Here is a 70694-nt window from a genome sequence, read left to right on the forward strand (position 1 = left end):
ATAATATTTGCATTCATCAAAACCTTCTCCCTAGGTTAGCTCTTGTCCTATAAAATCTTAAGACATCAACTTCTCTGCATCGATAATAAGGAACTGAGGAGGCGTTTAGTTCACAAGGGGTAAAGGAAAAGGAATCAAGAAAGGGAAACCAAAGGAAAGAAAATGAATAACCATTAATTCTTCTATGTGTTTGGATATGTTTAGGAAAGGGAATGAGGTAAAGGGAATCCAATTCTCTAGAGTGCATGAGGTAATGACTTAACCTAAAGTGGGGTAATGGCTTAATCTAAAATGGGTAAAGAGAATGAATTTTTTTTGTAAACAAACAAGAACAATGGGAATGAAACCCTCACATTCTCATTCCTAAAGACCCCAAACCAAACGTCCCCTGAGTTCTCTCGTTTCCCATCAACATTCGGAATGAAATCAACGAAATAGAAAGTTTAGTTGGAAAAGGGAGAAATCTAAAAGGGAGAAATGACGACTTCAATAGATGCATCAAAACAACAAATTGAATTGAGATGGTGGTGAAAGAAAATATTGAAAAAGAAAAAAAGAATATGATTGCTGAAAATGAGGAAGAAAAAGGTGGATTGTAGTGTTATAAAAGTTTGATTTTTTTACCTTTATACAGACTTCCATCGTTTTTTTTTTCACCACGGACATGCCAACTCAGTTTTTAAGGATGATATATCAATGATTTTATATGCTATAAGTTCGAATAAGCCAATTATATATGTATAATATATTATTTTAAAAGTTTAGAGTGTGAATAAGTAGGGGTGGGCAAAAAAACCGGTCAAACCGCTAACTGAACCAAAAACCGGTAATCCGAACCGGAAAAAGCGGTTAATCGAACCGGTGGTTTTCTTAATGGTTAAAAAAATAGATAGGTATCAGTTTCGGTTTCGGTTTAGGGTTAGAGTGTTCAAAAACCGCGGTTAACGATTAACCGAACCATTTAATAAATATAATTTTTTTTTTTAAAATATATAGGCCATTTGACAACAAAGGCAAGATAAATATAAATATAAATACATAGATTATACTGCTTAATATAAATACATAGATTATAATATAGATTAATATAAATATATAACATAGATTATACTGCTTCATGTTGTAATAAGTACTTTAACGAAATATTATTTACAGTTCTTTATGTTTTAAATGTAAACTTGATGGATTGTTTTTTAGTTCGGTACTTATGTTTGAATTCTAAACTTTTATATGAATTCGTTTCGTTTGAATTTTTGAAATTATGTGTATTTTAATATTGTTTAAAAATTTAGGTTTGGGTAAAAATTTAACCTTTGATTTTTGGTTAACTAGTGAGAATTGGTTAAAAACCGTTAACCGAAAAACCTAACCGAAATTAATGGTTAACCGGTTGATGGTTAACCGATTCATATGGACCGATTTCGGTTTGGATGGTTAAAAAACCGTTGATAACGGTTCGATTAATTTTTTTGCCTAATGGATCGGTTAACCGAACCGTGCCCACCCCTATGAATAAGTAAAACTTATTAATTTTAAAGGTATAAATATGCATTAAATAAAAAACTATGATAATTTTATAGATATATTTGTTGATAAAATACTAGATTTTCTTTTTTAAATTCAACTATACTCATATAGGTTTTTCAATAATAACAAACTAAATTTAATAAAATTAATAAAATATAATCAAAATATATTTTTATGACTTAATAAATCTTTAACTCTTTATATTTGTCTAAAAAAAAGTCAATTGTCCCGGTATTTTGAAAAGTTTTATTACCCAAATTTGTTTAAATTGATCAATTGACTTTCTGAAACGTACTTATTAGTCTTCTAAACTTCTTAAAATGATCTATTAGCCCTTTAAACTTGATTAAAGTGCTTCTTACTCCGTCACATCGATTGTAGGGAATTAACTATTCACTCTGAATAAGTATAGAAATCAATGGTGCCTTCTATGCTTACTTTGTTTTTTACAAAGTAAGATTTACTTTGTTTTTCCTACCATTGGATGAGCTTACTTTGTCAAAGTTCATCATCATCCAATGGTGTAATATTTTGAGACAAATTTAGAAGGCCCAAAATGTATTAAATCTACTTTTATTATATTCATTTTTAACTATACTAAAATAATGAATATTGAAAAATGAAACCACTAATTAATTTTAAAATCTTTGACCCTAATTACAGTTTGCAATTTCTTAAAATACTTCACCACAAAACAAATGAATTGAAACCTCGCACGGTGTATATACATCCTTGTGGAAAACTTTGGTGGGGACATGGTGGTGTTGGAGATTTTCGTGGCATTTCATGAGAAAAAGTTAATGAGAATGTTTTTCTTCCCCGTTGAACTTGGCAACAATTCCAGTGGCAAATATAAAATTGGAATGTTATGGGTTAATTTTAAGCCTATTATGGGTAAATTTTCTTTTTTACTAAATCCAACTTGCTAAAAAAATCCGTATATATATTTTATCATCTAAATTGTTCAGAAGAAACTTCTTTTACTATTATAAAACTTTTAAAAATTAAGTAGATTTAGGCTATAAAAATAAAATTAGATCATTTTAAACAAATTTAGAAAAAATTATCATCCATCATATAGTAATCAAGTTAAATTTTCTAATTAACTACAAAATTAATGAGTTAATTAATCACCATCAACTTTAATTTGTAAAAAAACAGAATGTCGAAAAAACCATCCATAATAGGGATTCTAACGGTTGGATGAGAGCCTTCGAAACCTCGGTCTCTGCTGTCAATGATCCACTAATCTCCACCCCGCTGGAGCTCTGTTTCGGATGAGCGCCTTTGAAACCTCGGTCTCTCCTTGAAGTTTTACTTTTTGGTTTCAAGACGTTTAGATGCTGTTTGATAAAACTGGAAACTAAGTGATGAAAAAATAAATACTGAATTTTAATTGTCGAATATTATAAGTACTAAAAGTATTAAATGATATAACTGTTTGATAAATAATGAAAATACTGTAAGTGTTGAATATAAAAATATTAGTCGATAATGTTCAACTTAAAATGTTAAGTTAAATATTTTGACTTATTAAAATAAGTGATTTTTAACTTAATTGAACAATTTAAGCGGTAGAAAAATAACTATTACCAAACACACTTGCGGCTCTACATGTTGGCGAGCTAACTCTTGCACAATGGTTGTTGCAAGAATTATGTATAGCGACTCCAGACAAATTGGCTCGAATCTGTTGTGATTTTTTTTTTTTTTTTTTGAATAAAGGCTAGGTGATACCCAATATTATTAAAAGCAAAAGCAAAAAAAAAACAAAATATAACAACAGAGCATCCAGAAAACAACAACTAAACAAAACGGAAAGAATCCCTACCTAAAGTATTATCGCGAAGGAGAAAAGAACAAAAATCTGGAATTCCATCCCACCAACAAAAATCCGAACTAACTCTACCAAAATTAGCCAGTTTATCCACAACTTGATTACCTTCCCTGAACACATGAGAAAAAACTACTTCCATTTGTAACATATGATCCAAACAGTTCTGTCAATCCACCCTCATAGTCCACGGAACCATCAATCGAGAACGAAACAGATGCACAACATAAGAAGAATCACTCTCAACCCAAAGTTTGCGCCACCCACGCGAAAAAGCATAAGAAATTGCAAATAAAACCGCCTGAAGTTCAGCCATGTGCACTAACGCACAATCCAGCGGAAAAGCATAAGACCCCAAAGAACCACCCGTGTGATCCCTAAAAACCCCACCACAACCCGCCAAGCCAGCCACAACAGAAGCATCTGTGTTTGCCTTAACCCACAACGGCGGTGGTGGTTACCAACGAACCACAATAATCCGAGGAGCACGACTGTACCTAGGCTGCAGACTCAAATTCAACAAAATATTCCTCTCCACCACTGAATTCCAAATGGTGCCAAAACCAAGAGAATCTGCACCTCTAATAGCCGCCCAAAGTGAGCGCAAACACAAATGAATATTAGGAAACTGCTCACCGAAAATACAATCATTCCTGGTTTTCCAAATCACCCAAACTGAATTTACAATTGCACAATACCACAAACATCTTATTTGAGAGCTAAAGCGAATCTGTTGTGATTTAAAGACAATATGGGAACATCGAAACAGAGTCTTATAGCAAATGGAGTGGTGGCCGGCAGACACAAGCTGGCGGATCGTGTTTGATGAATTCCGAGATTGGAAAGCTTACCAGCGTAATTTGGCCTGCAGGGTTGTACCGTCGGCTCCAGCTTTCCAGAAGTGGCGTCCGCCATCTGTCGGGTTTGTCAGTTTGACCGTTGATTATCTCAAAATAGATATTGCAGTACCATGTAACCACGTTTTTTATATTTCAAAATCATCGTTTTTTAAGTTTTCTCTCTAAACATTAACTTTCTATCTCTTAATCAAACAACATCTAAATGATCTCAAAACTAAAAAATTAAAGTTGCTTGAAATATCAACAATTCTTGAAATTTTGTATTTTGAGATTCATCAACGATCAATTTGGTAATATCAACCTAAAAATCATTGATTTCCAAACAAGCAAGAACTTCAATCCTATTTTTATTTTATTTTTTAAAAACCACATACATCTATTTACAAATAAATGAAACCACGTAATTACTCTTGAATAATAATAATAATAATAATAATAATAATAATAATAATAATAATAATAATAATAATAATCCCAAATAAAAATAATGAATTATTAAGCCACCGAAAGATTCAACATATTTTATCAAAAATAAAAATAAAAAATACAACCTCCTTACAAACACAAAATCCTAATTATCATTCTAACAATGGTTAGAAATGATAATAAAAGCTATTATCCAACCTTAACTTTTAAATCATATGATTGAGAATTCTAATCCTAAAACCTTATTAATTAGTAGAATTAAATCAACGGTAAGGAAGTGTATCAATTGGTTCCATTGACCATAACAAGAACAGTTTAACTAGTTTATGAATTATTCAGTCAGTCTTTTATTTTAACTCCGATCGTCAAATGGGATGCTTGCTGAAAATTGGAGAAATGAGGGGGTTGATTGTGGAATTTAATAGGTAAGGGACCTAATTGATTTTGAGGAAGTAATTCAGGGAGCCGAAGTCAATATATTTGACCAAAAATATAAATCGGTGATTTTGTACTTCAGTCAATTCTGAACACCTCCCTCCATATAAACTTGAGTTCGAAGTTAGAAATGATTTCTTGACAGACAGACAGACGAAACTATCAATGGATGCTCCCAACTTCAAGTTTGTCCTACTCTTTTGTTTTCTTCATCACTTTGGCTTCGCAATTTCTTCTTTCAACGAAACAGACACTATTGCCATCAACCAAATCTTTCAAGACGGCAATCTTCTCATCTCCAAAGATAAAAACTTCGCACTTGGTTTTTTTAGCCCCGGAACCTCTACATACAGATATCTTGGCATTTGGTACCATAAACTCCCTCTCAAAACTGTCCTCTGGGTAGCTAATAGGAATCATCCAATCAATGGATCCTCAGGAATTCTTTCCATTGACCAATTTGGAAACAATCTTGTCCTTTACACCAATCCCAGCCTGAAAGTTACGGTTTGGTCTACAAATGTGTCGGTTCAAGCCCTAAATCATACTCGTTGTACTGCTCAGATTCTGGATTCAGGTAACTTAATTTTGGTACAAGATGAAACAATTCTGTGGCAAAGCTTTGATTATCCTACCGATACTCTCATTCAAGGAATGAAGCTTGGATTCGATCTGAAAACTGGGATTCACCGCTTCCTAACAGCATGGAAATCGCCTGATGACCCAGCAACCGGAGACTACTCAGCTCGGGTCAACCCGACAGGCTCGCCACAGGTTTTATTCTACAAGGGGACTAATTATTACTGGCGAAGCATTCCATGGCCGTTGAGAAGTTATGTAGATGCTATCAATTACAGTTTTGTTTACACTGAAGATGAGATTCACCTTTCATATTTTGTTGCTGATACTTCTGCTATTGTAAGAGCCTATTTGGATTATTCAGGAATTAATAGACTCCAAGCATGGCATGAACAACAAGGCAAATGGAATGAATTCTGGTCTGCACCAAAGTATCAATGTGACTCATATGGACACTGTGGTAACAATGGCAAGTGTGATCCTGACCAAGTTAATCGTAGATTTGAATGTGATTGCTTACCCGGGTTTGAACCCAAGAATCCAAGGGCCTGGCACAGTCTCAGAGATGGTTCGGGTGGATGTATCAGGAAGCGAATCGAGTCTTCTTCCTTATGTGGGAATGGAGAAGGATTTCTGAAAGTACCACATGTTAAGCTTCCAGATACTTCAGTAGCAGTTTGGGTGGATATGGATATGAGTCCTATTGCCTGTGAAGAAGAATGCCGCAGGAATTGTTCATGCTCTGCCTATGCCTCTATAGATATTGTTGCGAATGGGACTAGAACTGGCTGCTTAGCTTGGTATGGAGAACTCATGGACACAGTAAATCTTGTGGAGGAAGGATATGATCTTTATGTTCGTGTCGATGCAATTGAATTAGGTAATCTATCAATGCCCCTTTGCTGATTATGATTCTTGTCTCTTGTTGGACTAATGTTTTTGTTGTTCCCACTTTTTTCAGATGCTAAAACACTGAAACCAAAGGGTTTACTTGGACTGAAAAAGGTTTTAGTAGTCTCTGTTGGTTCAACCTGGTTAGTTGTTGTCTGTTTTGCCTATCTGTGGCTCAGAAAGAAGCGAAAAAGAGGTAAAGAAACATATGCTGTTGATTACATTTAGGAAATAAATTCATCTGTTCATAATAACACCAACATTTCTCTTAACAAACAGTGAACAGAAAGTTGCTTAATGCTATCAGTGGATCTAGTAGAAATGAGGTCGGGGATCATAGAAATCGTGTGGATGTAGTACTCTTCAGTCTCGGAGCATTAGTTGCCGCCACCAATAATTTCTCTCCTGCTAACAGACTTGGACAAGGCGGTTTTGGAATAGTTTATAAGGTAGAATCTCTTACTATGAATGTCTATAAGTGTCATTTGATTTTCTCTTATTATTACAATGGAGTGTGTTGATTTTCTGTGTTTATAATGTCAGGGTCAGCTATCAAATGGGCTTGAAGTTGCTGTAAAAAAACTATCTCATGGTTCAGGGCATGGAGTAGAAGAATTCAAAAATGAAGTTACATTGATTGCAAAACTTCAACACAAGAATCTGGTTAAACTTCTAGGATGTTGTATAGAGGGAGAAGAACCAATTTTAATTTATGAATACATGCCAAATAGAAGCTTGGACTCCTTTCTTTTTGGTAAATTTTCTTGAAATTCCTACATCTTAAATATCATGTTTTTATAATGAATTCAATTGAAATACATATGTGAATGTTAATGCAGATGAAACAAGGAAATTATGCCTGGATTGGAGAAAACGTTTGGATATTATCATTGGGATTGCTCGTGGGATCTTATATCTTCACCATGACTCAAGATTGAAAATCATCCATAGAGATTTAAAACCTAGCAATATTCTATTGGATGCAGCATTGAATCCAAAAATTTCAGACTTTGGCATGGCTAGAATGTTCGAAGGTGACCAAATTCAAGAAAGGACAAAAAGAATAGCTGGAACATAGTAAGTGTGCTTCATTTTCATAAATACAAGAACTAGGACTAATATTTCAGAATATGTAATATACTTCTTTGGAATCCAGTGGGTACATGTCACCGGAATATGTGGCTTTTGGGAAATTTTCGGTGAAATCGGACGTGTTTAGCTATGGTGTGATATTGTTGGAGATCATTAGCGGCGAGAAGAATAACGGGTTTCTTCAGGAGGATTCACTAAGCTTGATAGATCATGTAAGTACACAACATTTACGATATCATGTTGTCCAAATTTTGATAAAACTCTGATGCTCTCTAGTGTTCAAAAACATAGGTGTGGCAGTTATGGAAAGAAGATAGAGCTATGGAGATAATTGATTCATCAATAAATGAGTCATGCTCTTGTGATGAAGTATTGAGATGCATTCAAATTGGACTTCTATGTGTACAGGAAAATGCAATGCACAGACCAACCATGTTAGATGTAGTTGTAATGTTGAATAGTAATACAACTCTTCCTTCTCCAACTCAACCTGCATTTAGCTATAGAAAAGTTTGCAGTGATTTCAGCTCACCAAGAAGAGAAGGATCATGTTCTAAAAATGAATTGACTATTACCAAGTTTGTAGGTCGATAAGCAATATATTTCTTCTTCTCTAGTCTCTAATCTTTGTTTGTATAGTGATTTTTGGATGCAGAGCTTAATTGTACATAAGTTGCATATTATGGAAAAAGCTTGATAGCTGAGTATCTTTTATTTCACATATATACATTGATAAAACAAGACTAGAGAAAAGGAAATAACAAAGTCACATGCCATTTAAGGCTTATTTTAATTACATCCTGAAAACATTACTTCAATTGATTCATATAGAGCTAGAACCGCGGCCAGGAGCGAAGACAGTGAGTTCGTGCCTATTGTACTTAAGCCTCCTGGCATCTTCCCTCGAAACTTGGAACGCGTTGGCTACGACGTCGTCAGGCAAGGCTCTAATCGCTGAAACTCGTCCAGCTAGTTGGCTAATTTGTGCATTATGGTTGGTCTTGAATGCTACCCACTCTAACCCTTCACTTGCTGCTCTTTTCACTACCACAAAATTCTGTGGGACTGTTATTATTTGTTCTTCTCTTACTTCCGCATCAAACACTGCCTCTCCATTCTCATTCACTATCTGTACTCTACCCCTTCCTCTTGTGAAGTAATATATGCTGTGTGCATTTATATTCCAGTGTGGTGACACTATTCCATTCTTGTAAAGGACACCTTTCTCAATGCTCAATCCGAGGAATCTGAGGACAGGAAGTGTGTGGCTGTTGACACTTGTTATATGACCAGCTTCCGGGTTGTAAACATCAGCTTCTGAGGGGTTGTCAATGTTGTGCTTAAGGCTGCCTGTGCAGAATGTTTCCTCTATGCCATTAGTATTACTGAGTCGTCGTCTTCGTCTTTCAGAATGTTCCTCTTCTCGACTTTGTTGTGGGCTTACAAACTCAAGCTCACCCTCTACATTCACAATAATGCCTCTCTTATCATTTTGACTTTGTAGCCTTTTTGCAAGATCTGTGTTGATGTTGAAAGCTTCTGCTAGCAACTCCTCATCGAAGCCGGACAAGATATTGCTGCCTCTAGATCTTTCCTCTTCGCCTCTTTTGCCTCTCAGGTGACTCCGGCTTCCTTCCCCTCTCTGGCTCTGTACTTCCTGCTGAGGCTTGCCAGCTATGAAAAAGATCTGAAAGTAGATTTATAGAGACTTGATTAACCATTTTTTGTGATGACAAAAACAGATTTCGTGACTAAAACCATACGGTTCTTATTCTTACCCTGTGGTTGTGATCAAGCTGGTTGGCTGAATTGCTGGTGTCAATAATCTGGACAAGAACAAGAGGAGATCGGCCATTGTTGTGAATCCAATGAGCCACACCAGCAGGCAAGGCTATTACATCTCCTTGTCGGATTTGTCGTACCTTCTGGTGCTGCTCCGACTCTGATTCTGATGCTGATTGATATGTCTCTGGACAGCCTGGAAACACTGCACCCTCAACACCGTTACCTGCACCAGCAAATTCATACCAATTACTATATATGAAGAGATGGACATGTATCATGTAAGTATTGCACGGACATGGTAAGATAGCCTTCAAATGAAAATAGATGTGGACATGGAATGCATAAACGCTACTAAAGAGGAGTGGCCGTGCAACAAAGAAGTATAATAATACCTTGGATAACGTAAATGAGCTTAGGTCCATTGGAGTAATGGGGCAACAAGAGGCCTCTCTCTCGAATGACATGTCGGATAGCTACAACACCAGCACATTGAAATTGACGATCATTTTCATCCCAAATCTCAGTGAGACCTGCCTCTGATTGTACTCTGCGGGAGGGCTCCACAGCGTTTATGCGGTGGAGCTGGCACTCGTCCTGCCGGGAACGTTGCTGGAAGTTCTGAGAAGCAGCAGAGCCATTCTGGAAGAGAAACAGAAAGCAGCAGAGACTAACTATAAGAGAAAGCGAATATAAAGAAGAGGGAGCAGCCATTACTTAATGTTTCGAAATTGCAAGTGGAAGTGGTGATTAGAAAGATGGGATGAGGTTGGTATTTATAGCAAGTGAAGTGCTAAGACTGCATGCATGTAAATTTGTCTTATTGGTGTGTTGCATTGATACGTGTTTACAATGATAAGTTCAATTACATATTTATAGCTCATCATCGGAACATCTTTGGCGTGACATATTGATGTACGTATAAGGATGCTTTCATGGGTTTGTTCATTCATGGTTTCATGTATAAGCCTGGGTTCATGGGTTTCTTCATCCCATTCATTAACCTCAAACAGCTATACTAGAGTGGATAGCGTCGGGGTGGTAGGTCTAAGCAATTAGCAGTTCTAAAGAATCGAAATAAAGACGAGTGAATTGAATCTCACATCAAAATTTAAGGGAGAGTGGCTTGGGCTTTATTAGTAAGGTGGATTATATCGAAGCTTAATTTCAAAAAAAACCCATTATGTTACACTATTTTGTATATAGAGGATTGTGGTATTTTTTATGGGTGTGTGTGAAAACGAGGACTTTGGTTGTCCACATTTGCCAATCAATGACTTTTGGGTTAACATTGCCAAATTTGATGGTTAACGATCTTGAAATGAAAATTTTCAAGAATTAAATGATTTTTTAAGGAATTTCAATTCTTCAACTTTTTAGTTTTGGGGTCATTTATGTATAGTTTGGTGATGAGATAGAAAGTTAATGTTTAGAGGGAGAAAGCTTAAAAAAATAAAAATTTTGAAAAATAAAAATTGTGGTTTCATAGTAAATGTGATACTACAACAACAAACAACAACAACAACAAAGCCTTAGTCCCGAAATGATTCGGGGTCGGCTAACATGAACCATCATATAAAACCGTGAAATCAAGTCGTGTCAGCAACACAAATTCGCTCCCTCCACTCCGTCCTATCCACTACCATATTTTCCTCAATTCCCAGTAAACTCATATCACTCTCGATCACCCTCCTCCAAGTTTGCTTAGGTCTTCCCCTACCCCTCACCACTACATCCCTTTGCCACTCTTCGGTTCTCCTAACCGACGCATCAAGCGCTCTACGTCTCACATGGCCAAACCACCTTAGTCGGTTTTCTCTCATTTTATTCTCAATAGATGTGACCCCTACTTTTGTCCTAATTATTTCATTACTCACCCGATCCTTTCTCGTATGACCACACATCCATATCAACATACGCATCTCCGCCACCGACATCTTATGGATGTGGCAGTGTTTCACTGCCCAACACTCCGTACCATATAACAATGCTGGTCTAATTGCCGTCCGGTAGAATTTCCCCTTCAATCTATTAGGCATGCCGGGGTTACAAAGGAAACTCGTAGCACTCTTCCACTTCGACCAACCAGCTTTAATCCTATGAGCAACATCTCCATCTACTTCTCCATCCGTTTGGATAATAGATCCTAAATACTGGAAGCAATCCGAGGCCTGAACAACTCTCCCATCTAGGTGATTGTCCTTGTCTCCCTACTTCTATGACCGCTAAACTTACACTCCAAATATTCCGTCTTACTTAGAGAAAGCATATGATAAGGTACCAAGGGAAGTACTTTGGTGGGCCTTGATAAGGAAAGGCATTTCGTGGAAATATATTGACATCATAAAGGACATGTATGAGGGAGCATGCACGAGTGTACGTACTAGTGTTGGGAAGACTGAAGAGTTTCCTATTACGATTGGAGTGCATCAAGGTTCCGCACTAAGCCCATTTCTTTTTGCCATCGTTATGGATGAACTAACAAGTTCACTTCAAGATGGTATACCATGGTGCATGCTATTTGCAGATGATATTGTGTTGGTTGATGAGATGAAAGAAGAAGTGGAGAGGAAGTTGGAACTATGGAGACAAACTCTAGAATCTAGAGGCTTTAAGTTGAGCCGAAGATTTTCATTCTAATATCGTTAACTGCCAAATTTATCAATGTCAATTATCGATTTTGCAAATGTTTACAAGCACCGTTTTCGTTTTGACAAAAAAAAATATCAGTCATCCATCTGTAAAATAGTGTAACCACGTAAATTTTATTTGGAAAGGGAGAGGCTTCAAGTGGGAAGATGAACAAGAGGGCAGTTTCGCATTGATTAAGGAAAAGTTAAGTACGGCTCTGGTCTTAGCATTTCCAGATTTTGACAAGCTCTTCGAGGTTGAGTGTGATGCAAGTGGAGTAGGAGTTGGGGGAGCGTTGATGCAAGAGAGGCGATCCATCGCTTACTTCAGTGAGAAGTTATGTGAGTCACGACAAAAGTGGTCCACCTATGATAAAGAGTTTTATGCGGTACTGCGGGCTCTCAAGACGTGAGAGCCCTATCTCATTGGAAAGGAGTTCATGTTGTACACCGACCACCAAGCCCTCAAGTACTTGGGAAGTCAAAAGCAACTCCGGAGCTCTATGCATGCTAGATAGTCCGCCATTGTGGACAAGTTTCCCTATAAGCTTCTCCACAAAGCGGGTCAACAAAATAAGGTGGCGGATGCTTTGAGTCGAAAGGTAGCACTCCTCAAAACAGTAGCTTCGGAGTTAGTGGATTTTGAGCATGTCAAGGGGGAGTACTATGATGATCCGGACTTTGGAAATGAGTGGGAGAAGTGTAGGAGTGGCACCGAAGGAGGTGAGTATCAGTTGGTTGATGGGTTCCTCATGAGGGGTGACCAATTGTGCCTTTCGGGTACGTCCATACGGGAGAGAGTGATCCGGGAGCTACATGGAGGAGTTTTGGGAGGCCATTTTGGGAGGGACAAGACCTTTGAAGCGGTTAGGTCCCGTTATTATTGGCCCAAATTGAGAATGGATGTGGTTATATTTTGGAGCGATGTGAGAATTGTCAAACTTCCAAGGGACACGCTACTAATGTCAGGTTATGTATGCACCTTCCGATTCCGGAAACCATTTGGGAATACCTTTCGATGGACTTCGTGTTAGGATTACCAAGGACCCAACACGGGATGGATTCCATATTTGTGGTGGTGGACAGATTTTCTAAGATGGCTCATTTCATCCCGTGTCGAAAGGCTAATAACGCCACCGCCATTGCTAAGCTTTTCTTCCATGAAGTGGTGAGATTACATGGGGTCTCGAAGAGCATAGTGTCGGATAGGGACACGAAGTTCGTTAGCCATTTTTGGCGAACTCTTTGGGCTATTCTTGGTGCCACCTTGAAGTTTAGTACCACGGCTCACTCCCAAACGGATGGGCAAATGGAAGCGGTCAACCGGACTTTGGGAAATCTATTGAGGAGCAAGTGTCGGGATAAGCCGAAGATGTGGGATTATGTGATAGCCCAAGCCGAGTTTGCTTACAACTCCGCCGTGAGCTCCACGACCGGAAAAACTCCTTTCGAAGTTGTCTACACCAAGGCACCTAACCATCCTCTTGATTTGGGAGAGGCACCAAAGGGGGAGAAGAAGAGTGTGGCGGCTCAACATTTAGCGAATGAGTACCATCAAATGCATCAAGAGGTCCGTCATAGCATTAAGGAGAAAAATAACAAGGTCAAGGCCAATGCGGATGAGCACCGGAAAGATGTTCAGTTTGAGGTGGGGCACAAGGTGATGGTGTATTTGGGAAAGGAACGACTTATGTATGCACCAAGTAGCAAGTTGAGACCGATGAAGTATGGCCCCTATAGAGTGGCCAAGAAAATTAGTACAAATGCTTACCAAATAACCTTTCCGAATTGGCTTGGGAAGATGTCACCCTCTTTTAACGTGTAGGATTTGAGCTTGTGGAAACCGGAGGGATCGTTGCAGACCAAGGCACACGAGGTGGAGTCCAACTCTTTCGAAGAAGGGGAGAATGATGAGGGCATCTATCCCGAACCAGCGGCCCGAAGACCAAAGGAAGTGGTGTGCGGTGCCAAAGCTAGTGAGGGCCATGGAGAGCCAACCAAGAGAGAAGAAAGCAGCAGGCAGAGCACGCGGAGCGTGGACTCCATTACGCGGAGCGTGAAAAACCTCAATCCGGGAAGAGAGTCCAGAAGGTCATCCACGCGGAGCGTGGCTCAAGCCTTCGAATCGAATGAGTTCCAGGAGGTAGACTACGCGGAGTGTGCCCTCAAGGACGCGGCGCGTGAAGAAAACCAGCAAACTACCCCAAGTCCAGACGCGCACTCATGCGGAGCGTAAGAAAGGTTACGCGAAGCGTGTCTGGCCGAAGAATACTTCCTCCCCAAGTTCTTGCTGCTAGGGACAATTTTTGTCACCCTTTAATTACTGTTTTACCACTACCCTTTTATTTACTGAACTGCCATTAATCTTCTCTACCCCTATTTTGCCCCTAGTGGTTAAACTACCTATGAAACCCTAGGTTGGTCTTTTAGCCTTTGTTATTTAAATTTAGGGGAGGTATAAATACTTCCTTCTTTGTAATGATCCACAACTTTGATGATTTTGAAATACAAGCCTCCATTGGAGGGCAAATTATTAAAAGCATCCGGTTTTCCATGTCATTCGGAGGACCTTCCATACATATTTTGACACGTGTAACATGGACCCACACATATTATAAGAGGTCCCACTATTTTTAATTATTACGTGGGGTCACAATACACGTATCCAAATGTGAATTGGGGGTCCTCCGAGTGACATGAAAAACCGGATGCTTAATATAAAAACTCCCATTGGAGCAAAGAGTTCTTCCTTTGGGTTAATCCAACCTTCAAGCTAGGTTTGAGAAGATTGTGTTCTTTGTCGGTTTAAGATTAAAACCGTCATCATCGACTTTAATCTACATCAAAGTAATTTATGGATCAAATTGAATTTGTATTACAAAAGACCAGAAGTTGAGTGAAAAATTTAATTAAGTTGTAATATATATACTAATGATATTTTGGAAAAGTCTATTTTAAAGTGCCTAGTTTAGTAAAAAGGTAGTGTAAGTTTTGTAATTTACCATATTATAACTATTCAAAAATCAAAGGCTTAATACATCGTTTGTCTCTTGAACTTGTCCATAAAGCTTGATTGGCCCCCTGAATTTTCAAAGTGTCTCGATAGCTCTCTCAACTTGCATAAAATGTTCAATTAGCTCCCTGAACTTGCAAAAAATGTAATCAATTGATCATTCGATTGCAAAAAAAAACTAAGTTAAATGCAGTAAATGTACTGCACGAGTCTTAAAAAAGTAAACGATCAAAACCGGATATACGGTTCTAATATTAGAGAAAACAAATTTTATAGCTAAGTAACTAATAACTTCCTTTTTAATCTATTTTTGAATTATGTAATAATATATAAGATGCATGGAATACCTCTTCTAAATTTAACTTACATTTTTTCAACCAAGTAATCAATTGATTGTATATTTTTTACAGGTTTAGGGGTTAATTGAATATATTATACAAATTAAAACAGCTATTGAAATACTTTGAAGTTGAACCACCAATCAATTTTTTTTTTTTTCACAAATTCAGGTAGCAAAACGATGTATTAAGCCAAAATCAAATCAACCTTAAGAAAAGTTTTATTATTATTAGGAAAAATTATAAAACTAAGTCAAATGGGAGGCCCATTTATATATTTAACACATTTACTCAACCTATTACATATCTAGACTCATTTTGTGTGACTTTCCAAAAATACCCCCAATATTTACGTGCGGCTCGCCCCATCCCGTCTGACTTCGCATATTCCATACTATGCGAAGTCTGCGAAGTAAATGTTTGGGTTTGCTTGATGAATTTAGTTCGCATATGTGAAGCCTGGATGTGTTTTGAAGCTAATTCGCGAAGTGGTATATAACAAAAAAGGACAAACAACAACGGATTCTAACATTCAAATCATAACCTTATCAAAATTTACAACAAGATTGTCACAATAACGACATTCAAATCATAACATTATCAAAATTTACAACAAGATTGCCACAATGAACTCTACTAACTAATCATTTCAAAGTGAAACTAACTAATCCGGTACCAAGATTACGCATCCGCTTCAAAATTGGCACCATTGGATGGACGTGTCCCATGGTGCACCCCGAGATTGACACAACCTCTCCTAACGAATCATTTCAGGAGTCAATGTGTCAATCTTGGGGAAGTTCATCCCTATACAGGAAGGAAAATCATCTTCCCTGCAGCCCAGTACGCCGCCTTCCAGAAAGGGATGTTACGTATTCAACCATCTACAGAAAAAATTAACCGTGTTAGTTATGAAAAAGGACGATTTTGGATTCGCGAAATGAAAATTAGCGAAGCATGCGAATGTAAATGTGCATGGGAAGAGGTGATTTTACTTCGCATAACGATTTTTTCGCGAAGTCTGCGAGGTCTGAAATGTGACTATCTACGTCGCATATCGATGCTTTCGCGAAGTCTGCGAGGTCTGAAACGTAAGGATCTATTCGCAGACTTCGCGAACTAATAGATTCGCGAGGTAGATCCATACGTTTTAGACTCTTTCTCTTCGCAGAACGTCGCGAATTCATCGATTCGCGAAGTAGATCATCAAGTTTCAGGCTCGTTCTCTTCGCAGATCTCCGCGAATTCATCGACTACGCGAAGTGAATTCATGGAAAACGCAGGAAAAACAGCAGATACTTACATTTTTCGCTCCTAACAATATGATAAACTGGGAAGAACGACGGAAATAACGTAGAATAACCATTTCTGGAATGGTAACAAGAAGAAAGAAACCAATTAACGAACAGGAAGATGAAGAACCATGGCTTCGTTTTCTAGGGTTAGGAAGTTGCAGAATCAAGAGATGAAAAGAGAACTTCATTGTGATTTGGAAACATGGTGCAGATTTCATGCAATTTAAAGGCAAATAGGAAGATCAAAAGTCTTCAAATCATTAATGGAGGAGCCAAACCGTTTTCGCGCACCAAGGAGAACAGGGAAGAGAAACCGATAGAGTGAGGGGAAGTGGGAAGGGTAGGGGTAAGGGTATTACGGGAAAGTCACATAAAAACAGTCTAGATATGTAGTGGGTTGAGTAAATGGATTAAATATGTAAATGGGCCTCCCATTTGACCTAGATTTGTAATTTTCCCTTATTATTAAGAGTGAGACGACTGTTAAAATGTAATAAAGCGGGAGCTGAAATTCTGTCTGCAACACTATCCTCTCTCTCTCTTTTCCATGGACGATCTTCCTCCACATCTGCTTCTTGAGATCCTCAGTCGACTCACCGATTCTGCCGATCTAGCACGTTCCCGACTCGTCTCCAAAACCTTCGACTCTCTATCTCGCGAGGTACGCTCCATCAATTTCGTCTGCACCCTATGCCGATATCTTAAATCCAGGTCGCCGGAGACTAGACACTTAATCACCCCCTTCAAGACTATTTTCAACAGCCTGGTCAATAATTCTTCGACCTTAGAGTCTGTCTCGATCGGCGTGGCCAAGGCGCTCTGTGGAATCTCGTATGACGACATAGAGGATGAGTCCGACGATTTGTATTTGACTGACGTTGCCTTCGTAAATCAGTGGTTGCCGCAGGTCTGTCGGGAACTAAGGTCGCTGTCCATTTCGGATTTTTGGATTCAGTCTTGTTGGAGACGATCAGAGATTTTGGCTCTGCTTTCCTCATGCTGTGAGTCTTAAATTGTTTTCTCCTGTTCAATTTGGCTTTGCTTCCTCATGCTCTGAGTTGTTTTATTCTAGTATTCATTGATTAAATTGTAGAGAGAAATAGCTATCTAGTATTCATTGTTTCTTATGGTCAAAGTAGCTTCATGTGAGCATCAATGGATTTTGCGGAAGAAGAAAAAACGAGTGTTTGATGAGATCATGCATAGAGATTAGGTGTACTCCTTGAATTACTAGAAAAGCAGTTCAATATGATGGGTATTTTTGTAAAAAGTGCGATATATGTGGTTGTTGTAATCGATGAGGAAAAACTATTTTGTTTTTCTATTGCTCCTAGTGAAAAATGATGTGGAAATTTTAGGGTAACCCTGTTCTTGGGCATGATTTTTGATGAACTATCAGAGATACTTGTAAAATATCTAAGAAAACCAGTTACTGTTCAAGAAATTTAGCTGGTGGTTTAACTTATCTTAACTTTCTGCCGATTTGTTTTTCTTTTTAATTGCTTCTTTATGTTGTCAGTTTAGTTCTATGCTAAAATAATCAGTATAAACATATCTTACTAGTTCTACTAGAACTCATTGAACATCATTTCTCTCCATTACAGATCAGTAAGGTTTCATTAAGCTTACATATAGTAAATATGCAGAAAAGAAATGGTAATGTTTGTATAATTATGTGTACAAAGAAATGTTGATTAGCATCTCTGTAAATGATGCCGTGTACAGTCCATATGCTCGCAGTTAGAGAGCAAGGACGTGTAAGTGTCTGATATAAGTGTGGATAGATTTATCAATATGCTCCAAATAAAGCATCTGAACTGTTTCTATGTTTCCGGAGACTGTCTTTTGGTTTTTAATTATTAAAGAAAAGAGTTTTAGAACGTCTGGAGTTATAAATGTGTCTCACTTATAGTTGTTCTTTTGCATCTGCAGGTCATCATCTTGTTGATCTGGAGGTGAAGAATGCTTGGCTATCGGTAGATGGTTTGAATCCAATGCCTATGCTTACGAGTTTAACACTAGAATCTATAAGATTAGATGATGAGGACCTAAGCAAGGTCAATCACTGTTTCCCTTATCTGCAAGTTCTCAATTTAATTGGGGTTGGGGGACTTAAAGAACCCAAGATCCATCTCTATCATCTTAGGATGTGTAGATGGACAGTTTCAAATGCTCCACATTCTCTTACTATTTTGGCACCCAACCTTTTGAAACTTGAGCTGAAATGTATTGAACCAAGATCTCTGGTTCTTGAAACTCCTTCATTGTCTAATTTCTATCTTTCACTCCGCAGAGCAAATAAGTTTGAAGTAAAGAAGCTCATTGATTTGAAAATACTACAGCTTGAATCTTCAAATCTTTGTGGCCTCCTATATTTTTTTCCTTCTGACAATTCGATTAAGAGGCTCACAGTTGATTCATTGAAGTTCACTGAACCTGATAATATGACAATGCTTAGCATGGAGAGGTTGTTTGATGCATTCCCAAAGTTGAGCTTGCTTTATTTGCGGTCTGGGGCTTGGTCTGAAATGGAGACATGTTTTCTTTCTGGTGGTTTGCGGAGTCATACTGGAATGAAGGGGGTCAAAGAAATTGTTGCACAGCTAGTGATACATGATGCTGGGGACACTTCATCTTTTATTTTTGCAATGTTGGATAAGTGCACCAACTTGTCAGATGTTGGGCTGCTCATTCACCGTGAAGTAGATCCAAATATTGTTAGCAACCTCATCTCTCGGTGTACAGCTGAACATCCAAAAGTCAGATGGAGGTGGGGAATGTGGAAAGAAGGTTCTAAAGATGCATGGATCTCCGATGGCATTTAACGGGCAACCTTGGATATCAGAATAAGAGATAATAAAGTCTAATGGCCCTAATCTGTTTGATTTGCACTTGACAGAAATTGGCACCCGGCCTGCATGAATTGAGGAATGCAGAAACTTTAAATTCTGTGAATTAATCTATATAAAATATACATGTGCTTGAGAATCACACAGTTCACAAGGCACTGTAGTTGCTTAGGAGCTTCCTAATGTACATTTTTGTTGTCATTATTGTTATTGTAAGTTCATAATGTTTCTCTTGACCTCTCCTTGCTCAATTTCTAAACAGCAAAGGAGAAGAGTTTGCTACTGTCTGTATCATTGTTGTAAAAATTGTTTTCGGAACTTTTCTGATGGAACCTAAAGCTTGTCCTCATATATTATCATTTGGTTTGCACCCGATTCATCTATTTAGTCACTTTGCAGCGGGACGGTAAATAAAATGTTCATAACATTTGAAGCTCTAAAACCAATGAATGTATGTATTTTTATTTAGAGAAAAAGACATTAGAATACTAACAGAAAGATCTTTTTAATGCAGTCTGCACCAAGAAAATCATGCTGATTGAATATAGAACTGCAATGAATACAAAGAATGGATGGTCATACTAGACAAACATCAGTTCTCATTTGGCAAAACTAGGCGGTCTTGGCCTTCCACTAGCTTTGCAGATTGTATCACATCACCGGATTTTATCTGCGCAAGGATGTCTCTTCCAGTCGTCGTATATCTGCTCGATTTAAACAGTACAAGTAATAAATCTAGTGGCATTCATATACAATGAGAAACAAATCCAGTAAACACATACCCGACAACTGAAAACTGTCCTTCATCAAAGGATAAACCTCCTAATCCAGCCTGAAAGAGAATAAAAGAGCATCCATCACTATCTAGGAATCAATCAAAAGTTCTAATATGACTAAAGTTGGAAAACGACAATGCTGCATGCATGTTTAGCAGTAATTCTGACCTCTAACTTTTGCTCATGTGGTAGAGAAGAAAAAATCACTTTTGAAAACAAAAAGGTGGACTGCACTTACACTTCTTTTATCATAAAGATAGAAGAAAAACTGATATGGTGATGAGTACTCGTCGGAACCCTCACTGTGAGCCATAGCAACGGCCCCATAAACAGATAGTGGAAGCACTGGCAGTTCCCCATCCTTCCATATGGCATACAAAGAAACCAAAAATAATCGACACTGGTAAACAATGTTTTTCTGATTGCAATTTCTAGAAACACTTAGGAAAAGGATATGGGATCTCGATTTACCTGTACATTTAGCATCGTCCGATACAAGGGCTCAAATTGCCCTGATGGCATTATTTCCAAGGGAACACTGTAACCTGTTTTCTTATCAATTCCACTGTCTGTGAGAACAGCTTGGTTAATGCAGCTGAGCTTTGCCCCATTATATGCCCCATCTACTACCTGGACAGTTGTGAATTAATGGTTTCTGCCCTATCAGCAGAGTTCATATATACTCCAAAATATTCATCTTGAAAATTTATTTCACAAGAATGCAAGATCAAAATAGTTACTTGTCATTTGATTCCAACAGATTGTTACTTGTTATGTAAAAGCATAATTCAATTTTTTAATGAAAATATAAATAAAGTTGATAGAGAATTTGAAATCAAAGATCTATGAGGCTGGAGTGAGGCTCAACTACCTTACCAGTTTTGCGAAATTCCCCGCAGTTAATGGCGCTGAATATCCATCTAGAACAACCTGCATCCATAAGCATATCACAAATTAATAATGTAGTTACTAAATAGCATTCGTTATTCCATATGCAACTTAAGGAATGTCATAAATGAGTAGCAGATGTGAGTAACCATTAGTGCTACTCAGAGAGAAGAAGAGGGGAAGAAGGGAGAGTTTCTGAACCCATTAAGTTCCTTGGATTAAATTCACAAACGGTCATTGAGTTATCGCTAATGTTTTACCGAGGTCACTAATTTGAGCCGATAAAATAACTAAAATCTTACTTTTCTTTCAATAAAATCACATGGCCAATTTTTCAGCGTGGCTGGAGCATAAATTTTACACAGTACTGCTTGTTACATTCTACTGTAGATAATCAGGTCATCTGACCTGAATTTTGGCAGTCCTCTTTTGTTCACCACCAGCTTCAGGGGAAAATGTTGAACCCTCACCTTTCTCAATGGTAAATTCAACTGTTCCTCTGCCTGCTAGCCTTGAAAGCATAAAACATTAAAACATTTCAAATAAAAGATATTGCAAATGAAAGCAATATTTTCTACGAATATCAAAGTATATTGTGTCAGATAAGTCACCTGTAAACCAGTAAGCAGTCAAATAAATGACTCAGCAACGCAGAGATGTAATAGTAATCCAAGTAGCACAAAAGTAAAATTCAATGCTAATCAACCATAACTTTAATATACAAGTTTTACATAACAATGACTGACAAAAAATGGGAGGAAAAAAAAATTAATAGTCATCCCAAAGCCCATGAAAATTTAGTTCAAATTTCACAGGAAACTCAAAACAATCAATCTAACATGCAGATGGATTCTCAGTTTAAGTGATGCATTATAACCTTTCTCTTTCCGTTGCCTTCTGGTGTTATATGCTTTTGTGCAAATACAATTCTGAGGTAGTCAATGACAAATCAAGACTTTTTTTTTTTTTGAAACATAAGAAATCAGGACTTATTACATTGAAATAAGATAAAAATTTGTAAGTCGTAAATGTTGGATAACCATATTCTACAACAATTTACAACAGTTAGAAATAGAGTTGGCAATCATGTAAACATGGTTTAATGAAGCAACAATTTTTATATTGCTGGAAAGCTATCTTTTTTGCTTCCACTTATCATGTGAATGTTATATTTGGATCGGAAACAGACTACTGAGAGTACAAACAATGTTTTATCACTCATTTGAAACAGATAAATGTTTTAATTGTTTACAAATGCATCGAAGTTATAACTATGAACTATATCTACACAGATAGTTCAGGAGAAGACTGACCTTGGATATTTTAAGTATTGTTCAGGCAACAAAAATGACAAACCAGGAGCCTGATATGGAATAAATAAAACAGTAAATTGCATTTCTACATGCACAAGAACATTAAAGGCTTTCAAATAACAATGCAGGTTTTCAGGAATATGAAACTATGGCAATAGCTTGAAGCTAATAAATGCATGTCTGATGATTTTTCCCTTGCAATGAAGTTCCCACTAAAAGAATCGTCCAATTTTGCAGGATTAATGTTCACCTGCAGCAACTCCAGCTCAGCAACTGTATCTAAAGAAGATGCGAGGCCAACAGAAACTTTATCTGGATCCTGCTCCTTAATAGATTGAATGAGAGCTTGTAAACCACCCTAGACAAAGAAGAAGAAGAAGAAGAAGAAGAAGAAGAAGAAGAAGAAGAAGAAGAAGAAAAGGCACTCTATTATGAGTCTAATGTGTTATGACATATATAATAGAATTTGAACTTCTTGCTACAAATGAAACTGGAACAAAGTTCATCATAGTAATCCAAAAAATTTCCCAAAATGAATCATCCGTATGAAGGAGTTTCTGTTATTTTAAATGCAACTCTTTTCCTACACGGCAGCAAGCAATGGTGAACCTTGAGTAATAACTTCCTGCAAAAGATCAAGAGCTAGCTACTTTTCATCTTCAGTAACAGGATGCTGATTTCTGGCCATGGTTTTCTGATACTTCAACTCATTATAGCATGATAATCAGCTCTGTTCTATACAAAAATTAGTTTCAGCAGATAACAACATTTTTACTAGATGTGTTTTAACTGGAGTGTCTCGTATACATATTATGCATCCATAAACTCCAGCGTAATATTGTACATATGTACATGGATTTTTACAGTCAACCCACCTTAGGACCTTAGGTCAACAGTTTGTATATACAAGTCCCGGAAGAGAAAATTAATACATCTGAGGGCTTTCTCACCAATAAGAGTTAGTTAAGAGAATTTCCCATACCTTTCCATCAATTAGAGATGCATACAGTTCAGACCCTGTTTCCTTCAATTCTGCAGGTATACTTGCCAAAATAGAATCCTTTTCATCCTTTGCTATCTGAGGTTAAGGGAGAGAAAGAAAAATTATATCAAGGTACCATCCCTTTAGAAATAAGGAATGAATAATAGAAGATTAAAACAGCTAGGGACATGAAGCATGTAAAAACTAAGTTAATATATTTTTCAGTGAAAAACACAACAAAAAAAAAATGGCTTCAGAAGTACACGTTTAAACAAAAACAAGGCATGCCAAGCATACAGGGAGAAACTTTTATTGGGAAAACACGGTTAGAGACGCACCCAAAAGGTATCATATGAAAAATAATTGATATAAAACTGAATTTTACTATACTTAAAGTGCTGAGAAAATCTACATGTAAATCCTAAGATACCTCAAAATGCAGGAGGAAACCTACCTTAAAAGCAGTATTCAACCACGAAATCCCATCTGACAATTGTAATAGAAATAAATAACTAATTGAACTGTCTACAAAATTTTGAATACCATCACTTCTCACACTATTATAAGCTTTTTATCTAATTATATCAAATTTAATATATACCTTTAGCGCTTTCTTCACGTTTCCCTCCATAGTTCCATAAGGCTTTCTCTGTGGAATCCTGAGCAAGAATGAAAGGTCTTCCAGAGAAGTCTGGAAGCAAAAGGCATCATTATCTGTAATCTGATTATGTTCTCAGCTAGAGAAGATCATGCAGATTCAGTAATTAATAAGAACCTGTATAGCCTTCATATTTGTGTTTGCAGGAATAGCTCTTCTTAAAGCAAGTTCCCCAGTTCGTGGGACCTTGGTGTCCGGGGAATAAAGCACTGCTTCCGCTGGAGGAATGGACCACATGTCCCAGCCAACCAAGGGTAATGGTGAAGATAATTGCACAAAGATAAGAACCACAGCAATTAGGTTCTCAACTTTCTTCATTCCAAGTTCAAAAATCGATGTGTATAGACTAGTAGGAATATCATGTTTGTCTTCTGGATCCTGCATGGCTGAAAATCCATTTTAGAAAAGATCTTTCAAAGGGCATTGCATTTTTTGTAGTTGTAATCCATAATTTTATCCTAACCGGTGCAAAACAAGAACACGAAAACAGTATACTTGTAAACTGAAATAAAAATAAATAAATTAGTAAAAGGATATAATGTGCATCCGATAAAACAAGGTATAGCTTCCTAAAACCCTGTTGAACTACCCCAGTGGATGATATTTGTCTATATTCATTAATTGTAACCCTGTGATCAAGGAAAGTATGTGGCATGCATCAATAAAAGGGCGGCCCGATGCACTACGCGTCCCTCCTAAGCGAGGGTCTGGGGAGGGGTCCCACCACCACAAGGGTGTATTGGGGGCAAGCCTTCCCCTGCCAATTTTGTGGCAAGAGGCCGCTCCTAAGACTCGAAAATCTAAAACACCGGTTAAGGTTGACTTGAGCAGGAAGGGCCTCTAGTTACATAAACTAGGTCTCGTGTTTGATTCCTAGTATAAGAAGAAAGCCATGAAGAGGAGCACCAACCTCCAACAATTAATTGGATCCAACCCAAAAAAAAAAAAAAAGCTAAAATAGAAAGTGTTTGATTTATGCTGCACATTGAACAAAGCCTGCATAGCCTGTATATCTATCTACGCAGTGATGTATAAAGAAACTTGTGATAAGGTTTGCCCGATATAGCTTTGAATGTAGTTCAGGAAGGCACGAGCAAACTAGGTGTTTTTCCACAGGCATAAACATCTAAGAGTGAGAACCAAAAATTTCCAAAACATAGAAGTAACTTTGATTCTTCGGTCAAGTGCCAATTGTCAAATGGGCGTATAGTCCCATTTATAACTGACATCAGCAGAAATCCCATTAATAACAACTGAATAAAATTATACTCCACAATGCACTTTAATTCAGAATAGACCTGAACGATAAATCTAATAACCGACATTATTTCAATTCCTATTCAATTCCTATACATGCTGGCTGCTGCATTCACTATGGCGTCGTAAGCCCAAAATGTGAAACCAAATAAGGAAAATAAGTTCACATTCAAAAGTATATATAAATTACAACACTCGTGACATACTTCCCAGCAAAAATTTCATCAATTAACAAGCGAAAGTGAAAATAAATACAATTCAAGTAGCATAAGGCAGCAATATCACATATTGTGAAACCCCAACCTTTCCATAATGTTCAATGGATTTGCAATGAATCTTTGGTGTGAGCTGGGGACGAGCATAATTGAGTCGAAATGCAAAATGGCTGGAGAGAAAATGATGTTTATGAATGGAGGGAGCACTAACAGAAAGCTTTGAGGAGTTGAGAATGGAAGAGGATAAAGGAAGAGCCATTACATGAAACTGATTGTGGGACTGGTTGAGGGTTCTAGAGAGGAGAGAGAGAGACAGAAAGACTAATTTTGGCGCGCCTCATCTATCTACACTATCCGACATGGATGTCTTCTATTGGCTCCTCTATTTTTTTTTTTTTTTTTGGTAGAAATTGGCTCCTCTATTAATATATACATATATATATATATATATATATATATATATATATTACTATTATTTACTAACATACCTTATTTAATAAAATATTTACAACTAATGTATTTTAATTAATTAATTACCTCACTAAAAAAAATTAATTACACATTATTGATATTTTGTATATTAAAATGTATATCATAATTTTTTGGGTTAATTACAAAAATTGGTCAAATGGGAGGCTCATTTATATATTTAACCCATTTAGTCAACCTACTACATATCTAGACTGATTTTGTGTGACTTTTCCATAATACCCTCAATATTTAGGCGCGGCTGTCTTCCTCTCGTCTGACTTCGCAGAGGTTAGCATATGCGAACCCTGTGAAGCTAAATATGCGAAGCCTGCGAAGCTAATGTTTGGTTCAGTTGATGATTTTAGTTAGCATATGCGAAATCTGTGAAGCTAATGTTTAGTTTAGTGGATGATTTTAGTTAGCATATGCGAAGCCTGCGAAGCTAATGTTTGGCTTAGTTGATGATTTTAGTTAGCATATGCGAAGCCTACGAAGCGAATGTTTGGTTTAGTTGATTTTAGGTAGCATATGCGAAGTCTGGATGTGTTTTTAACAAAATTCGCTAAGTGGTATATAACAAAAAATGACAAACAACAACGGATTCTAACATTATTTAACAAAAAAATCAGAACATAAATGAATAAACCAACAATAATTTAGTGAGATTTATAGAATTAGGCATTTTCTTTGCGTTTCCCAATCTTCCGCCTCACGGAACGAGGTTGTCGTTCGCTCTAAAATCGCCCTCTTTCTTCCCTTTTCTCTGTTGTTCGCCTTCTTCCTCGTCCTTTCTCTCACTGTTCACCTTCTTCTACCGTCTGTTCACATTCTTCCTTTTCTTTGCTCTCATTGTTCACCTTCTTCTACCATCGTTCACCTTCTCTCACCGTCTTTCGCCCTAAATTCGTCCTCTCGTTTTTCCTCTACCGTCGTTCGCTTCCCTTTTCTCTCACCAGAGTAGGAGTTACTGGAGAACGCCATCAAACAACAACGGATTTTGCAGGTTAGATCCCTGTGGAAGGAGGAGCCATTTTGGGTGAAGAGGAAACCGTAAGGAATAGGAAGATGAAATATTGGGGGTATTATGGGAAAGTCACACAAAATCAGTCTAGATATATAGTAGGTTGAGTAAATGGGTTAATTATGTAAATGGGCTTTCCATTTGACCCATTTTTGTAAATAACCCTAATTTTTTTATGGACCGCCTTAGTTCTGAACCATTTGCATACTGTTTTTTTCAATTCGAACTTGAATAGTTAGCTTACTGGGAATATACAATCTGCTATATGGTCAATTGCTAACTACCGCCCAAATTACTTACTACCGCCCAAATTACTTATCATCGTCTTTTTTGGATTTTTTTGTCCTTCTCATAATTTTGTATTTATGCATCTTCATCAAGTTGATTTGTCTTCAAATTTGAAGATGAAAAATTATAAAATTGGGTCAAATGGGAGATCCATTTACATTTTTAGTCCATTTACTTAACCTACTATATATTTAGACTATGTTTGTGTGACTTTCCCAAACTACCCTCACCTTTTCATCTTCCATTCCCCTTTCTCTTCCTAACGCGAACGGTTGCTTTCCCAGACCTTTGATCTTCATCTTTTCCTTTATATTTCGCGAAATCTGCACCATTTCTCTACATCACCATGTCTTTCTCTTCTTCCTCTCTTCATCTCTTGATTCTTCATCTTCCTATTCCTAGAAAACGAAGCAATGGTTCTTCATCTTCTTGTCCCTGCTCGTTTCTTGGTTTCTTTCTTCTTACGACCATCGAAGAAATAGTTATTCTACGTTATTTTCATTGTTTTTCCCAGTTTATCATATTGTTATTGACGATTTTAATGGTGAAATGTGAAAAAAATGTAAGTATCTACTGTTTTCTCTTCGTTTTTCCAGAAAATCACTTCGCGTAATCTGGTTTCGCGAAGATCTGTGATGAGAAAGAGTCTGAAACGTGACGATCTACTTTGTGAAAACGGATTACGCGAAGTGTGCGAGTAGAAAAGTTCATGATTTTTCACTCGCAGACTTCGCGTAATCCGTTTTCGTGAAGTAAATTGTCACGTTTCATATCTCACAGACTTCGCAAAATCATCGATTTGCAAAGTAAAATAATCCTCTTCCTTGCACATTTATATTCGCATGCTTTGCGAATCCTCATTTCGTGAAGCCAACTCGTCCTTTTTTCTGCCTAACACGGTTAAATTTTTCTGAAGATGGTTGAATCCATAACATTCCTTTCTAGAAGGCGGCATATTGGGCTGCAGAGGAGATCACTTTCCTTCTGATACAGGGAGAAATTCCCATCAAGATTAGTCACATTCATTTTGAAATGATTAGTTAGGAGTTATTGTGCCAATCTTGTTGTGTACTGTGGGAAACATCCATCCCAAAAGGTCTGGACTTCCATTTATCATCCTAAAAGGTTTGGGCTTCTAGTACAGGGAGAAATTTCCATTCAGATTCGTCACGTTCATTTTAAAATGACTAGTTAGGAGTTTATTGCGGCAATTTTGTTGTAAATTTTGATAATGTTATGATTTTAATGTTGTTATTGTGGCAATCTTATTGTAAATTTTGATAATGTTATGATTTTAATATTAGAATCCCTTGTTCTTTGGCCTTTTTTGTTATATACCACTTCGGGAATTTTGTTAAAAACACGCCCAGACTTCGCATATTGAGAAATATGCGAATTAAAATCATCAACTAAACTAAACATTATCTTCGCAGACTTCGCATATCGCGAAATCTGCGAAATCAAACGGGAGTGACACAGACGCGCCGTAAAATTACAAACATATTGAGGATATTTTGAGAAAGTCACACAAACATAGTTTAGATATGTAGTAGGTTGAGTAAATGGGTTAAAAATATAAATGGGTCCCCCATTTGATCCAATTTTGTAATTTTTCCATTTGAGGAAGATTGTTATGTAACGTTTACTAAGGGGAGTCTAGAGGTGGTTCACCAAACTATTTGGATATGTTGGTCCTCTCTGACTGAGGGATGGGTAAAATCAAATGCGGATGGGTCAGTTAGATGGAGTCCATGTTACGTGTTGGTTGGTGGACTTCTTCGAGATCATCGCGGTAATTAGCTTGGTGGATTTGCTATGAAAATCAAAATTTATAATGCATTGCTTCCGGAGGCTTGGGGGCTCCATTTTGGGCTTAGATTGGCTTGGGGTAAAGGTTTCAAGAAGATTTATAGGAAATGATTAATTTGGAAGATATAAACGAAGATACGCCAATTTTGTTATATAAATGTGATTACAAAATATATATTTATATAAATGAAACTGGCTGATAAGTGAAATAATCTGAATTTAAATGAAACTAAATAGAAATTAAGTGAAACAAAAACTTTTACCAAATCAGAAAATGGAACATAAAGGTGGAATCTGAGGTCTGAATAACCAGTTTCCTTAAGACATATTACACCGCAATGACGACGTCTCCCAGAATACAACGGACTCTGTTGGTGAACTCGAATCGAGTGTGAAATTACCACTGGAGGCAAATGAAGAAAATTAGACAAGTCTAGGCGCAACGGAAATATAAAATTTTATCTATTTTGTCTATTTTCTTTCTAAAATCCGTTAATCGTTATTTCATATAAACATGGATTGAACTAAATACCTTCAGTTGATGAACTATCTACCGTTGCTAACGAAGTGCCCATGTGGATGCCACGTCAATCACGAACATAGCCACGAACAAAAATAAGAAATCAAAACCGAAAGTTAGTAATCAACCAAATAACAATCAAGTGTAGATTGCATCTAATTGTATCCACACGAAAATAAGAAACGGATGGTATGAAGTAAATACTTTAATTGAGTGAGAGACGAAAAGAAATCTTATTTCTCTATATGTTGGCCGAATTTTTCAAGGCTATGGGGGCTATTTATAGTCTCCAATTAATTGAATCTCAATTCAATTAGGTTTAGGTAGTTAGAATCCTAACTCTCTTAGGTTTTCTAATTAGATAATAATATATATTTTTATCAAATATTATTTATATCAAATACAATATATTAAATAAATATTATCCTAATTCAATTAGGATAATTAATTAGGTTAGAATAATTATATAGATGTATAATCACATTATTTTTTTTGGTATGAAAAGAAACGAGAAACAAACAAACTAACCCAAAAACTAACTCGGGATTAGCCTAGGAAAGCTAACCCCAACAAGATCATCTGAAAGCAAAGATAAGAGAAAACCTGGAGGAGACGAGAAAGTAGAGATTCCCAATATCCTCACATGGCCTTCAGGAGCGAGGCGGTCTGCAACCCTGTTTTGCTCCCTGGAGACATGCCCAAAGTTGATGGTGTCGAAGGAATAACATAATCTTCTGATTCGTTTCACTAAATTATGGCTACCCAAACTCAATTTCTTGTTATCAGAGATAATTTTAACCGCTTCTAGGTTGTTTGATTCCACAAGCAATCTTTTCAAACCCAGGTTTTTGGCGTGCTTAAGCCCATAGAAGATCCCCCAGAGCTCAGCATTGAAGGACGAGCCCATACTTAGATTCTGAGCAAAGCCAGACACCCAGGCACCACTCGCGTCTCTCAAAACACCACCAGCCGCAATTCTGCCATCCACAAGACACGAGCCATCTGTATTCAATTTCACGATCCCTTCACCAGGTCTACTCCAACCCAAAAGGTGAACCATATTCCTTTGGATAGTACTAGATAAGCTATCCTCTTTGAAGCTTTTAATAATAATATTAATTTTTTTAGAGAAAAAAGCAAGTAAATTAGGAATGGTAATTGCTCCTTCTCCAAAAATATCGGCATTCCTCCAATGCCAAAGCTGGTGGCAGAAAACGGCAAAGAGGATAGCCCCATGCTCTAGCTCAGGTAATAACAAACCCCTAACTCCATCCATAAACCAATCACGATCAGAGTACGCCAAGAAATTAGGAAGCAAATGGGCCGGAAGAATTTCCCTCCACACATTTTTATTTTTCACACAATCTCTAAAGACATGGCAGGTAGTTTCAGCTTGAGCTTTGCATCTGCTACAAGTATCAGCCTCCACCAAGTGGCGTCTTTTCCTTTCCACATTTGTAAGCAACCTATCTTTTGTACCAAGCCACAGGAAACTCCTGATGCGATGAGGAACTTTTAAGGCCCAAATGTTCTTCCAAGCGACTGAAGGAGGAGGATCCGAATTGAGATAGAACGCCTTGAACGTAGATTTGCAAGAGTAAGCCCCATTGTTCGTAAGGGACCAATAGTGATTATCCCCATCTTCCTCCTTATTGCTAACTTTAACTCCCCGAATCTTCAGAAGCGTTTCCAGATCAAGGTAAGCCTCAAATCTCGCCCCAATCCAATCTCCCTCCGAGTTCACTACATCAGCAATCCTCCAATTACGTATCCCCAAAGGTGGAGGAGAAGTACACACCTCTAATAAAGGCTTCTTCCCAAGCTAGGTGTCATTCCAAAAACTAATAGATCTGCCATTGCCCACCGACCAACCAATCCCAGAGCAAAATTCCGAGAACACTGTATTAACCCCTTTCCATAAGAAAGAACAATTAAGAACTCTCTCTTTAGGGCCCCCAAAGATCCTATCTTTTCTGTACTTCCCACACAATAACTGAACCCAAAGAGCCGACGGGGATTGCCACATTCTTTAAAGAAGCTTCATTAACAAAACTTTATTATTGTCCCTGGCTTTTCTAATCCCTAAACCTCCCATTTTTTTAGGTTGGCAAACATCCTTCCACGGAACCAGATGAACTTTCTTCCCCTCTTCCGAGTTTTCCCACAGGAACCGACGATTAATTTTATCAAGGCCATTAAGAACAGGCTCCGGCAGCTTACAAGCTTGCATTAAGTGATTGGGAGCCGCACAGTTCACCGATTGGATCAAGGTAAGACGCCCCGCAATAGAAAGGGAATTAGCCTTCCAATTAGCACATTTATTATTGGTTTTATCGAAGATCTCTGTAAAGGAAGCTTTCGAAACTCTATCACTATGGAGAGGAACCCCCAGATAGTTACCAAAAGCCTTGGTTAGAGGAATACCAGAGATCTCACTCATTTTCTTACAGACCCTTTGGTCCATATTATTAAAGCACAACATCCTAGATTTATAGATGTTAAGCTTTTGACCAGAAGCAGAACAAAAGTTAGTAAGGATGTCCATAATCACGCCAATTTGCTCCTCACTCCCCTCAACAAAGATCATCACATCGTCAGCAAAGAACAAATGAGTGACCGGGGGACATAATTTATTAATGGACACCGGATGAAGCTTCCCAGTACTAACAACATCTTGGATAAGATGAGTTAGCCTCTCCATCGCAATAACAAAAAGGAAAGGGCTCATAGGGTCCCCTTAACGGATACCCCGGGAAGGAGTAAACTCTTCAAACAAATCCCCATTAATCAAAACTTGGAAGACATGAGAAGAAATACAAGCCTCAATTAAATTCCTCCAATTATCCGGAATCCCAGCTCTCTCCAGACAATCAATAAGAAAACTCCAGTTAATCCGATCATAAGCTTTTTCAAGATCTAGTTTCAGAGCCACAATACCACGCTTTCCCTTTTTGACTTTCATCGAATGAACCATCTCCTGAGCGATAACAATATTGTCCATCATATGTCTCCCTGGGACAAAACTGCCTTGATTCTGGCTAATAATCTCAGGGAGAATACACCTAAGTATATTAGCCATGATTTTGGTAACCACCTTATAAATCACATTACACAGACTAATAGGTCTCATCTGTAAGAAAGAGGAAGGCTTCTCCACTTTAGGAATCAGGACCAGAAGAGTTTTATTCACAAGCCTAATATCATTCGACCCATCAAAAACCCCTTTTATAAAATTGTAGATTCCCTCTTTAACAGTATCCCAATGCTTATGATAAAAGCCGGCCGGGAGCCCATCAATCCCCGGAGCTTTAGTAGCTCCTATGCTAAAAACTGTCTGGCCAATCTCTTTCTGATCAATAGGGTGAAAAGCTTCAATAATCTTATCCTCACCAACCTTCGGAAAGGTAGACCTAGACAGAGCTCCATCCAAGTCCACCGGGTCTTCTTTAAATAACTCCTTGTAGAAATTGAGGGCCAAGAGACGGATATGATCATCCTCATAAACCCAATTGCCATTAGGATCTTTGATAGCATCAATCTGATTTCTCTGCCTTCTGATTATAGTAGAAAGATGGAAGTACCTTGTATTACGATCGCCATCTCTAATCCAAGCTTTCCTTGATTTCTGAAACCAAAGTAACTCCTCTTGTTTAAGCACGGCTTCCAACTCATTTTGGAGGGATCTAAGGAGACAACTCAAACTATGGTCAAACCTGACCTCCAAAGTACGTTGAATGCCTTCCATCCTACTCAGAATTTTCTGCTTCCTCCTGATAATATGGCCAAAGATGTTCATGTTCCAGCTCGCCACATTACTTCTAAAACCCTCTGCAGCCATTAAAACATTAGAATGGGATTTCCAATTATAATGGACAAAGTTCTTAAACTCAGGGTGAGATTCCCAAGCCACTAGATACCTAAAAGGTCTTTCCCCTCTAGGACGAGGGGCTCTCACCAGTCTGACAAGGATAGGACAATGATCAGAATGATGGAAGGGGAGGTTCAACACAGCCGCCTTAGGAAACCTACTATGAGCAACAATATTAGCATAAACTTTGTCCAAACGAACAAAGGTACTATTATGCTTCCAAGTAAACTTATGACCAGTGGCACCAATGTCTGTTAGACCACACAAATCCATATTCTTCTTATGATTAAGACACCTATTAATATAGTGATTCCCTCCCCCTCTTTGATCACTCATGATAGCAATATCGTTAAAATCTCCGACAATAAACCAAGCCTCCACTATACTCGTACTTAAAGAAAACAAAACCTCCCAAAGACGATTACGATTAGCCAGAATAGGATCAGCATACACAATAGTGATAAAGAGGGATTTATTCCTAGGGTAAGTAACTTTACTATGAATAAATTGTTTATCCATCTTTACTATATCAAACTGAACCAGATCAGGCTTCCAAAAAAGCCAAATACCACCAGCTCGGCCAGTAGCCTCAGACCTCACACACTTCCAACTTTTAAATAATTTAACCACCTCATATGCTTTAGCTCCACTGATCTTAGTTTCCAGTAAAGCAAAACAAGATGGGTTGAACTGCTTAATCAAATCCTTAACATGGATACGGGTCGCCTTGTTTGCCGCTCCGCTAACATTCCATACAAACAAATCCATCAATGAGGACAGCAAACACAGGCCCATCCAAACTAAACAAGGTATTTATTTGGGGCTCCTAAGAGCTTAGAAGAGGTACCTGCAAACCCCCTTTTCTCCAAGAAACTATAAGAATTTTGGCTATTCTTATGACTACCCTTGAGTTTCTTCATATTCATCTTATTGACCCTCATGGTTTTCCCATTTCTAGCCTCAATACTGAGTTTAGAAAAACTAACCTCTTTATTCAACTCTGAACCTTGAGGAAATTGAACCTGAGGACAATTCTGGGACTCTTCTTTGGACTCAAACAGAGGGTTGATAGTCTCTACATTATTCTCTACAGGATCTGTAGGTTCTAAGTCCGGCATTTCCAACTCTGATTGATCATCAGTAGGACCATGGTCTTGATCTCCATCCACAGGAAGAACCCCAAATCTAGATCCAGAACATACCTCCAAAGGGATGTCAGTAGCCACACATTCCTTAGGGCTGGAATTATCCTTCTTTCCATAATCATTCTGGATCAGGATCTGCTCATTCATAATGTTAGGAGGGACATTATGGGCCATAGGAGCGCGAGTCCTTCTTCTCCCAAAACGCTTTGCCACCATCCAAGGGCCGAAATTCCTCACATCCTCATGGATATCCTCCTCCCTAGTCTTGACAGTTTCCCCTAACTCCACAGTTACCTTTTTCCTTTTAGGGCAACCCTCATAAGTATGACCAAACATCCCACATTCATAACAGATATTATGGATCCCTTCATACTCAATATAGTAGATTGTATGTTGAAGACAAAATTTAGACAAAAGAGGTTTCACTAGGTCGATATCAATACATACTCTAGCAAATTTGCCTCTTTCAGCTCCAATAGTGGTTTTATCCACATGGTGGACTTTTCCAACAAGCCCAGCAATTTTCTTTAGAAATATTTCATTGTGATACTCAATCGGGAGACCCGGGAATCTTACCCAAGTCAAAATCCTATTAACCGAGCAATCCCTATGATTAAAGTTAGGGACCCAAGGTCTTATGGCGAGAACATGATTGGAGATAATGTAGGGGCCCCCATTAATGACCGCTTCATAATCCTCAGCATGTGTAAACTTAATCACATAGTAGTCATTCTCCAAATCAGTGATACTGATTTTTCCTTTCTTAGCCCACTGAGACCAGATTCTCTGAGGAAAGTAACTAAATCCAATTTTTTTTTACCTAGGGCCGTTACTATTAAGGACAATTTCCATTTAGAGCAAAGGGATCGTTTGTCAGCCGAGGATAATCGAATCACAGGACATAAAGGATCATCTTGCTCCTCATCCTCCATATCCGAGTCTGATAAAATCCCCTCCAAGTCTTCCTCCTCCATCCCTTCGTTCAGGGAATTATCCTCCTCCACAACACCCAAGACTGTATCTTTCCAAGTCATCTTCATATTACCCGGAAGTGCACCTCCTTGTACCCCATTAATCATTTTTTCCTACCCCTTAATTCAGGAGCAGAACGAGAATCCAGTGATGAATTAATTGCCTCCGCAGGGATCCCCACGGAAGCCTTCTGCCCGTTAAATAAATCCAAACCCGCCTGGCCGGACAACCCGACCCCATCCTCTACACCCGAACAGGCAACACCGGCAACACCGCTACCATTAAAAACGGCAGACACATCCTCAGGCGGCACAGCCACACCTGCCGCCATCTTTATAATTCCCACAAACTGATCCCCCTAGTCGGCGCCCCCTCCAGCAGACCTCCGCCAGCTCCCGCCTCCACAGATCGCACGCCGCCGGAAGCCGCCTCAACAGATCTCGCCTCAAACCCCACTCCCGATCGGATCCGAAGCCTTCTCCCCAGCCAAGGAGACCCATGCCTCCCCCGCCGAACGGAACGACCGCACCGCTGCCTCCATCACCGGACCGCCGCCCGACCTCGACCGCTCCCTCTGCTCACCCTCACTCTTCCCATCTCGTTGGTCCCCATTCGCACCTCTCGCCTCTCTCGCTTCTCTCGCTTTCATCGCGTCTATTCTACATAATCACATTATACTATCTAATAAACATTATCCTTATTAATTGATTTAACCATAATATAATCTAATTATAATTATCTAAATAAAACAATTAAAACCCTAATAAATGAACTATAAATTTCGCCCCCCTCTTTTCTCTCTCCATTAAATTACTATTCCATCCTCCGATCTTACTTCATGTGTGACCGATTAGGTTCTTACCGAAGCTAGCCGTATATGTTTATTTAATTAATTCTACTAGATTAATTTAATCCTAAACATATAACGAAATGAGTGCGCAGACTGTTTTATCAGAACCGTCGCATTCCCCTAGAGCGATAAGAAGTGACATTTTTCAGTATTAGGCCCAATATAATTCGATCCTTCATCAGGTATATTTTAGACGAATCTTGTAACTATGGATTATGTCAAGTCACATATATCGATACGTCTGTTTTATTTGTTCAGGTAGAATTAACTCTAAATAGATAGTATTGAGTATAATAAAATGTAAAGTAATATACTTTTGCAAATTCCTTACAATCCAATTTGCTCTATCATGCAGACACCTAACGTGTGAAATGATAAAATTTTACCTCTAACATTTTCGATCAAAGTTAATTATACCTCTACCTGATAGATTATTTGAACAATATACTTTACGTTATTTGACTCATCATTTAACTGTTAAATCAAACTTTCCGAACATCAATTACAAATAACCAACACCTAAATCTACCATAAACAAGTTAATCACAAAAAAAAACTATTAATTTTTTACTATATTATTAATATACTTATAAATAAATTGTTAAAATATACAAAACTGTTTCATTTTATCGATAAAAGGGTAAAATTGTTATTGCTGGAAAAGTATAGGGATAAAATTTCAACCATTTAACATGTTAGGATTAATTATACACTTTTCAGAAAATAGGATATTATATTTGATTTAATGAATTTATTTATGCAATTATTTTATTTATTTGCTGCGACCTGCCGAAAGAAAAAAATAAAAAAAGAAATGGAAATGAAAGAAAGCAATCCGGGAACATCATAAGTCGGGGGAGCAGTGGATCACGGAGAAGGTGTGAAGCCGAAGTTCACAACAACACGAGTGAAATTCATAATTCATACATACTCCAAGCCTTGCTTCACTTACAAACCTAGAGCTCACTCCACTGCTCTGTTTATTCTATCTCTAGCGATCTATGGATTGCCGAAGAAATCTGTAGATCGACAAATGGCCAACTATCTAGCTCAATTTCAGACTATCAAGAATTCTTGTGATCACCTCGTTGTTGCTGGTATCTGTCATTTTTTCTTTTTACAAAGTTAACAATCCTTCTAGATTCAATTTTTGCATTCCTTCTTTGAATCAAGCTTTCAGTTTATTCCCTTGATTTCGTCGCAATTAATGCTAAGATTTTGGTCATATTTCGGGAGGTTAAAGCTCTAGTGATGGATTTGAACTGAGCTTGATGCTGAAAATTGGCTGATTGCTTATGCGGAAATTTTTGCTTAAAGATCAGTGATGTGCTAAGTTGATTGTTATAATGTTGATTTCCTTATATGATATTTTGAATTGAGATGCTTGGTTAAGACAATGACGCATGTTTTTCAGCTAGACCTGCATTTCTTTTTTCCCGTTTTCTTTTGGATCGTTACACTTAGTTCACTGCTATCTTCTGTTCTTTTACACTATTGTTTTACCCTCTGTCGTGCCTAAGAACAGTAGTAGATTTCTGCCATCAATTATAAATTACCCTAAAAATAAATTCAGTTGCTTTTTTTTAAATATTTTATGACTGAGCTAGGATTACATGTTTTCATTTTAATTAAAATTTATTGGAAAAGCTAATGATACAAACCTCAGGACGGAGAAAGAGCATTTTTAAAAACTATAATGGGAATAAAACAAGGGATCCTACATACTTTTCCTTTGCCTTTACTTTTTTCAATAATAATTGTACATGTTTAGTTATGGAGCAATTTTAGCTCTACAAAAGTTGAATTTGCATTCTTGTGTTCTAGTTCTAGATAATGCCTCAAGGTATGAAGCCGTGAACCATATTTTGGTGGATTGACCATATGGATTTATGAATTTTTTTTGTAATTAGCAAATGTTGTATGGCAAACACCCAACTGAGCCCAAACTCATTGGTAGAAACTCTTTGTTGTTTTATTTGTGTTGCAAACAATGCATCACCAACCACTGCTTGGTATTTCTATCTTATATTTCTGTGGCAAACTTCCTTCCAGTTGAAGATGTGAGTGATCTTTGGCCCACTATCAAAGATCAATTTGTGGAGCGACTGCCATTCAAAAGAGCTTGTTTGAATAACAAGACAAGGAACTCTGTGTTTGTGGAGAATCTTCCTGCTGAATTCATATTAACCACGGATGCAAGACTTCGTAGTCGGTTTCCACAGGAGCAATCATTATTCTGGTTTCGAGAGCCATATGCAACTGTTGTTCTTGTTACGTGTGAGGTAGTTTCCTGTCCTATGGACCTCAGTTATATATTAAATTGTAAGGGTTACACCAGTTTACTCATAGGTTGCAATTTATCCCTCTATAAAAGAATCTAACTGTGAAACTTTGTTTTGCATATTTCTTGTTATTTATGGAAGGTGATTTTCCTTTCTTTTTTTGGGTCTTTGTTTGTGCAATTTTCTGATCTCTAATGTTATTGTTCTTCTGTGTTCACATCTTGTAGGATCTTGATGAGTTCAAAACCATTCTTAAACCTCGCCTGAAATTAATTACCCAAAATGATGAGCGAGAATGGTTTATTGTATTTGTATGTAGAGCCCTTCCAAGTAATGATAATGCCACCAAAATGGCAAAGAAAGTATATGCCAAGCTTGAGGTTGAATTTAGCTCAAAGAAAAGAGAGAGGTATGCTTGAAGATCTTAATCGGAATCTTTTGTTCGATTGCAGAGTTGAAGGCAGTAGCCAAACTATATTTCCTTGAATTTATATATTTGCATGTTTTAGCTTGTCCTAATCTTTGGAATTTTATGCAATTGTTGTTATAAATTTGGTGTACTCTCTGTAAGTTCATCTATATACTCTCCCTTTATATTCATTTCATGAATCAGTGCAATTTCTTTATTAGATCCTTGCAACTACTTCTGTTTGTATTACCTTACTCGAAGAAGATTAGAGATACAATTGAAAATCTGTGACTGCATCCCCTTCTTCCAAGTTAACAAGAATGCCAAAATGTTATATCTTCATATCTCTGTATAAAAGAACTTACCTTTTTGTGAAAGTGAAAAAAAATAGAGTAGACTAATAAGGGAAATATATTGGCTCACAGAACCAGAATGATGTCTTAAAGAACTGAGTTTTTGGGACATATGTTGGTGGAATTAAGTTTTTGTGTTGTTACAGATTAACAAGAGTAGATAAGGTGAATTATCCCCTTGGAATCTGTAGGCGAAGGTATAATGTCTGGTGGTGTGCTGTTTGCCCTGCGGAATTAGATATCCTTAAGGATTTATATTGCCATTGGATCAGGGAGCACTGATCCTGTATAAGAGTTATGATACACTGAGAAATTTAGTTAAGCCAGCCAAATATGCTATCGTCCAAATCTGTTAAATGTGCCCTTGTCGTGGTTGTATTTAGGTATTGTGAGTGTTGGAACTTGATCAATGACATGGACGATTGATGGAGTAGAGGAAGGATGCTTCAGATGAATATTTTGGGGGTCGACGAAAATGGTACTGGGGGATGGGGAATGGAGCGTGCAGTCCTTTGTTTTTGGTTGACATGGGGAATGATTCAGATAAAAAATTTCTTTAAAAGAACTTTTAAGGGATCAGAAATCTGACCACTTTTTGTTCGAAATGTGGAGGTGTTTTTGTTGTATAGATTTGAAGTGCTGTTGCATGCAACAGAAAACTTGGCTGTGTACTGATAACATAAGAGCTATGGAGTGTACCTATACAACTTTGTTGCTACGACTGCAAAATACCTTAAATGAGTAGGTTTTCAGGGGTGACTAAGAAATACAGTTGAGAAGTGAGCATAAGTAAAGACACTAATTCTATCATATATATTGATATCCAGAATCAACTAAAAGGAATGGAGACTATACTCTAACCTAATCAGCACCAAGGAAAAAATATCAGTCAATTTTTGCTTGCGATTTGTTCTTCCTGCTTTTTGTTAGTACATGCTTTTGTTACAGTTATGTGGGTCTATTTTATCTCTTCCTAGAATTTTCTAAAACTGTCAGCTTTATCCAGGTGCTGTAAATTTGATCTTCATGGCCCTGTATCAAGTTTTTGGGAAGATTTGGAATTGAAAGTTATGGAGTGTGTCAAAAATATGTTGGATAGGCGTGTACAGTTTTATGAGGATGAAATACGCAAGCTCAGCGAACAGCGGTTCATGCCAGTTTGGAACTTCTGTAATTTTTTTATACTCAAGGTTTCTCCTTTTCCCAATTCTATCTGTCCAAGCTAATGTGATCACGAGTTCATAGCTATGTGGAAAATTTCTGAATGGGAAGAGAATAATTAGCACTCATCATATGATGTTTTTCTTCTCAATTTAGATCTTAATTATCTTGAAAATACTTGTTCTAGACACAAATTCTTTTGATAACTTTAGATTTTTGTATCTCCATCGATTGCTCCGCAAATTAATTCCCTTTCATATTGCATGCTTTGAGAAATCTTTTGCTTCCATGTATGTGCCCTATATTTACGCTAGTTTATATAGGATTATATTGTAGCTAATTTGGAGATTTCTTTTATCTTTAAGATATACATTTTTTCCCCAGGAAAGCTTGGCTTTTATGTTTGAAATGGCTAATCTTCATGAAGATGCATTACGTGAATATGATGAACTAGAGCTCTGCTACCTTGAAACAGGTGCTTAATTTAAAAGTTTATGAATATGAGTGTTTTTATTACCTTTTTTTTCTTTCTCTGTACCATTCCAATGTTTCTGGGAATGTCGAATCAATGAGTATGAGCATATGATTTAGGACAATGCTGTTTATTTTATTTTATTTTATAATGCATGTGTAATTTTAAATATTGCAATCTATTAAAGATACATATAATCTGTGAGTATATATGTACCATATTTAGTCCCTTCTCTTTTCATACCTTTAACATTTGTAAATTGTTATATATTAGAGCACTTGGAAAAATGGGAAAGTGGTCGTGCGAACACTAAATCAGATTATCATAGTGAACAGTCCTATAGAAAGGAAAAAAAATATAAGAATGGAGGAGAAAAGGAGAGAGAGAAACACTAAGTGAGCATGACTTCCAGATCCAATTATCCTGAAAGTAGGACTTTGAAAACAACTATTCCCATATATGTATAGAGACTTAATCCCATGGTAGGATGATTCTCTGGATTGAATCAATGGACTATATCTCTTATATGCTTGCAAATTTATTTGCCTTGTTAAACAATCTGACCTCATATTCTTGTCAACAAGGACACTGTCCTTGCATGAATGAAACATTTTATAATTTCAATTTGAAATTTGTCTCGTATTTTGTCATACAGAACTAAAGTTCAAACTTTGGACTTGAGGATCTTTTTCTTATTCCCTCAAACTTAGGTCTCATTCTGTCACTTTAACTTTATGTTTCATTTTCACCACAAGAGTAGGTAGGTGGTTAGATGAAATTTATTCGCGTATTACTTAAAACTCTTTTCTTCACCTTTCTATTCTCATGAAGTGTTAAATTAATGAATACCTATATTCTTCCTTTGGTTACGGACTAAATTACCGAAATATCATTGTTAACTGCGTTTTAGGCACCAGAGACTAAACAGTCTCGAACAGCAATTTTGTAATCTAAAGATGTGTTCATCTTGAACATGAGTACTCTGTGTCCTTGATGTTGACCATATTCCTTCCTGAACAATCTTAACAAAAAGTTGAGGCATGGATAGGTCGCTGTGGTATGTAAAAGGGGAAGAGCACAACATATGCTGCCTACCCTGAAACAGGATGCACTGAATGCAGTGATGTAGCTTTAATAGATTGCAGTATTTAAAATTAGACTGCAAGAAGACGGTGCAAAAAAAAACCTACCTTCTTGAGATGCAGTGTTGTAGCTATTGATAAATTGCTGTAACCATTTAAAATTGGAATGAAGATGGTGCAAAAAAAACTGTCTTCTTGAGATGCACTTATGTAACTTTTAATGGATTGCTATAATCATTTAAAATTGGGATGCAAGAAGATGGTGCAACAAAACTTATCTTATTGGCATGAAGTCAAGCTAAGTATCGATACTACATATCAATTTCTTATATTTTGTTCATTTTCAGAAATCCACTGGTTAGCTTATAAAATTTGATTTTCAATGGTTTATGATATCTTTATCCTCCTTGATTATGTGCATCACATTTTCTTTTCAATCTTGTTGAGTTGAAACCCTTGTTTTTTCCCTAGAGGTTTCCTAGTTTTTATGATTAGATAATTGTTATAATTGTATCAGTAAATGCACTCTTATTTATTTGTGCTTGTCATCTGCAATTTTCTTGTTGAATAAATGTTGAATAACTTATACCAAAAATATATAGTTAATATGGCTGGGAAGCAGAGAGACTTTGGAGGAACAGATCATGGTGATGATCAGGCAGCACTGCTGAATTCTGGAAGCAAGCCTTTGACACAGATTGTTCAAGATGATTCCTTTAAAGAATTTGATTTTAGGCAGTATCTCTTTGCCTGTCAATCAAAGGTATGGAAGATCGGCAGTTACTTAAAATTTTGAAGTTGTTACATGGTAGATATTTCTTAAAAGAAAGCAATAAAATTCTAGATGTTTCATTATCTAGGCAGATCTGCTTTGTTTCTATTCTATGTAGGTTGTGTAAGTAATTCTTTGATTCAATTAATTTTAATCATTGAGAGTTGTGTTCTATAATATGCTTAAAAGTTTTGAATCCATTGAGCTCAAACTAGATTAGATAAAAGCAACATCTTAAAATGAATCTTGCATAGGTGTTGAGATTTTTTTAGAATATAATTTTCATCATAGTTATTAAAGGAGCATAGCGCATTAAGGCGCAAGGGGTCCTAGAGCCTTGGCGCATGGCGCACGGCGATGGCGCGTGCCATAGCGAGACAAGGCGGCACAGTTACAAAAACAAAAGTTATAAAACTAGCATAAAAACGCAGTGAATACTAAATCATGGCAATATTCTTGATTTTTAAATCATGGCAATATTCTTAAGCATATATAAATTTTAAAATGCAAAATAGACCTCATGTTAGAAAGCTAAAGTTGAATACTAAATCCTAAGTCCTACTCCCGATCAAAACTCTCCAAATTCATCACTCCTCATCATGACTATCACACTCATCCGAACCATCATCAAACTCTTGATCATGAAACTGATCCTCTTCATCCTCATCAACAAAATCAGTTTCTTCTTCCTCCTCATCTCGAACAACTAATAAGACTATGTCGCTTCCTCTTCTAATTAATTCAAACGTATAATCTCTCTTCCTTCTTAATATATTCTTTTTTCTCATTGGGGACCCTTCAGAACACGTTTTCCAGATATGTAACTGTCAAAAACACCATAAAACTGCCGCTAACTGCCCCAATGTCACCAAGGCGTGCCTTGGTGCGCCTTTGGCAACTGTCCCTCGGTGCAAAATGGCGCACCAGGCGCGCTCCCCGGCGGTTGTGCCACGCCATGAGGGTGTCATGGCGCTAAGGCCTGTGCCATGCGCCTAGGCGCGCCATTAATAACTATGTTTTTCATCTACCTCTTTCCCCTACGAAGGGAACTAACTTTGTTTGAGGAGGCATAGACTCAAAGATATGTGGGTATTCGTAAACAGACATGGAGATATTGACAGATCCAAAAGTTGTGCTACTTTTGTCACAAATTACTCATTTAGAACTCTACCATGATAGGTATCAGAAGTGAATTTTTCAAAATTAACAACCTTGATGTGGTGTAAGATTAACCAGATTTGAGAAGCCAAAAGTGGCTTGCTAGGGTTGCCTTTGAGTACCTACGATCATAGTGCTCTCCTTAGTAACTCAGATACTTCTCACCTTTTCACTCCCAAAATTCGCTTCAGAATTCCATCATAAATTATTGGACATTGCCTAGAATGCAGATTTCTCTTGGTGATGACTTACATAATCTTTGATATTTGTTCTTGCAGCTTTTGTTCAAGTTGAATCGACCATTTGAGGTTGCATCAAGGGGGTACCCGTTCGTGATCAGCTTTTCTAAGGTCCTTACATTGCATGAGGTATTTGATAATTTCATGCTTAATTTCTTCCATTGTTTGTGTATATATATATATATATCTGGAAGTTAGTGTTTCTGATCTCTCTTATACTTCTTTTTTGTTCCACACCTCTCTTGGATGCTTCTAGAGTACACTGCCTTTTTGTCTGCGAGAAATTTGGGTAGTAACTGCATGCTTGGCTTTAATCAATGCAACCGCTTCTCATTATAATGATGGAGCTGTGGCACCCGACATTGAAAAGGAGTTCTACCGTCTTCTGGGTGATCTTTATTCACTATGTCGAATTAAGGTAAACCTTTTTCTCTTATGTAATCCATGGAATGATCTGATCTGTGAATATAACAATCTTATGAACTTGTAAAAGGAGCAAGATACTGTTGAATGATTCATGAAATTTGAAAAAATAAAGAGTTCTTTGGACACTATGTAGGAGATTGTTGTGCAAGAACATTTTCTACAAATTTGACGTTTGCATTCCTTATTCTTACTAGAAGGGCCTTTAAATGAATGTACTTATAATTTTGGCAGTTCATGAGGCTTGCCTATTTAATTGGATATGGAACAGATATAGAAAGAAGTCCAGTCAACAGGTAAAAATTAAATTTTGAAGAGCAAACCTACTTGCTGCTTTCTCTCTTTGTTTTTGTCATATATTTATCATTCTAGGTAGTGCTTGTTTTAAGTATGAGTGGAAGGAACGGGATGAATGGATTTTGGGGATGTATCTAGACATATAGATACATTGCAAAAATTAATACAGCCCTTTCCTTCCTCCCACCCACCACTCAAAACAAATACGGCCTTAGGCTTTTGCCAAATTGTTATAAAGACATTGAGGTATAATATTTCTTGCATTGTTTCCATCTTTGACATGTGTGTCCTTTTGACCAGTGCTACACTCAGCATGCTACCTTGGCCTAAACCTGCAGTTTGGCCTTCAGTACCAACTGATGCTTCTTCTGAGGTGATTATGAAGGAAAAGGTAAATCTTGGGATGGTTCATCCATCTGGAGTTGTAGAAATAAAATTTGGGTGTGTTTATGCATACTGCAACCAGTGTCACCATTATACTTTCTTTTATATGATGAATTTTCTAGTTGTTAACGGCAGAAATCGTGAATTTTGTCACTTCTAAATGACATGAGATATAATGCATTTGAAATAACAGGCCATTAATGGCACTGCTATTGGGTGACCTGTATTAGTGATGGAGCATGAGTGTCCGGACTTTCAGGATCGAACTTTCAATTTCTTCTTGTTATTGATAAAATTTGTTTGAGTTTCAGCTACAGCATTGTTGACCATTTTATCTTTGTGTAGGTAATCCTTCAAGCTACTCCTATAATTAAGCATTTTGGCATTCAGAGGAAGCCCTTACCTATTGAACCTTCTATACTATTACGGGAAGCTAATCGGCGAAGGGCTTCCCTTTCTGCTGGGAACATGTTTGAAATGTTTGAAGGTCGCCCAGTCTTGACTGATGGGTAATGGATTCAACAAATGAAGCAAATGTATTGTTATTGGTTCTTTAAATATACATTTCAAAAAGATGTATACATATAGTCAAGCAACCCCTTGTCTTTCTTTCCTTTAATATGTTTCAAATTTTGATTTTGATATGTATGTATGTTGACAGATCAGCTTCAGATGCATCTCCAAGGATGCCTCCCTTACATAAAGCAAATGCTTCTATGTCACGAACTAACTCTTCTCCTGGCAATTTTGATGGCTCAATGGATCGACCAATGAGACTTGCTGAGATACATGTTGCTGCTGAGCATGCACTTAAGCGGACAATTTCTGATGCAGGTCTACGGAATTCCTTGTCATCTCTAGACGAGTTTGAGGTATTGAATTTATTCTACTTACGGACACTGTGCTCCTCTTCATTAATTTATCTTTTATTTGGTATTTTTCAGCTCAGCTTGATTTCTGATAATTAAGTTTTGTCATTCACCAAATTGTTTGTTCCACTTACAAAAACGCAGAGTGCTTACCAATTAATTTTGTCGTTCACCAAATTGTTTGTTCCACTTAAAAAAACGCAATGTACACTGCTTACGAATTAATTTTCAAGGCCCTCTTTCTTAAGCTTTTTAACTATGCCTATGTTGTTGGGGGTATAGCCGGTTCCAAGCCCAGATAAAGGAGGGTTGTGGTAGGTTGACAATGACAGCCAGTGTAAAATATAGTCAAACCACATGATATGGTTCTGTCTTGTAAAAAAGAGTCTCCATATGTGTGCTACTTACCCCTTCTGATGGGATCATAGCATTCTGTTTTGCGTCTATGTAAATACCAATTCTTGTCCCTAACATTATCGAGTGTTGCTCTGGAGTTCTGAAGTTTGATTAAATAATACTCCCTCCATTTTTATATGCCATTTTAGGATTATCAATTTGTTCTTTTTGTATGATGTTTTGTATTACCAATGCACTTTTGACAAATTTTTCTCAAATTTTCCCTTATTAAGAGAGAGGTTTAGTATTAATGCGAACAATTCTAATTAAGACATAATATTTAAGAAAGAGAATTTTTGCATAGAAGGTAAAGTTTTAAGAGAGAAGTATTTGAGGGTAAATTAGTAATTTTAATAGTATAATTAATATTTTATTGGTTTTTGTGAAAAACCTTAAACACATATATTAAAAACCAGAGGGAGTAACTTGATAATGATAACTAGGCTGATAGGAAGTGTGTTTTAGATTATTATTGACTTCTTAGATAGAAGGGCCGATGAAAGTTAATTTCATATGTTATCGTCTAAGGCTGGTTAGTGACGGGGTTTGCAACAAGAAATGCTGAATTTGTGAGCGCTATATTAAGATGAAAGAAGAAAGAAAAATGAAAAAGAAAATTATTAGTTGAATTGAAAAACTATGTGCTTAAAGATAAGGTTCTCTAGCTATGATCTTAATGAGAATACTAGGACTTCAGCAGAATTCTGTAGAAAATTTTGATGTTGGAGAGGAACAAATGGGTGGAAACCTAAACTAAAAGAAGCCTATATATTTGAAAAAAGGGACAAAGAAAAGATAATCAACTGATTAGTTCCCATAGTATCCGATGAAAAAAAGGCTTCAATTAAATTAGTGCACAACTGTAGAGTCTCTAACTTCAGCTTTAGCTTCCAGAGAGACATGATTCCTATAATCTTGATGTTCAAGCATCAGTCTCCATTTGTAGTAATTTACTGAAGTTTTCCACTCCTATTTCCTGGAAAATCTGGCGACTTATTTCATATGTTGACTAATTGCAAACAAATTGTGATGATGCTTGCATATATTTGTGATCATATCTTTCTTTCTTGAAAATGTATAGGATGCTTTTGGTTTTCAGCATGACTATCAGAAGATGGTTTTACCAGACTTCAGTTGATTTTTTTTTCTTTTTTCTGGAATTAAGGGTCAAAATGGCCCCCAAAGTTGGCAGTCAGGATCAATTTAGCCCAAATCGAATTTTAGGTATGAACTCAGCCCTCAAGTTGGCAAATTTTAACAAATTGGCCCAAATACAATCAGTTTTAGTATCTAAAATTTGTAAAGATTTGGGCTAATTTGTCAAAATTTGCCAACTTGAAAATTCGATTTGGGCTAAATTGATCTTAGCTGCCAACTTTAGGGGCCATTTTGACGCCTAATCCATTTTTTTCTTCTTCGAATGCCACCATTTTGACGCCTAAATTGATCTCAGCATCTATTTGATTTGAAGAGCGATAGTTGTAAATTTTTTAAATTAAGTTAGCAACTTATTTTCATTGAATAAATCAAATAGATGCACTTATCAGACTTGATTAGGCTTTCAAATGTTGTCTAATTGTTTTATTTTTAAATATTGATTATATCTGTTAAATATAGCTATTATTTGTCCACATGTTTGACATTTTATATTCTTATCATTGCAGAAAAAATATCTTGAGCTAACCAAAGGTGCTGCTGACAATTACCATCATTCCTGGTGGAAAAGACATGGGGTGGTTCTTGATGGAGAAATAGCAGCAGTTTGGTTCAGGCATGGGAACTTTGATCTGGCAGCAAAGTCATATGAGAAAGTTTGTGCATTATATTCTGGTGAAGGATGGCAGGAGCTATTGGCTGATTTCCTACCGAATTTAGCTGAATGTCAGAAGATGCTGAATGATCAAGCTGGCTACCTATCATCCTGTGTCCGACTACTTTCTTTAGACAAAGGTTTGTTCTCTATCAAGGAGCGCCAGGCTTTTCAGACAGAGGTCATTCGCCTTGCGCACAGTGAGATGAAGGATCCCGTGCCCTTGGATGTCTCATCATTAATTACATTTTCTGGAAATCCTGGACCCCCATTGAAGTTATGTGATGGTGATCCAGGAAGTCTCTCCGTGACTGTTTGGAGTGGCTTTCCTGATGATATAACTCTCGACTCACTTAGCCTCACTTTGATGGCTACATTTAATGCTGATGAAGGTGCTAAGGTATGCTTTTCCTGCAATGGGTGATGCTGATTTTCAATAGTTTACTGCAGTTAAATATGACAGAGATTAGGCATTCTTAATTACTGAAGAATTTCATCTGGTATTTCAGGCGTTAAGGAGCTCGACTGCAACTGTTCTAAAGCCTGGTAAGAATGCGATTACTCTGGCTTTACCCCCCCACAAACCAGGTTCCTATGTCTTGGGGGTTCTTACTGGGCAAATTGGCCAGTTGAGATTTAGATCACATAGTTTCTCCAAGGGTGGCCCAGCAGACAGTGATGATTTTATGAGTTATGAAAAGCCAACTAGGCCCATTTTGAAGGTAGTGTTTCTCATAATACATGGTAAAAGAAGTAGTAAATCAATGGTAAAATGTTTTGGAAGTAATGATGATTTATGACCAGAGCTATAATTTTGTCAAAATATATTTTTTTCATTTCTTTAATTTTCTAAAATAATTTAGCCTCCTAACTGAATTTGTTTCAGTGTAATGATTTAAATGGCCTGGGTCTCTACTGTATGTCTGTCTTTGACGGGTTAGTTGACTCACACACGCGGAACATTCCTATCTCCAGTTGGGGTCCCTTAGAGCGAGTTCCATTCTTTCAGCCCTGAATGCCTTTCCTTCTGTCTCCCCAGTTTAACAATAGGATTCTATCTTCTGGTTAAGAAAGATCTTAGTCATTTCGCCTCTGTACTTTGTTTAATATTAGGTCTAAGAGTGATAAAGGATTCGGATAGGCGAGTCAAGGCCTTTGTGTGATATGATAACTCTATCTTTCTTGAAGCTACCTCCCCTCTCTTTTATGCACTTGCCTAGAAGGCTTATGGGTCCGTGGGTAAGCAACCGCTGCTTATCTATTAATAGAACAGAGCCAACTCCGTGTCCGAGCCTTAGAATAGAACAAGACATTTGAATTCTAGCATACTAGCCTTAGCTAGACTCCTGCTTCAAGTGCTGATTTGAATTTCTTAGTTGAAGGAGAGAGAATAGGCCTAAGGGAATAATCAATACTGGGCTTCCTTTTGTCTCACCATTGGCTTCATTGGGATCATTTTCTAAGTATAGGAAGCGGGGAGGAGTAGATTTTTAGATTTTAACAAAGTACACCCCCCCCCCCCCCCCCCCCCCCCCCCCCCAAGTATCACAATTAGCATCTAATAGAGCATTTCCTTTCACAGGTTTTCAAGCCAAGACCATTGGTTGATCTGACTGCAGCTGTATCATCTGCTTTGCTGATAAATGAAACCCAGTTTGTTGGGATTATAGTACGGCCTATTGACTACTCTCTCTTAGATGCAGTCTTGCACATTGATACTGGTCCAGGTTTGAAGATTGAAGAGTCATATGCTATTGAGATGGAAACCTGTGCCAATGAATCACACAGTGCTCTTGACAAGACAAACTTGAATGGCACTCAAAAAGACTGTTTGTTGGCTGCTAATAAAAAACTTGAGCAATTAGGTCTTTGTGACGGTCGAATTAATTTTCCAGATTGGGCAAGTGATTTGAATTCTGTTATTTGGATTCCAATTCGTGCTCTCAGTGACACACTTCCAAAAGGATCATCTTCAGGTCATAATAATCAGAAGACCTTGCTGGTTGCTATCTTGTTGTGTATAGCTCTTTGTTGCATTCAATTGTTTTCTTGACTGTAACTTATTGTTTGTCATGAGCAGCAACTCCTCAAACACAAAGCATTGTGGATGGCATGCGAACAATAGCATTGAAACTTGAATTTGGGGTGTCACACAACCAGATATTTGAAAGGCATGGTGCTTGTCCATCACATCCCAGATTATTATACAGTTTTTCTTTTTCCTTGTTTTGGTTATTTTTACTCTGGTATTTTTTTTGTATTTTGTTTATTTCTCCTTCTGTTGGTCCTTCTGTCTATTCCCTTATACATCTGGCTCCTACATGCAGGACTATAGCTGTGCATTTCACTGATCCCTTCCATGTGAGTAGTCACGTGGCTGATAAATGCAATGATGGTACTCTACTTCTTCAGGTATGTCTCAAATACAATGAGCTAGTAAATTTTGCTGTCCATCGAACTAAGTGATTGCTGGCTTACCTTTCCGGAGCTGCTTTTATCCCAAACAATAAGGTGTTTGGTAAGGTTTTCTGAAAAGTAGCTGGTTGCTTTTTGGATGCCTAACAGTTGCTGTTTCAAAAAGCTCCATTTCGGTGCTTTTCACAAAAAGCTGATTGTATTTATTTTATTTTGACTAGCTTACCCTTTAAAAAAACATATGATTTCTTTTCATCATAAACAATTATCATCTTACTTTTCAACACAAGTGGACAACTTTATGAGCTAATTATTTTTGCTTGATGATGGAGATTTACTAATTTGAAACTGATCAGTGTTCTTATATGACATGTTCTAGTCCAAGAAAAATAAATAGGTTGATGTTTTGTTTTAACTAGCCTAACTATATAGTATACATTTTTAATCTAAATATTTTCCATTAAAAAAAACTATATACATATATTGTTGTGAACTATATACATATTTTCCATTGTTATGGACTAATATTTTTTTTTTGAGAGTATTATGGACTAATATTTGTTTGGCATATTTATATTCTTAAAACTGATATGACTATGTAAATGTCTATTTTTAAAATTTTGATATTTTTTATTAATATTTGTATTCCAGTTTTGTATTTTTCTAATTTATTTGTATATTATTTTTTAAATATATCTAAATTTGTCCTTTTATATTTTACCAGCAACAATTTATCTAGTTTTACCAAACATTTATTGAATGAGCAATCAACTATCAACTATCAGCTAACAACTATTAGCACAAGCTGAACCAAGCGAGCCTAGATTCTTCTCTGCTTAGTGACATCTTAGAATGACTATTTCAGTGGTTCTCTAGACATTGACAATTCGCACTGGTTATATAACTAGAATTGTTATGAACTGTCTTCATTGTGATCTTTTTCATCTTCTTTCCAATGCACATAACAATCACTTTCAGGTGACACTACACTCTCAAGTGAAGGCCACATTGACAGTATATGATGCTTGGCTTGAACTTCAAGATGGATTTGTTCATACTGGACAAGGTGATGGAAGACCAACTTCAAGCTTCTTTCCACTTATGATTTCTCCAACCTCTAGAGGAGCAATCTTGTTCAGTATTTGCCTAAGGAATATAGTTGATGAAGGTATAGATACTTGATTGTGTTGATTATATGTATATCTCTAGCTATTCCAAATGTCGGATGGCTCCCTTGGATCGCTAGATAATATGTTTTCTATTGAATCTCTAACTAATTGGTTTTAATGATTTCTGGTAATGGACCATATATATATATATATATATATATATATATATATATATATATTGAATGTCTAACTAATTTGGTTTTAATGATTTCACTTAATGCTGAGTATTCTATTTATATCTGGTTTGGGATCATATTTTCATAGATTTGGCATCTGCAGTATAATTATCAATAAGGTTATAGTATTAATTATCAACTGAAGTATAATTTGGCATCTGCATGGTTGGCAGTTAGTTTTCTTGCAAACCACTTCAGTTTTCCTTTGATCAAGTCAAAATTTTCCATTGACTGATGCTCCTAATTCTCCAAACACAAGAAAAGACAAAATAATGTTTTGGGCTAATATCTTCAATAAATATGCTGCATAACTATTTTCCTTATTTATTCTATTTTGCAAAATGTTGCTGCATCAGTTTCTTTAGAGATAATATCTCTCATAGACATCATATTATCTCTCATAAAAAGCTTTCTTTACAGATGCCAAGGCACAACAACCAGAGAGCATATTGAATATCAGATATGGAATTTCTGGTGACAGAACATTTGGAGCGCATCCACCTGTGGCTTCAGATGCAGTTGGGCCTGAAGTTGCTAAGCAGGACTTGATCTTCAGGAGTGCTCTTGTACTCCAAAGACCAGTTCTTGACCCATGCTTAGCTGTTGGTTTTCTTCCTCTTACTTTGTCTAGTTTGAGAGTTGGGCAACTTGTTTCCATGAATTGGAGGATCGAAAGGCTGAAGGGTTATGGTGAAGATGATGTGAGTATGCGTAAAGAATTATAATATATTGCAGCAGATTCCTTTAGTTTATACCTTTTTTTCCCCATTTTTTTTCATTTTTGTCCTCAAGTCTTCCACCATGGCAAGGGCAACTGCTTCAGTTTCCTGTTAAGCCCTGGAAATCCCTACTGGCCTTATACTAGGGCACAAGGGTTCCCTCAGCAGAAGAAATTATATTGAAATGTAAATATCCACTGTATTGCTTTTTGTTCAACACTCCACATAATCTGTCAGCCTTCTGCTCTAAACGTTGTGCTGAACAAGCTGAAAGAGGGAAATAAAAACACAGAGTTTAGAGATTATGGCTTTCAATTGGTTAGTATTTGAAAGCAAAAAGCGTCCTTGACAAAGCCTGACTATGAACTCAGTTGACTTCAATAATTTGTGTTCTGCATGTTCTTTTTTCTTATACCTGTTTGGCGATACTAGATCAAAACCTTGATAATTCCATCAGTAACTTTGTGTTTACCGGCTTCCTAGTTACAGGCGTATGTAATATGACCAATTTTTACATATTTGAAACCTATGTGAATTAGTTGATGTTGTGGAAGTGTGAGCTAATAATTATAGATATATCTGCTTGTGCAACAGGACGTGTTATATGAAGTCAATGCAAATTCTGAGAATTGGATGATTGCTGGGAGGAAGAGAGGGCATGTTTCTCTGTCCACAAAGCAAGGTTCCAAAATTATCTCCACTTGTGTTGTGATTTTTAACTGCAAGAGAAAAAAATATATATTTGGCAAGCAATTTCTCTAACAATTTTCGCAAACTTGTGTCAGGGTCGAGGATAGTTATCTCAGTACTATGTGTGCCTCTGGTAGCTGGTTATGTTCGTCCTCCCCGACTTGGGCTGCCAAATGTTGACGAGTTAAATATCAGTAGTAATCCTCCAGGGCCTCATCTTGTTTGTGTGATGCCTCCTGCTCTGAGCTCCTCCTTTTGCATACCAGCATAATTGTTGTTGGCTCTTGATTCTGCCCATCTTAGCTAGTTTTTGTTCGAAATCGATTCTATACAATTCCAGAAAATACGAAACTGGGAGGCATGTTGAAGCTAAGCTTCCAGTTTGGGTTTACCTTAAAAGTCTGTAAATTTGTATGTCTATTATTGTAGTTGGATCAAGAGGCTTTAGTTGGCAGGTAGAAGTAGCTTTTTGGAGTGTCGGCTGCTATGTAATTTTGTTTACTCTTCTTGTATAGTGGAAGCCTTGTATTCTTCGTGTACAACAAATTCAATTGGACTCGAGAAGCAAAAAATTTCATATTACCCTTATGAGCTTTTGGGGTAATATTTGCTATTATACAATTTTATTTAAGAAAATAAAAATCTCTAGGGTATAAACACATTAAATTCTTTTATGTTATGTTTATGCGATTCAGTTACTGGGATTTGGTATGATATCGGTAGCTCTATCTGAATCACATTGTTATTTTTTTTTTCTCAGAAGGACAAAGGTCCTTGAACAATTAGGAATAGAAAAACAAATAAATGGACTGGCATTGGAAAGGATATTCCTAGTAAGAGTATGAGTTACTCTATTTGCTAACCGGGGACAGATTGATACAATCATGCGTGAACGGTTTTGTAACAGATGCTGAAACTTATCAATCACAGCAAAATTCGGATAGATATTTCTTCATGGAAAAGAAACTGTTAACTACAATGTTTACAATTTTGTCATCCTTCTCAAAAGTAACAGCAGAAATATGAAGCTCTCAGACCCATTTAATACTATTTCGAAGAGCTACAAGTTTGCAAAAAGACTAGCATCCAGTAAGTGTCTAGGCGAGACTTTTTCTAGCTAATCGAGGGCTGTTTGGTAGAGAAGCCACTGACATGAACACGGAGCTACTGGCATTTGAGTCACATTGTTAATGGTTAATTTCTTTGTATGACCCTTATTTGCAGTAGGAATGACGGGGTATAATAGGTAGCTAACTAAACTCATTTTTCATTTTTCTAAAGCTTCAGGGATAAGAGTCAATTTAACCTTGGTCATTGGAGATGTTCATTTTTAAACTTATAGCAGAACGGTTCAATTTTTCCGCTATCTTCTAGTTCTATTTCATCATTTTTCCGAAGAATTTTACATAGAAAAGGATAAAAAAGTTCTATTTCATCATTTTCCGAAGAATTTTACATAGAAAAGGAAAAATTGAACTAGATTTTCTATTATGAGAAAAAATTGAGCTGAAGTTCCTTCTATGAGAACAATAAACTTAGGGTACAATAAATATAAAATATCAAATTAATCCTTTCCAATAAACTTAGGGTGCAATGGTTTTTCTTTTAATGAAAATTAAGATTTTATTTTGTAATTCTATTATACTTGCTTTTAAAAGTAAAAAACAATGATTGAAAGCACTTGTATCTTTTTTTATTCAAATTTAATAATTAATTATTTGATTCAGTTGTTATAAAAAAACATATTTAATATGTCTAATTAGTAGAGTTACTAAAATTAATATATAATAAATAACAGTTAATAGCTACTAAATAGGTTAGTAATTACTAAATATTGGCCTATATATAGATTTATTGTTTATGGTTTAAAGAGAACTAACAACCAATATCAATAATAAAAATAGAAACCAAGTGGAGTTGTAGTCCTCTAATTTTATTAGTTCTGCTATTTTATTTTATTTATTTATTTCTATCTGAAAAAACCCAACACCTTTTGGAGAAATTTTACGGTCTCGGTTAGGGCTGTAATCGAGCCGAGCCGAGCCGAGCCAAGCTTTGGCCTGTTCAAGCTCGGCTCGCTATAGAATTAACAAGCTCGAGCCTGAGCCGAGCTTGCTATAAAATTAACGAACTTGAGCCGAGCTTCGAGCTTAAAATCCTCTTTTGGACTTGGTTCATTAAGAAAATTATCTAACCATGAATTGTTTGTGAGTAAATCGTTAATTATATTTGTGAAGTTTGCTCGCAAATAACTCTTTAATTGTGTACATAAACAAGCTCACAAGCAAAGTTCCTGAATAAATAAACAAGATGCTTACAAATAGTTCGTCTATTACTCATTTATTATGTTTGTGAACGAACTCATATAATAGCAAATGAAATAATATTAAGTTTAGATATTTGTGAACTAACATAAAACTATATAGTTTTCTACAAAACTAAAATTTGTTCATAAATGTTCTAATCGAGCCTGCTCGCGAGCTTTCGAGCTAAGTTTTGGCCTGCTCAAGCTCGGCTCGTTTACGAACCGAGCTAGTAAATCATGCTCACGAGCGGCTCGTTTACAAATCGAGTCGAGTCGAGCCGAGCTTTTATCGAGCCGATCACCGAGCCGCTCATGAGCGACTCGGCTCATTTATAGCCCTAGTCTCGGTCCATTGGACCTTATCAATAAAAAGATAACATTTGTACACTTCATTTCTTTACACCAAGCATATCCCAATAAATTGATATGTTTTTTTTTTCATTGGTCGGTTCCATGTAAAAAACAAACAAACATTGCACTAAATCCAAATTGAATTTTGAAATGTATTATAGTATTATTTTTATCATATATTTATTTATGATGAAATATTATTTTATCATATCAATTGATAAGAAATGCAACAGCTATGGAATTCATCTGGAAAAAGGAAAAAAAACGATAAAAAGAAGGTCCTACCGAGATTTGAACTCGGGTTACTGGATTCAGAGTCCAATGTCCTAACCGCTAGACCATAGGACCTTGGTTCTGTAGTAGCGCAACCTTATGATAATAAATTAGTAATCAAACTTATGTTGATCACACCCGGAAAATTATAAAAAGAGCTTTTTATACGGGTTAATACACATATTTGCCCCTGTGTTTTCGCAGAAAAATTAAATAAACCCACAAAACTATCCCTGAATTTTCCATAAACCTGCAATTATACCCTTATCTGACGGAGCTGCTAAACGGCGATGACATCAAACCTTCTTATCTCTAGAAAAATTGGATGACGACAATCAAAATTCATTTGGTTCCTTATTGTTTTCTATTGCTATTGCTTTTGGATTAATTAGGAGGTTTAGACGTCATTTTATTAGGTTGATTGAGCTTTTATAAAAATGAATTTTGACCAATCTGTTCTTCTAACTTGCTTTTAATCGAAATTGAATGTGCATATTTTTTCTATTTGTGATTAGTTGTTCTTTTCTGAAGTTTTTCTGGAGATAAGAAGGTTTGATGTCATCGCCGTTTAGCAGCTCCGTCAGATAAGGGTATAATTGCAGGTTTATGAAAAATTCAGGGATAGTTTTGTGGGTTTATTTGATTTAAGGGTAAATCTGTTTTTTCGAGAAAACACAAGGGCAAATATGTGTATTAACCCTTTTTATACTAATATCATAGTTGACTACAAAATTATAACTAAATCATATCATCAAACTTAATTCTCAATATAAATTAATATCTAAAATTACAAATTAAACCTTACTAAAGAAATATACATGAGTCTCGTGGCTTTGTACTTAATTATGATATTCATCGATGGAATTAATACTGAAAAAGATTCTTATTATGCCTTTCTAAGGTTTCTATTGTTCCAATCCAGGTATGTGAACGAGTCCGGTACGTGAGTTCCTCTGGAGTGTGTTTGTTCATAGAATAGCGCGGGTAATGTATTTGACCCTATTTATAATCCATCAGTCTTAATAACAGCTAACCTTAATCCTCTCATTAATTAATAATCCCAACTAATTATACAATTCGAAAGCTATGCGGCCACATGTCACAACCTTTTTAATATATAAATGGATTTTGATGGATGATTTAAAGATATTTTCTGAAATGAAAACGAAATTACACATTAAAATTCGACCGTATATCATCATATTGCTTCAACAATTAAGACTTTAATCCTTATTTAATTTGAACCAAAAAATGAGGTGCATACTTCCTTTACCATAAATTCACGAATATCTGTCATACTCATACAACCTACTTTGTTTCAACTCATTAGCTACATGTTTTATTTGTAATTAATTATTTTGGTAAAGTTTAGTTTATTTCATTTGAATAATTCATTCTTTGTGATGAATATTGGATAGATAGAAATTAGTTTTATTATTGAAGGCTAAGATTTCCCACCTGGTCAAGTACACTACGGGTCAGTTTGGTATTGTTGCGCCTAAAAACACTTGATGTGGGAAAAGTAATGTGAGGTGCTTCAGGGAAACTACGGTGAGAAAAAGCTAATAAGTGCATAATAAAAAATTTAAAATTTAAAATATAAAAAAAATATATATTATGTTATATTGAAAGTTATGGTCATTTTTATATATAGAAAACTAATATCAACTTTTTTTTTTGTATAAGTTGTGAAAGCTACTTTTCCAAAAAGCTACAAATTATAGTTTTTTTTTAAAATAACTTTCCGAGTTTTAATTTTTAAGAAAAACAGTTTTGCATTACCAAATATTGTTTTTAGCTTAGAAAGCTAGAAAATCTGCTTTTAGGGTCTGGAAAAGCTGATTTAGGGTCTACAAAAGCAATGTCAAATGACGCTTACATCAATATTTATTTATTTTTATAAAAGACTTATATTAATGAAACATAACATGAAACCAGTAAGTAACAAAACCTGATCCAAGTACAGACTAAAGCTAATAAAATATCCATAAAGCAAAGAAAAAGACTATAAAGAGTCAAAAAAACTCATAAAAAGTGCAACAAACACAAATACAAGATAAAACATATGCTTCTTATAAATCCAAATCTGTAGAGAAGCATGTGCAATCTCATCTTCATCACTTAGTCCATTGCGAACATTCGGATCCGAATCATTTCTTTTACAACCACATAGATCTAGTAATCTACGAACAAGATAACTGCCATTTCCGCTCTTGCTAAATCTAAAAAGGGTATAAATGAAAAGATTATAAAGAATAGATACAATTCAAATGGATTAAGAGATTCTGTAAAATATATGAACTCCAACTAAAATAAAATTAACAAACAAATGAAAAAGGAAAAAAGGAAACCAAATCGGTGGAAGGAGGAAGAAGAAATAGCAGCAACCCGAAGTTTGATATCGACGAAGCAATTGATGAAGATGGAGGACCGAGGGTTACCACATCGCTGAAAAAAGACTATATCGACTCAGACTATGGTGAGGAGATGACGGATTTGAATAAGAGGGGGAAAGAGAGGTGGAGGCGGTAGGCTTTTCTTTCTGAGAAAACTTGAGCAACTATTTCTTTTTCTAACTTGAATCGCTCTTATTCCACCATTTCAAAGAGAAGACACTACATCAACATTTATATTAGTGGTATATTTCTAGTTTATCATTTTTTCATCATGGTTCATTTCTTGTTTTCAGTCACTGAGCTTCAACATCATTTATATATAATTCAATGCGTGAATGTATCAATTAAGTGATTTCATTAAACAAGATACATTCTTCTCTCCTTTCACTTTTCTATTCCAGTCGTTTTAAATTGTATTAGAGAGATATGTTTCGATCATTTGTTGATGGTGAAGCATTCATATCTTCATGCTTTTCAAACTAGAATAGAACAAGATCCAAACACTTCCGCATTTGAAAATCCAAAAGAATGATTTGTTGAACATCGAAGGAGAGAAAGTAAAACTACCAGATCAATGGCTCACGAAAATACAAGATCTGATAATCTTGGATCTGTACAACACTATGAGAATCCATGCTTAATTTTAGTAAGCAATCTTCTTATTAGTAAGTATTACACAATCAAGAATACCAAGACCTTTTTTTTTATAAATTGCACTTATAAATAACATTTTTCTAATGTGGAATACTATCTCTTATTATTTTGAGAGTAATTTTTAAGACTTTTGAAATTGAGCCTACCACAGCAAAAGGTGAGTAGCGACTAAAACATGTTAAAATGTGAGTATGGCATGTAATGAAATAATATGTAATTGTAGCATGACAAATTGATAAGTTTGAACCATAAATAGATAGAGATTGGATAGGTGAGATCTGAAATTGGAATAACACTAAAAATAAAAATAAAAATGAACAGAACTAAGTAGTAAGGAAAAAGCTTTCTAAATTAAGTAGCTACTACTATAATTATATTAAAAATGTTATAGTTTGTTAAAGGAATTATTGAGTACAACTTTCCAAGAAAAGATCCAAGATAAATTTAATATCCCAACTAAAAAATATCCACTATAGTGTTACCTAGCTATATAGCATTTACATATTTCTGTATAAAAGTTTTCTAGGATTGAGACTTCACAACGAAACCCCATTTATCCAAATTTGCATACCAACAAATCTATCACTTTCCTTTTCACTTTCAAATTTCACCCCCAATTTTTCACCCAGCCACTTGCACATGGATTGTCAGTACATTTCGAAAAAAATTGATATAATAAATTTAAGTTTTTTTGAAATATCGTAAAAAAAAAAAAAGTAAAATTCTTATTCTTAATATTTTTTTTAACATAGAGCAAAATAATAATCCATTCCATATGAGTTGAGTTTAAATTTTTGTTTGTTCCTATTTATTGTTTTGACTTGGAATAAGATAAATATTAATAAAAAAAATATGCATAATATATTATATGATGGAGGCGGACGGACTCCTATGGGGAGTGGTTGCTAGCTGGCACGGATGCATCGATATTCATATATTCCTATTTTTATCTCTACATCTATGTAAGAGTCTCCTTTATAAGTCATCATGTTAGCGAAAAATTACTATATGTATTTTTATTTGGATTAAAATGCTAAAAATATCATTTTACCATCCTGTGCTTCTAACAAATTTAGATTTTATCTAAAAAGAAGTTGAATAAATTTTTTTGGGGGGGTGGGTTGTAGGGTCCTTATCAAAATGCAACATCGATTGAAAGAAAAGCATAGTGCCACCATAACTAATTCTTGGTGATTGCTTTTATAGAGATGGATTTTAAACAAAATTTGGTCCAATTTCACCTTAAATAATTAATACGATTGACTAATTGATATGGCTCATTAAATAACCAATGACTTACTAACTAACCAATGACTAGCTCTGATTTAGAGCTTAACAATTAGATTTAGAACCTTGGTCCAACATCAAATTACCATCGAAAAGAAACTTATATCTAACATAACATATATTAATAGTGAATTAATAACAAACTAATTAACCAATATGGGTTAGATGCTTAATGAAAAATAAAAGCATTAATATTCTAATTAGATGTTTTGTTTTCCGAAAATCTACATATTATTGCAATGTACAAATTATAATTGAGAAATGTCACTCCCAAACTGCCTTAGCAATTTAACATCAGAATATACCAGAAAATGTTAAAATCTACACAATTAAGGCATGCAATTTTGATATATAATTACATATATGATAGATTATATCAAAATGTATATGCTTGAAACTAACATCTGGATCGACTTCGTCTCCCCAAATTTTTAAAACTAAACTCATTCTTAAATTACTTGTATATATGTTTTTAATCTAACTTTTTTTCTTTTTTCTACTCTTCACTTCTCAACACTCTCATTATCTTTTCTTTTCTTTGTTATATCATCAATTCATCAGCATCTCCAATCCAGCCTAACCTCACTAAGACCAAACACATGATGATCAGGCTTCCGAAACGATACAATGTGGCTGCTCACCATGAACGCTGTTACACGTTGCGACACCTTTATATCTTCCATCTTCAACTCCTGCAGTCGCCGGACGTATTCAGGGACGTGTACAATGTCCCACAGAACTCCGATTGCGCCGGGTTTCAAAACCCTAACAATCTCACTTAATACCCTCATTCTCTCCGCCGCTGCTTCCACTGTCCGAGGGCCGTACTCTTTTCCGACAGTGTGGACAAACACGGCTGACACTACCACATCAAAATAGTTATCCCCAAATGGTAAGCTCCTCACATCACCTTCCCTACATGTCACATACTCTCCAACTCCTGTTTATATTAACTCATAAATTAGCCCAGCAACCAACCAATTCATTAGGCAAATATTGGTCAAATTCAAAGATAATCTTAACAATTCCAGTGAAAAAGTCACTATTATAATCCGTACAGAACATTAATATTATTTAACACAAGTAAGACTAAAGATTAACATCAACTTCAACTTGGATTTAAGGATGTCAAACTTATTTATTTATTCCCACTAGCTGAAGGCAATAGTAGTAATTTTCAAATATGAATGCATGATTCATACCTTCAATAATAAAATAATGTTCCAAGCATAATAAATCTTCAATTCATACATTATCTAAGATAAAATTGTAAGCTCTCGAACTCGGAAAATTTCAAAGGGGACCGGATCATCCTAAAAATATTCAAAGGGGACTGGATCATTCTAAAAATATCCTACTCATTTCAAGACACGTATTGTTCGTTATCAAATTTTGCAAAACTTGTCGGAAAATAAATGGGGAGTCCTCCAAGGACCGGACCGGATCCTTCTAAGAATATCCTACGTATTTCAAAACACGTGTTTTCCATTATCAAATTTACAAAACGTGTCGGAAAATGAGGAGGGAATCCTCCAAGACCTCGCCAGAACCTCCTAAGAATATCCTACTCATTTCAAGACACATATTGCCCGTCATCAAATTTTACAAAACATGTCGGAAAATGAGCAGGGAGTCCTCCAAGGAACTCGTCGTATCCTCCTAAGAATCTCCTACTCATTTCAAGACACGTGTTGCCCATTATCAAATATTGCAAAACGTGTCGGAAAATTAGAAGGGCAAAGACCTCGTCGGACCCTTCTAAGAATATTCTACTCATTTCAAGCCACGTGTTGCCCGTTATCAAATTTTGCAAAAAGTCCTCCAAAAAACTCGCCGGAACTTCCTAAGAATATTCTACTCATTTTAAAACACGTGTTGCCTGTTACCAAATTATGGAAAATATGTCCGAGTCCTCCAAATACCCGGTCCCTATAAATTTCCCCAGAAGTTCTCATAAGAAATAAAAAATAAAACCTTTAACCTAGACGTTTTGGTTACCGATTAATTAGTAATTCTATAATTATGAACTGCGGATATGGTAATATAAATCCTAACATATTGGCCAAATTCTGCAATTTATAGAAAAAAATAAAAAAATAAATAGAAGATCTTATCATAAAACAAAATTAAAATAATTCCATTAGCGCGTTAAAAGTAATCAAATAAAAATAATACTAAGAAAAGAAAAGCTACCTTCCATGTTGGCAGTTCGGAGCGTTGATAAAGTAGTCCGCTTAGACCGGTCTAACCCGACAACCCGGCCGGAACTTCCCGTTTTCTTCAGCTGAGTGGCCACTGCATTTAACAATATTCCACGGCCACACCCAATATCCAGAGCTGTCTTCACCGAAGACCAATCATTCACATAGCTCACCATCCTCTGCGCCATATCGTGATGCAAAGCCACCGAACTGTAAAAGAAGTTCCCGGCGGCGAAGAACAGGCAAACGGAGGACAGCGCCGTCACGCACCCAATAAATCCGGCAGAAAAACGGGCGGCGCCAGTGGCTCTGGCGCTCGAGGCGAAAAGAAGAACAGCAGTCTCCAAGATTTTGCAGAGTGAATCGAAGTAGAAAAGGAAAAGAACGGACAAGATTGAGAAGAACATGGCATGGAATAAGAGGAAGAGTAAAGTCTGCCACTGGTCCATGCCGTAAATTGCATAGATCTGCGTCCAGTCTCTGTTCGTCGATGTGGTTTTACCCATTTTACTCTTGTGATGGTGAAGATTTTGTTTAACAGCAAGCGACATTAGTAATTTAGTTTCAATTCGACCTGGAAAACAGTAAGGTATCAGATAATTGTTGCGAGGAGGAAAATCGGATCGAACAAACAGAAAGATCTTTGTGATAAGATTAGAGAAAAATATCCAAACAGAGCATCTATGGGAGTGAGACAAAAATTAAGGTAAAAACCATGGACTTGGAGTTTGATTTATACAGATCACAGAATGAGCAGAGGTAGAAGATTATATGAAGAAATTTAATGATTTAAAAACTGACATTTGAAGGAGTCAAGGGGAAAAAATCATGATTTGAAGAAACCGTCGATAGGAATGAATCAAAACGGACAGTCATTAACCAAAAATTGATAGAAAACAATAAATACTAAAGAAACGCATTGTGAGTAATGTAGAATACTTGACCCAAAATAAGCAAAAAGCAATTTACTCACCAAAAGCTGAAAGAAAGAGCAGATATCTTCCTTTAGAAACTGTAATTGTCTTCCTTTTTAGCCTTTTTCCCTCAAATTCCTGGCAGCCAAACAGAACTCAGAAAAGCAAAAAACACAAATTCCTCCACTAACAGTAACACAAAAGGAGTACAATCAGATCCATGGACCGCCAGGACAGAGATTTTTACGCCTATCCCGAAACAGCAAAAGAGAAAGAGAAGATTTCAGAAATCAGAGCTCTGAGTACCAGAAATTCCCCTGCTCTGGTGGTTTAAATCAAAACAAGAGATAGAGAGAGAGAATCAGAATAATGAATCTGCAAATGTCAGGTTTGTTAATGAAGATAAAAGTGATATCATCATCAACTCCAGTCCAGTGCCATTTGTATCACTGTACGCGTTTTTTGATTCGTCGTTTTGCGATTTTGCTTCGTTTTTCCAGTTTCAAATCGAAAAAGGGAACTTCAAATTTGAGCTCTCCTTTTTCTCTTTCACTATTTTAGTATTATTTCTTTTCTCCAAAAAGTCTCGGTGGTCTTGAGTATGGGCTGGCCTCGCGTACGGACTTTTTTAGAGCAAGGGCAAAGACTCATTTGCTAGGGCATCTCTAGTATATGTACATGTACTACAAGGGCAATTTTGGAATAATACTGAATTTTGGAAAATTTTAAGAGCTAACAGTGACATGGCTATTTTGATTCACCCGGTCCTAAAATAATTTGGTTTAGTCCTCCCGCCGATAGAATGCACGCAAAAAAACCGAAAAGCTAAAAAACCAAATTAAAACCGAACTAAAAATAAGGTTAACCAAAATCGATGGATTAGTTTATAGTTTTTAATTTTAAAAATAGCAGTTAATGGTTACGGTTACGGTTTTTGTATTAAAAAACCGTGGTTAATCGAAACCGACCGAATATGAATTAAATATTAAAAATATATAAAAAATCAATTATATTAATAATATTAATCCACTCTATTCCACCGATTATATTATACAATCCATCCATTCAGTGGTGGATCCAGGATTTGAGGGAGGGGGGACAAAACTCTATGGCCATGTTTGGGAATTAGCTGTTAGCTGTTAGATGTTAGCTGATTACATTAGCTGATTTGATTAGCTGTTTGTGTAGACCTGTTTGGTAAAAATTAGCTGATTGATAATAACGGTTTGTGCAAAAAGACGAATAAGGATATTAATTTTGGCGCAGGAGAAGATGAAGTCTATATATTAGGGTTAAAGAAGTCCATTAATTTTAATATTGCAAAACGCTAATCGAAAAAGCTCATTTTAAGAGCTTTTTCTAAATTAGCGTTTTCATCTCAAAACTCTCTCCCAAACCTCTCTCCACCAAACACTCCAATTAGCGGTTTCAGTGGTCAAACCTCTAAAGTTGGTCAAAACCGCTCTTTTTATCCCAAAACGTTGTTTACCAAACAGGGCCTATGTAAAAAAAATTTAGACAAAGTAACATTAATTGAAAAAAATATACTTTAATACATAATTGCTATTCGATACAAAATGTCTTAAAATTAAAAAAAAAATAAATCTAATGCTAAGTAGATCGACGATTACGAGGTGACGATTGACATCTACGATCTGTCATAGCTTGAAAACGATCTGCTGACTCTACCTATACTGCTTCTTTTTAGGGTTAAGATGCAAAAATACCTCTAACGTTTTAGGCTAGGAACAATTTTGCTCCTAACGTCTAAAATAATACAATTTTACCTCTAATTTTTGTAGCCAAGAGCAATTTTACCTCTAACATTAATAAATTGGATCAATTTCAGACACTATTATAAAAAATAGTCATTTTTTTCTTTATTTTGCACCAATTGCATGTCAATTTGTTCTAAAAAAACGGATATAATATTTTTTATAATTTAATAATAAAATTGGAGATTAATATTTATAAATTCAGTGACTTTTTTGAATTTTTTTTTTGTCTAATTCGTACAAAAGACAATATATTTTTAATATTTTTTTCACATCCCAACATATGTTTGTGATTTGTTACTGATAAAATAACGCATGTGTGAAGTGTAGATGACCAGATTCATGATCGAGAAAACAGTTTGAATTATTTCTCAAATTGACCCAATTTATCAACGTTAGGGGTAAAATTGCTCTTGGCTTACAACATTAGGGATAAATTACAACATTTTAGATGTTAGGAGTAAAATTGCTCCTGATCCAAAATGTTAGGGGTATTTTTGCATCTTAACCATTCTTTTGATATCAGAAACCCACAAGGCAAAACGGCTTCATTTTGAGAGGAACCAAAACGACGTCGTTTTATGTGTGTGTGTTAAAACTCGGATAATTGGATAAATTTAATTAGATTAAATTCAAGCCCTGTAGTGAGGAATTTTTAGATAATACATGTTTGACGTGTACGAAGTTTATTTTAATTGTTAAAATAAATCTCAAATAAAAATTATAGTTATAGAGATATAATTATATTATATGTAATTATGTAGAGGGATAATCAGTATTTAATTTCATTTGGAATTAATCAAATGTATTTTGATTTATATTTAATTTGGTTTGGAATTAATCAACTGTATTTTGATTTATCCTAATTAAACTAAATGGAGTTTTAAGATTGAAAAACTCTCCCTAACCCTACCATCATCAAGTGTGCCGCTCCAACTAGTAAAAATTAGAGTTTTGGAATTGTTACAAGTGACAATAAGCAAAATACAGAGAAAAAAAGATATATTTCTTTCTCTAAGTTTTTGAAATACACAAAAGGTTTAAACCCTTATCGATTAAGCACATGTGCTAGCACATGATCTAACCACGAAGCTTTCTATGTGTAAGATTATGGAAGGAGATCGCATAAGTTGCGGCTCATTGTCCATTCGTGATTGATTCAACATCTATGGTCTCGATCCGAAAAAAAAAACGTTACATGTTACTTAATCTATTTATTATCATGCATGTGATTATTCTCTTTTAAATGAGATTTAGTGAATAAATTTTTTATTTTTCGTTGCGATTCGCCAGGATAATCCCAATATGGGCTCATGCATTTTGAATAATTTTATGGGCTTCGGGTAAATGTCGGGATGAGTAATGTGTAATGAGGGAGTGTCTAGAAGTAATGGAGATGTTATCTTATCTGATACTGGTATCCAAAAGTTGAATACAAATTAAGTATTTAGGTATACCTCTTACATCTACTAGATTGGGTAAAGGTGATTGTGAGGAATTCAGTGGGTAGAATTACTACAAGAATTAAATCTTGGAGTGCTAAACACTTCTCATATGTTGTCAGATTACAACTTTATATGTTTTGTTTTATGTAGTCTCCATGTGTATTGGGAATCCATGTTTATTTTATATGCTTCTTCCATTCGTGTTGTGGATCAGAAATGTAGGAGTAACTTATGGAAGAGGATTAACTCGGGTGGTAAAAGAGTTTTAGTTGCTTAGTCAAATGTTTGTCGTTCCAAAGTAAAATGTGGACTGGAGATTTTACATTTAAAAACTTGAAACCAGACTATTATTGGTAGACCTTTTATGGGATGTGATTACTTCTAAGTCAACATTGGGCTTGGAGGGTAATTAATAATATATCACGTAAGTTGAGTTTTTACTTTTTGGAGCTTACTAAGTATTGGGCTCTAAATGGAGTTGGAGGAACATTTTGAATTTTAAGCTTTAATTAAGTTGTTTCCACATTGATTTTCCTTTGTTTGTTAAGGTTGACGAGGTCTATAGAGCAGGAAGTTGTCTAACCTTTTCAACACTTCCACTGCATAGGCTTATGACAAAGTGAAATGCATTCGAATTCATTTGTAGTAGAATGATAGTATCAAATAGTCTCAATGATATATTCTTCGATGCAGTTTCATTCTTTGGATTGCTATGTGTAACCTTTTTGTAGTAAAACAATGCTTCTAAAAATGGGTTTGGTAAAAAAGGAAAACGTGTTTTGTGTGCTTAAGATGATGACAACTTGGAGTATTTACTTTTCTGATGTACCGCTACTCATGTTCTCTATTTAGCAAATTGGAAGGACGCATAGATCGCTATATTCCATGATCGGAAAGGGGGAGGGAAGCTTTGCATATACTCGTAATAACATTCAAAAAGATGCATGATGTATTTTATAAAATTAATACACATATAATTTTTTTATATATCCTTGATTATATATTTCTCAATTTATATATTATTTTTATTCTTTTATACACTTTATCATATAAATACAGGAGAAATTTTATTGTACGCCGGATATACCACGTAGCAAGAGTGATGTGGTATGCCTCACTAGTTAAAAAATTACATGTGTTAAAAATCTAACAGCTCATTAATAATAATTATAAAGTAAAAAAATAATGAGATTACCACTCTTCTTCCCCCTTCACGCAGCTTCTGCAATTTTCCTTTTTTTTTTCTTTTTTTCATCTGGATGTATCTCATAATCAGAATTTTCTCTCCACTCATCCCTCTATAACTTTGAGAACACAATCGCCGAACGCCAACACTGTTTCGTTTGACCTCCATCCGGTGATCACCAGTCCGTTCTTCTCCTCCACCAACTCCGACGGCTCTTTTTTCTCTCTCTTATATTGTCGAAGAAATAATTCAAATTCATATGTATAAAAGATAACAGTTTTCAGCTCCACCTCCAAAAGGGCCAACTTTCCATCACTATCAGAGCTCTTTCTCTATCTTGATACAATTCAATGATAGAGAAATAGCCACTAATTTATAAGGGAAAGCATTAATTAGAAAATTAGATTAAGATCAAAACAATATGTAAGGGACTGATCAATATTCAAACAATCGAAATAGGTTTTAGCCCAAATTTATTAACAAACTGAGATTTTGGAATCATGGCAATTTAGATTATCGATTGTCGTTTATCTTTTCAAAACCCTTCTCTCTCTTAAAGCACTGGAGTAGCGACGGTGGCCGGTGGAGTAACACGAAGGAAGAAACTGTGGGGAGAACGAATGGCCGGTGGAGTATCACGAAGGAAGAAACGGTGGTAGACGGTGGGGAGAACGAATGGCAGGCGGCGGTTTTTGAGAAAGAGAAGCACGTTCTGATTTTGGGAAAAGTGAATTTGTTTTTTAAGTATTAAATAAATTTAATAACATGTGTCTTCATATTATTGGCTATGGCATACCACATCAGATTTTTGATGTGGTATGCCAGGCACACAGTAAAATTTCTCTAAATACAGACTTTACAATAATTATTTTGATTTAAGGTTTCTTCTTCATCAAAACGTTTTTTAAACAAATTAAATATTAATTTAAAAAAATTCTAAAAAAATAGCTTCATAATGTTATTTAAAAAAAATAATTATAACGTGTAACGCATTAATATACAACTAGTTTTTGGCCCGTGCGATGCACGGATTCATCTTAATATATAAATATTAATAAAAATACAATCTAATAATTACAATTAATGACATAAATGTGTTATATAAATTAAATATTATTATTTGATTTTCACATTTACTTTAAATAATATTTTTATAGATAAATATAATAATAAAATAAAAACTAATATATTATATATTATATTATATTTTTTATCAGTAAAAAAGGAGGAAGTGACACCTCAGTTCCATCATTGATTTTCACATTTACTTTAAATAATATTTTTATAGATAAATATAATAATAAAATAAAAACTAATATATTATATATTATATTATATTTTTTATCAGTAAAAAAGGAGGAAGTGACACCTCAGTTTCATCGTTACTGTTTTATATTATATATAGATATGTAGAGAATTAGAGAGATTTTAGGGATTAATTTAAATTTTGTAGTACTCTTAGATATATGGGATAAAATAATCTTTTTATAGATAAATATACATAATAAAATTAAAATTAATATATTAAATTTTTTATCACTAAAAAAGGAGGAAGTGACACCTCAGTTCCATCGTTACTGTTTTATATTGTATATAGATAGATGTGTAGAGAATTAGAGAGATTTTAGGGATTAATTTAAATTTTGTAGAACTCTTAGATATAGTACGGATACAATAATCTTTTTATAGATAAATATATATAATAAAATTAAAATTAATATATTAAATTTTTTATCGCTAAAAAATGAGGAAGTGACACCTCAGTTTCATCGTTACTGTTTTATATTATATATAGATAGATGTGTAGAGAATTAGAGAGATTTTAGGGATTAATTTAAATTCGGTAGAACTCTTAGATATAGTACGGATAAAATAATCTTTTTATAGATAAATATATATAATAATAAAATTAAAATTAATATATTAAATTTTTTATCACTAGAAAAGAAGGAAGTGACACCTCAGTTCCATCGTTATTGTTTTATATTATATATAGATGTGTAGAGAATTAGAGAGATTTTAGAGATTAATTTAAATTCGGTAGAAC

At 35.9% G+C, this 70694-nt stretch overlaps 6 protein-coding genes and 1 non-coding gene across 8 annotated transcripts; 3 read left to right on the plus strand and 4 right to left on the minus strand.

Annotated features, from left to right (window-relative positions):
- The first annotated feature begins 5167 nt into the window (after positions 1 to 5167).
- On the plus strand, positions 5168 to 9328 carry LOC136218903 (G-type lectin S-receptor-like serine/threonine-protein kinase RKS1). Its single transcript, XM_066006075.1, has 7 exons — positions 5168 to 6541; positions 6623 to 6748; positions 6832 to 7001; positions 7096 to 7306; positions 7392 to 7629; positions 7709 to 7856; positions 7936 to 9328. Exons 1-7 carry the CDS (start codon positions 5248 to 5250, stop codon positions 8236 to 8238), a joined length of 2490 nt encoding a protein of 829 aa, XP_065862147.1. The 5' UTR covers positions 5168 to 5247; the 3' UTR covers positions 8239 to 9328.
- Positions 8325 to 10186, minus strand: LOC136218904 (11S globulin seed storage protein 1-like). Its single transcript, XM_066006076.1, has 3 exons — positions 9822 to 10186; positions 9423 to 9652; positions 8325 to 9331 (listed from the first exon to the last, which is right to left on the minus strand). The coding sequence occupies exons 1-3, from the start codon at positions 10138 to 10140 to the stop codon at positions 8468 to 8470; spliced, it is 1413 nt and encodes a 470-aa protein (XP_065862148.1). The 5' UTR covers positions 10141 to 10186; the 3' UTR covers positions 8325 to 8467.
- Positions 10187 to 17182: 6996 nt separating this feature from the next.
- LOC136218906 (F-box/LRR-repeat protein At4g29420) lies at positions 17183 to 19930 on the plus strand. The gene is made up of 2 exons (XM_066006079.1): positions 17183 to 17703; positions 18635 to 19930. The coding sequence occupies exons 1-2, from the start codon at positions 17250 to 17252 to the stop codon at positions 19525 to 19527; spliced, it is 1347 nt and encodes a 448-aa protein (XP_065862151.1). The 5' UTR covers positions 17183 to 17249; the 3' UTR covers positions 19528 to 19930.
- A 58-nt stretch (positions 19931 to 19988) lies between these two features.
- LOC136218905 (peptidyl-prolyl cis-trans isomerase CYP37, chloroplastic) lies at positions 19989 to 25960 on the minus strand. Of its 2 annotated transcripts, none has more exons than XM_066006077.1 (12): positions 25729 to 25960; positions 24286 to 24546; positions 24112 to 24201; positions 23511 to 23606; positions 22779 to 22886; positions 22529 to 22578; positions 21624 to 21726; positions 21204 to 21257; positions 20799 to 20957; positions 20566 to 20688; positions 20334 to 20383; positions 19989 to 20255 (listed from the first exon to the last, which is right to left on the minus strand). In XM_066006077.1, exons 1-12 carry the CDS (start codon positions 25897 to 25899, stop codon positions 20144 to 20146), a joined length of 1377 nt encoding a protein of 458 aa, XP_065862149.1. In that variant the 5' UTR covers positions 25900 to 25960; the 3' UTR covers positions 19989 to 20143. The 2 variants fall into 2 exon arrangements, with proteins under 2 accessions (XP_065862149.1, XP_065862150.1); XM_066006078.1 differs by having other exon boundaries at positions 24286 to 24554; positions 25729 to 25868.
- An 11411-nt stretch (positions 25961 to 37371) lies between these two features.
- Positions 37372 to 54473, plus strand: LOC136218908 (trafficking protein particle complex II-specific subunit 130 homolog). Its single transcript, XM_066006080.1, has 21 exons — positions 37372 to 37681; positions 38637 to 38866; positions 39094 to 39275; positions 40635 to 40818; positions 41174 to 41264; positions 42946 to 43106; positions 44552 to 44641; positions 44769 to 44930; positions 45170 to 45231; positions 45533 to 45623; positions 45962 to 46125; positions 46278 to 46488; positions 48546 to 49091; positions 49201 to 49413; positions 50274 to 50667; positions 50772 to 50862; positions 51019 to 51103; positions 52085 to 52274; positions 52872 to 53152; positions 53765 to 53852; positions 53956 to 54473. Exons 1-21 carry the CDS (start codon positions 37618 to 37620, stop codon positions 54129 to 54131), a joined length of 3756 nt encoding a protein of 1251 aa, XP_065862152.1. The 5' UTR covers positions 37372 to 37617; the 3' UTR covers positions 54132 to 54473.
- A 2319-nt stretch (positions 54474 to 56792) lies between these two features.
- On the minus strand, positions 56793 to 56864 carry TRNAQ-CUG (transfer RNA glutamine (anticodon CUG)). The gene has a single exon. It is a non-coding gene; the product is annotated as a tRNA-Gln (tRNA).
- Positions 56865 to 61331: 4467 nt separating this feature from the next.
- On the minus strand, positions 61332 to 64869 carry LOC136218909 (uncharacterized). The gene is made up of 3 exons (XM_066006081.1): positions 64301 to 64869; positions 63320 to 63901; positions 61332 to 62066 (listed from the first exon to the last, which is right to left on the minus strand). Exons 2-3 carry the CDS (start codon positions 63876 to 63878, stop codon positions 61684 to 61686), a joined length of 942 nt encoding a protein of 313 aa, XP_065862153.1. The 5' UTR covers positions 63879 to 63901; positions 64301 to 64869; the 3' UTR covers positions 61332 to 61683.
- Positions 64870 to 70694: the final 5825 nt, after the last annotated feature.

Source organism: Euphorbia lathyris, chromosome 2 (assembly GCF_963576675.1).
Source record: "Euphorbia lathyris chromosome 2, ddEupLath1.1, whole genome shotgun sequence".
In the NCBI taxonomy this organism is placed as follows: domain Eukaryota; kingdom Viridiplantae; phylum Streptophyta; class Magnoliopsida; order Malpighiales; family Euphorbiaceae; genus Euphorbia; species Euphorbia lathyris.

What these genes read in the sequence shown, in the direction of transcription:
- LOC136218903 (XM_066006075.1), top strand. Translation starts at nt 5,248, where the DNA reads ATGGATGCTCCCAACTTCAAGTTTGTCCTACTCTTTTGTTTTCTTCAT. An exon ending in CTTGGACTCCTTTCTTTTTG is followed by an intron (nt 7,307 to 7,391) that starts GTAAATTTTCTT and finishes ATGTTAATGCAG; the next exon opens with ATGAAACAAGGAAATTATGC. An exon ending in CACTAAGCTTGATAGATCAT is followed by an intron (nt 7,857 to 7,935) that starts GTAAGTACACAA and finishes TCAAAAACATAG; the next exon opens with GTGTGGCAGTTATGGAAAGA.
- LOC136218904 (XM_066006076.1), bottom strand. Translation starts at nt 10,140, where the DNA reads ATGGCTGCTCCCTCTTCTTTATATTCGCTTTCTCTTATAGTTAGTCTC. An exon ending in GCTCATTTACGTTATCCAAG is followed by an intron (nt 9,653 to 9,821) that starts GTATTATTATAC and finishes TTGCTGGTGCAG; the next exon opens with GTAACGGTGTTGAGGGTGCA. An exon ending in AGCTTGATCACAACCACAGG is followed by an intron (nt 9,332 to 9,422) that starts GTAAGAATAAGA and finishes ATCTACTTTCAG; the next exon opens with ATCTTTTTCATAGCTGGCAA.
- LOC136218906 (XM_066006079.1), top strand. Translation starts at nt 17,250, where the DNA reads ATGGACGATCTTCCTCCACATCTGCTTCTTGAGATCCTCAGTCGACTC. An exon ending in GGCTCTGCTTTCCTCATGCT is followed by an intron (nt 17,704 to 18,634) that starts GTGAGTCTTAAA and finishes TTGCATCTGCAG; the next exon opens with GTCATCATCTTGTTGATCTG.
- LOC136218905 (XM_066006077.1), bottom strand. Translation starts at nt 25,899, where the DNA reads ATGGCTCTTCCTTTATCCTCTTCCATTCTCAACTCCTCAAAGCTTTCT. An exon ending in CATCTCTAATTGATGGAAAG is followed by an intron (nt 22,887 to 23,510) that starts GTATGGGAAATT and finishes TTCTTTGTCTAG; the next exon opens with GGTGGTTTACAAGCTCTCAT. An exon ending in GGACAGTTTTCAGTTGTCGG is followed by an intron (nt 20,256 to 20,333) that starts GTATGTGTTTAC and finishes TAAATCGAGCAG; the next exon opens with ATATACGACGACTGGAAGAG.
- LOC136218908 (XM_066006080.1), top strand. Translation starts at nt 37,618, where the DNA reads ATGGCCAACTATCTAGCTCAATTTCAGACTATCAAGAATTCTTGTGAT. An exon ending in ATGGTACTCTACTTCTTCAG is followed by an intron (nt 51,104 to 52,084) that starts GTATGTCTCAAA and finishes AATCACTTTCAG; the next exon opens with GTGACACTACACTCTCAAGT. An exon ending in AAGGAATATAGTTGATGAAG is followed by an intron (nt 52,275 to 52,871) that starts GTATAGATACTT and finishes CTTTCTTTACAG; the next exon opens with ATGCCAAGGCACAACAACCA.
- LOC136218909 (XM_066006081.1), bottom strand. Translation starts at nt 63,878, where the DNA reads ATGTCGCTTGCTGTTAAACAAAATCTTCACCATCACAAGAGTAAAATG. An exon ending in CCGAACTGCCAACATGGAAG is followed by an intron (nt 62,067 to 63,319) that starts GTAGCTTTTCTT and finishes TAATATAAACAG; the next exon opens with GAGTTGGAGAGTATGTGACA.